The sequence below is a fragment of the Myotis myotis genome, unplaced genomic scaffold (assembly GCF_014108235.1).
Source record: "Myotis myotis isolate mMyoMyo1 unplaced genomic scaffold, mMyoMyo1.p scaffold_m19_p_9, whole genome shotgun sequence".
Lineage (NCBI taxonomy): Eukaryota > Metazoa > Chordata > Mammalia > Chiroptera > Vespertilionidae > Myotis > Myotis myotis.
This window is the reverse complement of record NW_023416401.1, coordinates 84,388,045-84,460,133: the sequence shown is the minus strand read 5'-3', so window position 1 is coordinate 84,460,133 and position 72,089 is coordinate 84,388,045.

Here is a 72,089-nt window from a genome sequence, read left to right as displayed (position 1 = left end):
AACTAGAAACATTGTTCATGACCTTCAGGGATGATTGACTAATAAAGGAGACAGACAAGTGTTCAGGTGCTTACATAGTGTATAGGGTAAATAGTAGTAAGATGTATAATCACAGGGATTGGAGAGATCCAGAAAAAGCCCTAATCTAGACTTGAAGGTCCAAAAGAGCATCCCAGAAGATGTAGTTGGCCACATAATGTTAATGCTGTGCTCGTCGCATTGTGATGCACTTAAGAATCACCTAGGAAACTTGTTAAAATGCAGACTTGAGATCCCCTCCCCATGATCCTAATGCAAGTGGTCTGTAAGTCACACTTTAAGAGACTGTGCTCAGTGAGTAAGCTAGGTTCTCTGGCATTAGACACGTCTGTTTTTGAGTCTCAGCTTGGCTCACACATGCTGGCTGCATGGGATGGTTTCTTTCTCTTACCTCAGCTTCCCCTCCTGTACAGAGATGCTCAGTCAACATTAGCATTATCACCCTCATCATCAATGTTATCACCAACCTAACAAAAGAAAGGGAAATGTTGCCAGCAGAAAAAAATAAAATGTGGAAAAGCCAAAAGGCATGTGAGGAAATTTACCATAACTATGGCTGGGATGACTTACATAAGAGAACAAGAATCCAGCCATTATGTATAGTGTCGAACAGCCTAGGCCAGTGGCCAGCAAATCTGGCTCACTTTCTCTTTATGTAAATAAAGTTTTATTGACACACAGCCTTATCCATTTATTTATACATTGTCTATGGCTGCTTTTGCACTGAAATTATAACGGTAGCTATACAGCATAGGTGAATCGTTGTGACAGAAACTATGTGGCCTGCAAATCCTGAAATATTTACTATTTGGCCCTTTATAGGAAAAGTAGGATAATCCTGGTCTAGAGGTAATAATGCTTGATGGTTAGCGGTGTGGGCTCTGCAGTCAGTTCTCTTGGATTTGCAGTCAGTTTCACTTACTTACTGTGAAACCTTGTGTAAGTGACTTAGCTCTTTGTGTCTTGATTTCTTCTTCTAAAAAACAGGGACAATAAGGATACCTTCCTCATGGAGTTGACTAATGAAGGAGACAGACAAGTGTTCAGGTAATTACATAAGGATTTTAATTAGTTAATACATATAAAGTCCTCACAGCGAACAAGCAATCTACCCCAAATATGACCCAATTGTATTTATATGAAGATACTTTTTATTTTTTACCACATATAAAATTTTATTTCCTTGGCTCAGCTGTGATAGCATTCTCTTAAATAATACCATGTAAACACATTTTCCTATTTTGGTTCCTTTTTCAGTCCCTTTTCTTATGAATTGATGTCCCACCTTTGGTAAGTCTATTGGAAGGTGCTGTAAACAGGCCTGCTATATATATGTTGAATATAAATACTACTTTGAAGTCAGATCTGAATTTGAATTCCTGCTCTGTCCCTTACTGGTAAGTTGACTAACTTCCCAGTTTACCCACATACCAAATGGGATTGTAATAATCCCTACATCATAGGTTTGACATGGAAGCTAAGTCAGATCACATATGTGCAGCACCTGCCACACATAAAAACTTCCCAATAAGTGATAACTATGGTTATTTGGTTATTTTAGTTAGTAAAATTCGATACTTGGAAAATTTTGGTTGGTATTTTTGAGAAACACCCTGATGAAATGCCTCATTCCTAGTATTCAGCAAGTGAATAGATTCTGTCCTCCTTGGAACACCATATTTTTTCCTCAAGAACATTTAGGCACTTTCTGACTGTTATTAAATTAAAATGTTTATCCCTCAGGAGAGAAAACAATCAACTCCCACACCAATTCTATTTATGAAACAAAATGCTTTGTGTTTTTTTTCCTGACTCAAATCCTCCTTTATGTACAATCTCTTTGAAATAACAGAGTGTTTAGAATAATTTTCACACTGTGGGGTGTGTGTGTGTGTGTGTGTGTGTGTGTGTGTGTGTGTGTTTCTTTCAGGGTGAAGTTGATATTTAGGGCTTGACTTGAGAGCCATCCTTCATCTGCTCTTGGATAGGAGCCATGATCTCGGAGGCTCTTGGCTGTAGGTGAGATTCTGAGCCCTGATGGTGTGGATGCTGCAGCGCTATGTGGATAGGAGGCACAACAAGAGGAAGATAGGACTAAAATTTGCACAAACATTTGTTCTCTTTCTTGGGGAAGATCAGACACACCCAGACACCAGTCTTCTAAATTCAAATGAACACACACACAATCCTCTGGGGTTGGTTGTCCACATCTGTGTACATCCTCATTCCTATGTCACTCCTGGGGAGAACCAAGTATCTTTCTGTGTTTCTGTTGATGTAATCCACACTTTATAGTTCACCTCAAGAATGGAAGACCATTTACTTGGAATAAGGAATCATGGGCTTGAGCCTATTTCTCCTTAAAAAAAGACAGAAGTTACCTCTGCTAAGAATGGCTTTATGCCTAACCTCATACACAACCCCCTTCAAGTTTAGGTTACTTACCAACACAATTGCATATTTTTATGGACTTACTGCATTCAAGTCCTTACAGCCTTCTTATTCTCTAACTGTCTTCTTTGGCAGAAGAGACTCTCTGCTGTCTGTGACTCCCAGTGCCCAGCCTGGTTCATATGTGAGAACTGCTCAGGAAGAGCTTGGTGAGTGACTTTGGCCTGAGGATCAGAGCAATGCAAGTCTTTCTAGATGAGGAATCTTGTCCACGCTGTCTGACCACTCCATGCCACACTTTCTTCTCTTTTATCATTGCAATCATCATCGAAGTCACCATCTTCAGCGCTATCAATTAACAATATCTAAGGAAGTAGCTAGCTGTCCATCCATTGTATTTGCCCACTCTTTTCCTTTATGATAATAGCACCTCTTTCAATGGGCATCCCTTCTCCAATCTTAGTCCAAGTGGTTGACTCCACCTTTGATTCCAAGCTTGGACACATAGCCCATGCCTGGCCAGTCAGAACAATCTGTCCCCTTGGCTACCATGATTAGTTTGGATATGATTATGTGACCCAAGCCAGGCCAAAAAGATACAATTGTGAGATGTTTGTTGGAAATATAAAGAAATATGTGCTCTTCTTTCATCAGGACTTTTCCCTTCCAGACTGTGAATCTATTGTTGTAGAGGACAGCCATGTAGAGAAATGATCTGCTTGCTTGTGAAGCCAACCCCCAGGGAAGCCAAGTTGAGAGTTGGAAAGAAACACATCCTGCCAATACCTTTGAGCCACTGGATGGAGTCCTGCCAGATTGGCCTAGGCTGTTTTAGTGATATGAATACACTTTTGTGCTTCCATTCATTTGAGGTGGGACCAGAGTCCTAACAGTAAAATTACATCAACAGGATGTTTCATATCAAATTCTATATATTCCATTTTCTGAACCTGCCTAAATTTCCAGTATTAAACATTTCTCCTTCCCTCCCCCTGACCATACAATTTTGCATGTTATATGCAAGAGTCAAATACAGTCTGTCCAAATAGAGGATGAAAGGGAAGTTTTCTTCCCACAAGTGTCTGCTCCACCCCCCCCCCTCCTTTGCCACTGAGCACTTCCAGTAACTAGACACAATGTTGATGCTCTGCCACTGCACCGAAGTCTAATAACAACCCTAACAGGAGGTACTCTTATTGTCCCCATTTAACAGATGAAAAAAACATAATTTTACCAAGTAAAGTAGCACCGTCACACAGCCAGCAATTCCAGAGCTGTAGATGGAGAGGAATAATAAAATAATAAAAATGTGTTCTTTTATTTATGTAGCTTGTTGTGTATGTCACCCCAACAGCATGCAAACCCCTGTGTCTATCTTGTTCACCTCAGCGCACGAAAACCAGTTCTGACACAGGATAGACACAAACATTTGCTTAATACATAAATAAGGGGAGGGGAGATGGAGAGAGAAGGAGAGAAGTTTATTGGAAGAGTATATAAGCCCACAAAATCTGCAGGAAAGCTATAGAATCAGGTCTCAGAGAGTTCGTGAACTGGGATTGCTCCATAAAATTTCAGAGGAGAAACTGATGGGCAATGCTGGGATAAACCAGTATTTGAGTTCTTCTTTTCAAAATAAAAGTTACAAGGAAATGGAACCACTCAGTTTAGCTTGAGTCACATGACCATTTATTGGCCAAGGGGCAGTGCGAAGTTTGGTTGACCATCCTTCCTATAATCAGAGAGAAAGAAATGGCACCCCAAATGCAGAGCAGTAGTTATGATTCTGACCTGGCAAAAAGGATATAAGGCCACTGCAATCAGGCAGGTTTGACTCTCAAATAAATAGATGCAAACTTCTACTACCAAAGAAGGAAATTGTTTATTTGCTTGTTTTAAATTGTAAATCAGGCCAAGGCACAGAAAATGAGAATATAGTATAAATTGGTTTGTAGCATCTTTGGCAGAGGTAGCACAGTATAACCATTAGGATTGTGGGATCTGCTTTCCAATCTTTGGGGTTTGAGCCCCAACTCCTCTGCTTGCCAGCTGTGTGAGTTTGGGCAACTGATCTCTCCATAAGGGTCCCCACATGCCCATCTAATAAAGTTGTTACTAAAATTAAAGGAGTTAATATATTAAAAATTCTGAGAAAAGTTCCTAATATGTATTGAGATCAATAAATGTTATTTATTCTTACAATGATTGATATTGTTTGTGTGTGTGTGTGTGTGTGTGTGTATGTGTGTGTGTGAGTGTGTGCGCGCGCGTAGTTCAATAGACAAGCTCTTGGTGTTATCAGATTCAAATGTGGTTCTGAAGATTACTGATGTCCAGAAATTTACAAGTATTCTGAGCCAAGAATCAGCACCTTCCCTTTGGTGTGGTTTTCCTGTCCTGCAAAGTGATTAAACCTCTGATTCTTAATAATAGCACCATAGCAGAATAAAATATGCAAGGTGGTTTGGTGCCAGGATGACTTCAGGAAGCATGTAGCTCCTGATGAAAAGCAGAAAGCCAGGGGCATGAGCAAACTCTTCCAGTTTCAAGAAGCACTGTCAATGCTCAATCGCGCATAACTTGGTCTGCTGAAAAAGGGAGATCATATAGTATCTTTAAGAACAGCAAGCCCACCACCAACCAAAACAGGAAATGGAAAAGGGAAAAGCTAAGAAAGGAAAAACCCTCGCTTCCCCTCCAATTTGTTGACTTTTTGCATCTTTGCTGCCAATACTTTGCTAAATTGCAGCTTTTGCAGAATTTCTTCTTAGTCACCTTTCCAAACCCCAAATGAGCCTTGTGCTAATTTGACTTCTTATTCAGAAGCAGAACAACGGTGGCTCAAGATGAAATTGTCAGTATTCTAGGGGTGGAACTATACAATCTTCCACTTGGAATCCTTCGTGGCACCAAATGTGAATTCAACCCAGGACTTCTCCAGGGTCGGCAAGGAAATGAACTAGTTCTGTAAAGTCAGACGTACTTAGGGAATAAAGAATGAGACTCCATATTGTTGCAATCCCTTCTCTCCCTCATCTCTCTTTGTCTGCATTTCCTTTTAACATGCCAGTGGTCAAAGTGAATAATGATATATTTTTGTTGTTGTTTAAGAGAAGCCCTTGAAAGCCACTGTGAGACTGGGGTCCAGAAATCTAATCTTTGTTTGATTCTGTGTTTAGTGGGGATTCAAATCCCAACTTAATTTAATCTTTTGACTTATCCTGCAGGTACTGCCTGATTACATTCCATTGCCACCAGTAATGGGATTTCAGGGACAGAATCTTGCTATTAGCACTTTGAGAAACAAAAGCAGAACAGACTCTGTCGCTGGTATCAGTCAATGAAACCTGCCGTAAATGAATGACTACCTCCCCAGCCTTCCCCCCACTGCCTCATTTGAATAAGCTATCTTAAGATATATATAAAAAGTTCCAGATTCCATTCACCTCCAGAAAATCCTGAATTTCAACGAACATGCAGAACCTCCAACCCTTTGCTAATAGATATGCTCAAACAGCAAACTTTAGTAAGAGGCAGACAATTATTTGTTAGTAATTCTGGTGATTTGCTTATATGGTTGTTCTTAGGGTTTCATGATCGTCCGTAACTTTTAATCCACATAGAAATAATGGGCCCTGGCCGGTTTGGCTCAGCAGATGGAGCGTCGGCCTGCGGACTCAAGGGTCCCAGGTTTGATTCTGGTCAGGGGCATGTGCCTTGGTTGCGGGCACATCCCCGGTGGGGAGTGTGCAGGAGGCAGCTAATCGGTGTTTCTCTCTCATCGATGTTTCTAACTCTCTATCCCTCTCCCTTCCACTCTGTAAAAAATCAATCATATATATATATATATATATATATATATATATATATATATATATGAAATAATGGACAGCATAGTAAAATGTATTTCCACCTCTGTAATTAGGCTCGCTGCATTACAATCTTCTTGCTAGATTGGTACCCTTAGATGAGTTAATGATCTCTCTATCACTCAGTTTTCTCCTCCATGAACTGGGGATAAGGATACTGTCTCTCTTATAGGATTTTTGAAAGAGTAAATGAAATAATGAAGGAAAGCCCTTAGAAAATGTGCTAGCACATATAAACTGTGCAAAAATATTATCAGTTATAACCATTAAGAGAAAAAGCAAATATAGAAAAGAGTCGGAGAAACAGTAACAATGCCTTTCCAAGAGCCCTGAGCCACCATTCTGTGTGTTCTCCCTTTGTTCAGTCCCTAGTCCATATACTATGAGGAAAGTGGAGCATATTCTACGGGGGGAAAGTAGAGTGTAAAATCCAGTTGACAAATAAACATGTAAATAGATTCCAAACACAATAGTGATCATTAAAACATAAGGTATCAGATTTTCACCTAGCCTATGAACAGAGATAAAAACTATTTTAATACTCAGTGCTACTGAGGGAAGGTAAGATGCTGTATAAACATGAGGAGTCTCCCTCGCAAGCAGCAATGATCATTTAGGCGGAGTGTAACAAGAAGGCAATTTCTCACAATGTTACTGGATCACTCACAGCATCTCTGGGTGAGCTGGAGAATTAAGTCCAGGGCTAGCAGCCATGCACATGGCCACAGGCGCCATGCAGAATTGGTCCAGTACTAGGTGCTATTGCATGAGCTTCCAAGAACCCATCACCTTGGCTGCTAACTCCCCTGCCAGTGCCCCAAGGAACTTGATGTGGAGCTCAGAACCCCACAGCTGCCATGGAGATGACCTTGCAGCCTCTTGCTTCTTGGTACCACCAGCTCCCATGCAAATATTGGGCAGGCCTGGGCATCTCATTGGAAGATCTTAGATGGCGTCTTGACTTCAAGGAAGCAGAGATAAGTGAGTATATGGCCATCCCAGCAGCTCTCCCCAAGAGGAAGCCTCTACCTCACACCTAAGGGGATTCCTTAATTACAGAAAAGGGCTGCCAATATAGAGAAGAAGAAAAATAAAAGATCAAAGAATATATGCACCACTGTAAAAACAGCATCTTATATTACCTGTGAGTGTATAAAGCAATTTCTTCTTTATCTAAAAGCAATTTCACAATATGTTTCAAGAAGCTTAAAATCATTCATCGCCTTTGACTTTGTAATAATCCTGCTTCTGATCATTTATTCAAACGAAGTTATCAGAAAAACAAATAATTATATACAAGGCTATTAACCAACGCTTTATCTATTGATCCAAAAAGTTGACAATATTCTATTTTTTTAACAGTGGAAGAATGATTTAACAATGTTAACTCTATTAAGCTAAACATTATTTGAATTATATTGTTAAGGGGAAAAGTGGGATCTATAAAAACTAACATTTACAGTGTAATTAAAAGCCAGATGCTGTTTAAGAACTCCCATGAACTGTCTCACCTAATCGTCACAACAATTCTATGAACTACAGATGTTAAGTGCTATTTTCAAAGGGGAGTTAAGAAAACTGCCTCCAGGGAAGAGAATGAGAAGGAAGAGGGGTAATAGAAGTCCCTGTTTGACAGCCTAGAGTTTTTGAAGGTGGTGGGTGCGTCTCTCTTGTTGTGTTTGAGAATCTTCCCCACGCCTACCTTTGCTTCATCAACAGAGAGGAGGGCGCTGGCACCTGCTGCAGTAAACCCTGACATTTCTCATCTTCCCTTTGGATCTGGGCCCTTTCCTTCCCTTATGCTAAACAGATAATGTTTATTTTAATTTCAAGCTTCTCTCCTCATTCATCACCTTCTAGAAAGATTCACTACAGTTTACTTTAAAAAAAAACTTTTAAAAATTTTGAATAATTTTAGATTTACAAAAAATGGAAAGTCAATACAGAGAGCTCCCATATACCCCATACTCAGTTCAGTATCTTACATTAGTACAGTGCATTGATCACTACTAATGAACCAATACTAATGTGCCATTAGTAGGCAAAGTCCACATTTCATTCAGTTTTTCCCAAATGTCCATTTCCTGTGGTAATCACTCAGACTTTCCTTATTTTTGATGACCTTGACAATTTTGAAAAGTACTGGTCAGGTATTCCGTAGAGTGTTCCCAACTGGGGTTTGTCTGATGTCTTTCTTGTGATTAGACTAGAGTCATGGATTTGGAGGAAGAAGACCAAAGAAGTAACATGCCATTTTCATCACATCATGTCAAGGGTACATACTATCAACACAACTCTCAGTGTTAATATCATTACCTGGCTGGGGTAATGTCGACCAGGCATTTCTACCACAGAGTTACTCTTTCCCCCCTTTTCCATACTGTACTCCTCAGAAGGAAGTCACTATGCACATCCTGCACCTCAGGAGTGGGGAGCTATGCCCCATCTCCTCTAGGGAAGAGTATCTACATAAAGTATTTGGGATTATTCCACATGGGATATCTGTCTATTCTCTCTATTCATTTGTTTATTCAATCGTTTGTATCAGTAGGCATTCATGAATATTTGTCTTATACTTTGGCCCAATCCTACTTTCTGTATTTTTTGACTCATATTGTTTGCTCTTGGACATCAATAACCACAGTGAATAAAACCATGGTCCAACTAGAAACTTGTGACACCTGAAAACTGTGAAGAGTCAATACTCAGAAAGTATTTATTGAGCACCTACTGTGCACCCCCATGAGATGGCTTTTTTTTTTTTTGGCAGATAATGCAATTGACCATCAAGTTTTCTGTTTATTATTCTTTGTTTAAGATCAAATGCCTTTGATAACATCATGGAACCAGTCTACCCCGTGATTGGCTTCCATTACTCTTCTCATGAAGATTTCCTTACAAAGAGGTTTCTAACACATTCATTCACTGATTTGCTTGTGAGATCAAAATCTTTTCCTGGTTTTCGGTCCAGTATTCATTCTCATTCCTCACCATCTCCATTTCTTATCTTTCATCTACTCCTTAAGTGTCTTCTCTTTCAGCACTGACTTGGTTCATTTGAATAATGCATAATTGTAAAGAGGATTCTAATGCATAGACTCATTCATCTTTCTCCTCCTTCATTCCCAAACTTATGTACCTATTTCAACCACCACTGTCTTTCATTATGCCTCCGACAGTCCAAAGCCAGTTTCCTCATCTCCATTCTTTTTTTTTTCTTTTTTAAATATATTTTATTGATTTTTTACAGAGAGGAAGGGAAAGAGATAGTTAGAAATATCGATGGGAGAGAAACATTGATCAGCTGCCTCCTGCACACCTCCTACTGGGGATGTGGCCGCAACCAAGGTACATGCCCTTGGCCAGAATCGAACCTGGGACCTTTCAGTCCACAGGCTGATACTCTATCCACTGAGCCAAACTGGTCAGGGCTCACCTCCAGTCTTGATACTCTTCCTATTGCTCTGGAGACTAATTCTATTAATTATCCAATTTTTTGTCTTGTCTTTTTAAAGTCTCCTGTCATTCTCTACCTGCAAACACCTCCATCTTGATCATTGTTATGAGTGGCTAATATTCTGTGAATAATTAACTCTGTGCCAGATACTGAGATGTACACTTCAGAAGTGTGTCATTTAACCCTAACACCAACCCTATAATGTGGGTGCTACATTTTACACAACAGGATATAGGCTCTATGAGATAAAGGAACTTGACCAAGATCTTGTCTTGTCAGTAAGAAGTAGCACAGCCAGGATGGTTTCTATATAATACAGTGCTGCTGAAAATCTCCCATCTTCCCACTGACTTGCTTTTCTGCCACTTGTTCACTTTGTTCTGAGCAAAACAGGAAACACACTTCACTTAATTTCCCCCCCACCATAGACAAACACACTAACTCCTGCTTCTCCTTCAAAAAGTCAATGTAAAATTAAAACAACCATATTAAATTTTCAATCCCTCCTGAGGGGATGGACAGCAGTGGAGCCAGAGAGAATAAACAAACCTTACAAACACAAATGTGGATTATCCAGAGTCCCTAGGCAGCGAGCTGTAAGCAAAGCTAGCTGGGAGAAAACAGAGCTTAATGCACGCCTAACAGCAAATATCTCAACAAACAGCATTCTCGGGGGTGAGGGGAGGAGTGTGAAAGGTCATGGGAAGGAAGAAATGTATGTTGGGTCCCCAGGACGAATGCAAAATGAAGAAAACAGGGCTTTGATTCTGGCCTCAAATGCTTTTGATTTCTTTCCTTTTTTTTTTTTTTTTTTTTTTTTTTTTTTTTTTTTTTTTTTTTTAAATGGACGAGAGAAGCCTTCTAACTGGCAAGGTAAATAGTTCATGGGTTATTTATTTTATCTCTATTCCTGGTTAAATTGAGTTCAGAATAATTAGATAACCCTGGAAAAGCTGTGACTGGTCCTGCTAATTCCACCTAATGATTTTCTGGCGTAGTTGCCCAGTGAAAGGGGTTATCTGTTAAAACAAGCTTTAAACTGTTAATAGAATGAAATTATAGCTTCAGCAGCTAACCCCAGGTACAGTGGCTCTGGTAGGGTATTATAGCTCCGGGTTGGGGGCCAAATTGCTCACTTCCCCCGAACGACCTTTCTTTCCCACTCACAGTTGACTGTTCCATACCAGACATAGCAGTTAACTGGCTCCCCACACCTTACACTATTTGTGGCCTTAATTGAGGGACCTAAACAAACAAATTAATCACCCTGGCCCATAAAAATGACAGAATTCATATGGTAGCATTCTTCATTCTCTCCAATTTGTTTTCCTGAATTCCCCACAGCGATTTATTTGCTGAATATGCGAGTTTTTCCCCCCTTATGAAAATTACAAATTGTTGTCAAGGTTAACGAGTTAATATTCTCATTCAATATTTATTTTATGGGGAGACGGAGAAAGCATGACTGTTCCTGTACCTCTTTCCACTGCAAAGTCTGGTTTCTTAATCAAAATGACAAGGACACTGTCCTTTGTATGATACTCGGAATCATCGGGACTAAAAAATGAGCTTTATTAATCAACGGGCCCTGATTAATTATTATAAAGTGTGGCGCCCACATTTCTGTACATTTTAATAATTCCTGCAGAAGGCTAACAATGCCCCCTGAGATCTGAAATCTCAGGGGCCTGAATTTTTCTAAGCAGTGTCACAATAAATAGCCAAGAGTAGCGGTGCTCTTTCTCTAATCCACTTCCCTTCAAACCAGCAAGCCAGGGAAAAGCTGCTTTTCCCTATTTCCCATCTATAATTCATCGTTAGCATACAAAGTAAAAGAGCCAAGAATCAGCGGTTTCATCAGTTTTCAAAATACCAAGGGACAACGAGGGTGATTTATCGCAGGCCACATGATCTAGTTCACATAATCAGAATATTTCTGTGGAACACAGCCTGACATAATTTCTTGATAAGAGTGACCACACAGAATATGAAGAGGAGAAAGGTCAGGGGTCTGAGATCCTCCTATGAGCTGTGACTTCCCGATCCCCCATTTCCAGACACACTGAGCCCAAGTCCTGTCAGCAATGGGACATGCCCCATCCTGGAGGCTGCAGGAATGCACACATTTTTAAGGCTTCATAACAACCCCTTTCATATGTCACCTGAAAAGGGCCTGGAGGCGTGGAGATGTTCTCTGTCTTGACTGGGTTTACATCAGTGCACTGGGCAAAGTGCATGAGAACATACCCTTAAGAGCTGTGCATTTCACTCTATATCAATTTCAATTTATACTTTAGAAAAAAGCTTATAGAAGATGGAGAAGCAAAATAGCAAGATATATACATCTATAATCTAATAATAAGATATGGATATTTATATGTAAATATATGTACATAGAAAGGTATATGTACTTGGGTATACACACACACACATATACACACAGACTGGGGCAAAAGTAGGTTTATGGTTGTCAGTACACAAAACAGAAAGTTTATTCTTATATTATTATTTATTAATTGTATTATTTTTCATACAAATAACTGTAAACCTACTTTTGCTCCACCCTGTATACATACACAACATGTATGTATCTATATGTACATGTATATGCATTTATGTATATATTAGAGGCCCAGTGCACAATATTTGTGCACTCAGGGGAGGGAGGTGTCTCTCAGCTCGGCTTGTGCCCTTTAGCAGTCTGGGAGCCTTCAGGGGATGTCCAACTGATGGCTTAGACCTGATCCATGGTCAGTCGGACATCCTTAGTGTTGCCACAGAGGCTTGTGGCTGAGTGGCACTCTCCCTGTTGGAGCTCACTGACCACCAAGGGGCAGCTTCTGCCTTGAGCATCTTCCCCTAGTGGTCAGTGTACGTCATAGCAACCAGTCATTCTGCTGTCTGGTTGATTTTCGTGTTAACCTTTTATTACAAAGGATAAAGCCTATGACCAGCCACGTTCTCTTGTTTCCTATTCTCAAAATGGCTCTAAGTCCACCTGGATGAAAATCTGCTTTAAAAAAAAGGAGAAATAGTACCTTTCAGGTCTGAAGATCTACTGGGGTTTAAATGTCTATCCCTGTGATTTTCTCCAGCTGATTACCAGGCTGGCAGATCCTCCTTCCCTCTGACTTTTGATACACTAGGAGAGGGGTTCTCTATTCTCTGCACTGAATGATGATGAGGCCACTTGGGGGGAGTGGGGGAGGAGGTCAGCAGGAGGACAAGAACATCTCAGTCAAGCAGTATCAACCATGGCGCACATTGGCATGTCACAGACTGTGCTGAAGTGGGTTATAAGCTAATGGCTACCAATAATAAGGTACTGACATTTGTAATGGCCTCAAATATAATAATGAATTAGAGTAGATGCAGGCTTCTGTCTGCCTACATATGATCTGGAACACCACATCTTTGGCAGGCTCAGGACAACACCAACATGGTGGGATCATGAAATTCTCTGTCTCTGATGCCTTTGAGTAGTATCCAGGTAGATGGACCTGCGACAATTTTCCTTTAAACAAGAAAAGTTTGGGAAGAGTGGAATTTCTTGTGTAATGAGTATACTTATGATGCCAAGAGACAGAAAAATAAAAGTTGTCCTATGGTCAGAATAAGGAAGTTGCAGCTGGAATCTGGGTGTTGACAACCTAGAGCCAGAGGATAGCAAGAATAAGTCAGTGCATGCTGCATGAATAAAGACAGAGACTAAATAAATACCATGTCCTACCCCCATCCCACACCCACGTCTGATTCCTATGCAACCTCCTGGAACATAAAATCAACCCTGAGAAAGTGAAGACTTTGAATTAAAGTATTTTATTTCCATCATTTGAGGTAATAGGAACTTGCATCAGTTATGATTAAGCCCAGAAGTATATAATAGAAAACCCCAATAACAGTGACTTAATGAGATAAGGAAGTGTTTCTCTCTAATGTAAATAAAGCCTGTTGGTAGGCATGCTGGGGCTGGCATGATGGCTCCCCCATACCAGGAGCTCAGGGGTGCGGGGTGTTTTTTTTCCTTCTTTTTATTCTTACATCATTAGCATGAGGTTTCCAACTTCAAGCTCTCTCTGGAAGTCCAATATGGCTGCTGAAGCTCCAGACATTGCATCAGCATTCCAGAAAAAAAATGAATAAATAAAGGAAAGGAAGCAAGAGAAATGCTAAGCACGGTTTGATGTCCGTCTTTAACTTCTACATACTGACTTGCACTTTCAGCTCATTGGCCGGAATGTTTTCCATGACTGCTGCTGGCTTCAAGTGTGGCTATTAAATATTGCCCTTTCACTGCACCCACTATTACTCCGAATAAAACTGGATATTTGTCACAAATAAAGGGAAGAATAGATTTAGGAAGCAGTCGGCAATCTCCAACTGGCAGTCTTCAGCACAAGGCTCACAAAAGAAATTAAGTTGACTTAGAGGATATCAGAGATGTTGTTTCTTCCTACAAATTTGAGTTTGTGGCTTGAGATCTTCACCAGCCTCATCTTTGATAATGTCCCTCCTTGAGTAGGAGAGAAAAGTTTGAGTGACAGACAGAGTACACGAATTTGGGACTAGCCCACAGCCTTTCTTCCCCACGGTGAGGCCCTAGCAAATATCCATTTCAATGTGCCATTTGTGGTTATAGCAGTTAAGAGTTACATTCAAGCTTTACTTCACAATGAAATCCTTTTGAGATTTCATCAAAGTCTAAAGCACCCCTGGCAGTCTTATCAGTGACTTCACTGGACAAACTAGATGTCACCATGGAAAAATATTATCAAGAACACCTGGTCTGCACGTTCCACAGAACTATAAGAGGGATAAATGTGATTCTATCCCATGATGTTTCTAGGTCAGTCTCTCTAGTGGAGTCCTTATAAAACATGGGCTAAATTTCTCCATGGGGCCCCAGCATGTGAGGTCAGAATACGTGCAGGTGCCCAGGTCAGAGCTCTGTGGCTCTCCCTGCGCACTGCTGCTATTGAAGTTCAGAACATCTCAGGTCTCTGGAATCCTGGGCCTCCTCACTGTGCTGACTTTTTACCCCATAGAAGTACAAGTTCGAATCACAGATAACAAGTAAATGAGATTATGATGTTAGCTTTCTCCAGAGATAACAGCAGTCCAGGTCATAAAACTACCATATGGCAGATTTGGCAGTCTTTACTGAACGCCGTGGATTAATTATCACACAGACAGACTCTGGTCCCCATTTGCAAGCGCCTCAGGCCCCCTGTGGCAGGGATTGGCAACCCGGTGAAGGCGAGAGCTTGTATTATGTTTGGCAGGGACACGATGTGACCTTACTGTGGCCAGTTCTGTCATATCTTAACATTTCGCTCATGATTAAGTTTATCATTTCAAATAAACACAAAATGTCAGGTCTCTGGGTCTACTTAACATGGAGAGCCAAAACAGACCTCTCTCTGATTTAAAAGGGTCCAGGCCAAGGGAACGATCTGATTAGCTCTTCCATCTGACTTTTATTAGAGCTATCGAATAATATAGTGAGGACAACATTTTTGTTTCAAATGGCTGATTGCCACAGGGTATCTGCCATATATTCCTTGACATCTCCAGGTCATTAACTTGAAGCAGGGATTATAGGGTTGGTCCTGTTGGAGTTTCACCTTCCAGCCTGGCACCTCCTAGCCCTGAATGAATTCTGGTTATATTTATCCCGATTCTCCGTCCATTGAGGATGCCTGTACATCCTGGACTTTCTTTCTGTTCCAACTCGAAAAAGACCAGAGTGCTTCTCAGCCTCTTCCCATGTGGGGCTTCCGTCACTATTCCACTCTCTCAGATGTCTTGCTGCTGTTTGACACTGGACAGAGGGTGTTGGGTCGTTTACTTCTCAAACATTTCTTCCCTCAACTGGAAACCACCAAATGGAAGGGGTGAGGGAGAAATGATCTGTGTCAGCTTAGCTCTAAAGCTACTGCTGTAGATGAGATACAAGCAGTTGAGCTTCATATTTAAGGTGCTGGAGACTTTCCACAGCTCTGCATCTAGCACAATCTCTGGTGTTTATGATTGCACCATACATAATTAGGAGTCAATACAGACTCCAGGCAACCATGCTGTTCAACCTAGAGCAGAAATCAAAACCTCAGCCTGGTCCATGCTCACTCATTCATTTATTTACTTAAGGAACATTCAAGAGTCTGCTCCAGCCCCTATCCACTCATCATGCAGAGCACCCTCTCTCTCTCTTTGTCCTACAGCCACATGGGCCTTCTCTTAGTGCTCTCACAAGGTGAGGTCCCTCCTGTCTCAGAGACTTCGCCATGTTTCCTAATCCAGTGTTCTCCTTCCTCATTCTATTTGATCACTTTCGTACCTAACTTTTACTCATTTATAGCTCTGCACAAGTGGCCCTTTTTCAGAAGATAAACCAGGAAACCCCATGGTATCCCTTTACACCTAGAAGGTGAAACAAATAGTAAAGGACAGTGATCACAGTTGTAATTAATAAATTAACTGAATGATGACTTGTTAAATACTCACCTTCCTTGTTAGCCTATGAGCTCCATAACAGTTACTACATTATTTTGATCAGTGATGGTCTTCAGGGGCTGGCCCAGTGTCTTACACACAATGGTGCTCAATACATGTTTGTTTATTGATAAATTAAGCACTTAGATATATTGCCAAGCGGGTTAAACCTGCGATGAGAAGTGATTCCTGAGGAGAAGGGTAAACAAAGACTGACAAGTCAGTATGACATGTTATAACACATTGCAGGTCTTGCCATGGCTAAAATGTTGACATTAAAATATGTGAGTTTTCAATACCTTTTAGCACATTTCTATAAGCCCACAAACACCTATAAGGAGAAGGTAAATAAAAACTAGGATTTTTTTTTTAAAGCCAATTTGCAATTCATTGAAATTGTAGAACAAAAAATACCAGGAAAGTCAAAGTGCCTTTGATTTTCAAGAGCCAGGCTTTGTTCAGAGGGGAAAAAAAGGTTTTATCAGAATCCCAAATATTGATGTTAGATCTTAGAAGATGGGGTAAACACTATGTTTCATAAATAAACCCTAAAATAGAGGCAGATATATGATATGATAGTCTTATTCCCACTCCATATGGAAATTTATATATTTATTTTGGTAAGGAATTTTTTAAGATTATTATGGGTGGGAGAATTTTGCACAACCTTAAAACTACTGGTGGGTATCCAAGAAGAAGCTCTTGCCTCTCTTCCCTCATGAAGAACAACCTTTAGAGGAAAAAGTCGAATGTGAGACATGTGTTCACGGAGGTGTGGCGAGTCCTAGGTCAAAAGGACTTGTTTCTCAGGTCCCCCGGCATAGCCCAGCCAGACTGTGAGCCTCTTAGGGAAGGTCCTCCCCCTTCAGCACAGCACTGCAGCAATATGGCCCCAGGGAAGCGTAGCCTTCAAGAGTCTGTTGGCAAGGGCAGGGGTTCAGCTCTAGATACAGAGTTCTAAGGAGAGTGTCCCAGGGCTGGACTGTGCCAGTATGGTGTGTGGAAACCAGCCAGGAGTTCCTGAGCTCCCAAGAGCAGAGGGAATATGTTGTGATGTAGAGAATGAACAGAGAATGCAGGAATGTTAGGCATGAGAAGGAGGTTCTGGAACATGACCCCCAAACACCAGATGGAATAACCTGTTAGTAGTGGAAGCCAGTGGGGCCAGAGGATGGTGTCAGCCCTAGAAGTTTCCTTCCTAATGCCAGATGACTTTCTCATCACACTGCAAATTACAGAATCAAGGGAGGGAAAAGGATAGGTAGAGAATCTTGACTATTACTGACATTTAATTTGAAAGTGACAGAGGTGATGAGATTAAGAGTTTTCAGCCATTAGTGGAAATAAGAACCCGTCAGTTAAAATTTTATTTTAGTTGCAGGAAAATAAATCTACATTTCTGCAGCTCAGAGTCTGTGACTGTCAACATTTGAACCTGATACAGCCCAAGCTGCTGTGAGAGCTAAAAAACGGACTAGGTAGGTCCATCTAGCCGTGACTAAGAGACCTGAGTTGGGTCATAAGTAAGAGGGTGCCAGCTGAAGGAGGTGGGAAGTGAATTCCAGGTAGAGGGAACAGCAGGTGTTCAGGAAAAGAGGTGCAGAACAGCATGGCCCCATCTGCAAAAGGAAACGGGATCAAAGTAGCTGGAACATAGGGCTTTCCAAAGAAATGAGGCTAGCAGGGGTGGGCAAACTTTTTGACTCAAGGGCCACAATGGGTTCTTAAACTGGACCGGAGGGCTGGAACAAAGCATGGATGGAGTGTTTGTGTGAACTAATATAAATTCAAAGTAAACATCATTACATTAAAGGGTACAGTCTTTTTTTTTTTTTTTAGTTTTATTCATTTCAAATGGGCCGGATCCAGCCTGCGGACCGTAGTTTGCCCACGGCTGGGCTAGAGTGAGGTTGAAGCTACGCAAAGGAGAAGAGGCTCAATCCTGAAGCCTTAGAAAATGGACATTTTTAAGATAGAGAATGAAGTTTTCAGAATCTTCTGGACAGGGAGGAAAACCCAAACAACTTCTCTAGAGGATAGTTTAGCTATATCTCAAAAAGCTTAAATGCATATGACCTTGACCGAGGAATTCTACTTCTAGGAATTTGAAGCGGAAATGTTTACTTGTCCATGTGCACAAAGCTGTGTGTACCTAAAGATTATAATTGCAATAGAGTTTAAAATAGAAAAAAAATAGTAAATAGTAGTAACGTTCAGTTTAGGGGACTGATATGGTAAATGGTGAAATGTTATACAGACGTTAAAAGGAATAAGATTCATGACTATTCCGTGACATGGAAAGATCTCCAAGGTATAATGAAATTCCAGCTCCATCCCTTTAATAACATGTCCTTGAGCAATGTATTTACCTTCTCTTTGCCTCCGTTTCTTCATGTATAAAACAAGGATAAAAAATAGAGTTGTAATGAGGATTAAATGAGTTAATACACATAAGGGCTTAAAACAATGTCCTAGCATATTAAACACAATATTTATGCATTATTGTTATTATGCATTAAGATAGAAAAATAAGTTATAGCACAATAGGCACAGTGTCACCCTATTTGTTAAAAACCTTACATAAAAGTTATGTGATTTAAATATTTATAATACCTTTCTGAAAGAAGACACAAGAAGCTGTTGGCAGATGACATATCCAGGAGTTGGAATAGAGGCTGAAGATTGGCAGGGAAGGTGCTGTGTTATCATTTTATTCCTTTCTGCACTGTTTTCAATATCAAACAAATAACGTGGTTGGCATTATTTATAAAATGACACCAAAGCAACAAAATTAATGATGATGTTCAAAGCATTTACTCAATCACTTCAGGTTGATCTAGGCAAGATGATTTTAACAAATAAAATATCTAATGGAAAACTGCAGCACGCAATGCCATGTGCAGGTCACCATCGTTCTGTCACAGCCTTGGAATTTCTCAAAGAAAATGACCACAGCCCCATTTTTCATTTAGATAGCCACCTTCAAGGTGGGAAAGCCTCCATTTATTATTATTATTAAATATTATTAAATTATTAACTATTATTATCAATATTATTAACTATCACCATCATCATCATCATTATCTCAGTTCCATAACTTACTGTCATAGTGACCTTGACAGGTTTTACAACCTCTTTGGCTTCTTTTTCTTTATTTGCATATAATAATAATCCTTACTGCTGGGTAGCTGTGAGAATTAAATGAGATAATGCATGGAGAGCACTTCATACAGGGTCTAGCACAGGGGTGGGCAAACTTTTTGACTCGAGGGCCACAATGGGTTCTTAAACTGGACCGGAGGGCCGGAACAAAAGCATGGATGGAGTGTTTGTGTGAACTAATATAAATTCAAAGTAAACATCATTACATAAAAGGGTATGGTCTTTTTTTTTTTAGTTTTATTCATTTCAAACTTGCCGGATCTGGCCCACGGGCCGTAGTTTGCCCACGGCTGGCCTAGCATACAGTAAGGGTTCAAAAGTGGATATAATGACAATAACTTGGTCCCCGTGCTCTTCTTCTATTCCCCACACTCGGGGTCCTTTCCCCCTACTGAGACCCTTCTCCTGGACCCCCAGCAAAGAAAGAACCGATTCACGGAAAAGCTCCTGAGAAATTCAATTTTTTTTATTAAGGACACCATTCTCTTCACCTATAGATGAACCCCTCTGGATAGTGGGCAATTCAGACACCTGATTTATAAAGGAAGAGTCAATAAGCACCCGACCTACTGTGTTCCAGGCAGCTTGAAACTTGGGAACCCTGGCCAATGAATATACCTGAACAGAATTCATTTCCAACTCTCAACAAAAAACAAACCAAACAATAACAAATGCTTTCTCTGATCAAAAGAAAATTCACCTTGTCCTTGTCTTCAGATGAGATGATAGCATCAAGAAACCATCACTCAATCCAAGTTGTGAGAATCGGCAATGCAAAGTAGAAAATGAAGTCCCGGTGGGCCTGTGGGGCAGGGATTTTTAAATGAACATCGATGCGTGCTTGGATTTTTAAAAAACCAACGTTACCAAAACCACACAAAACTACAGTGTGCTGTAGAACACTCTCCTGAGCTGGCAGGGAAGCGAATGGACTGTGCGACACACAGGGTCTCCGTTCCAACCCTGATTGCTATTATTCTCTGCGCTGTGATATCTTAATCAGAAACAATAGCTTGTCTAATTTCCAAAGGTTGTGGGGAGGCTCCCTCTCACAGATATCTGCACAGCGGGCACCGTGAGTGAGTAATGCGATGAAAGTAAGGATATGAGATCTATTAGATTGTGAATAGTCACACAAGTGGAGCGTCTTCACCTGAAGTGGTCAAGTCTAGAAAGGTGACACAGAGAACACCCTCTGTGAAATTACCTTTTATTTGCAAGACCAGATGGTCTACTTTCTTTCTCAAAAATAATATTGAATAATTGCTCACATTTATAACATGGGCTCTCACTCAAGGAGTGTAAAGGATATTTACATATATTACATGCATATCTCTGGTCATCATTACAAAATGGTTTATTGTAATCTCAAATTTAAATTCTCAGATGTGAAAAATAAGACAAGTGATATAGTATAGTGTCTAAAATAAAATAAAATGTAGGAATGATCACCTTTGAGAAATAATGATCCTAGTGCAACATGCATGTCCCCAAATATAAATTAAGAATATTCAACATAAACAATGTCACATAGCTACTTTTATTCAAACCTTTTTCTGGCGTGTATTTTGACAAAAGCAGGAAATCTTTTCTCTGAAAGTCATTTTGTTAGAGAGCATTTGTTATGCAGTTTGAATATACTTCTTCCATAAGTTTGATAGAAAGGATACTGGACTGAGAGCCAAGAAACCTGCCTCTTCCTAGCTGGGCATGTGACTTTTTGGACAGGTTACTACATGTCTCTGGAGTGACATTTCCTTCATGTTTCCACTGCCAAGGATTCCTTCTCCCCCCCCCTGCCCCCCTTCTCTCCCATCCCGAGAGATCCACGCTTATCTGTCATGCTTCATTTACCGCATAATGAACCTACTGCCCCTCACCTTGTATTTTATTATTATTGCTATTTGCTCATTACCTGTCAATGAGAACGTTTGATTAGGAGATAACTATTATGATTACACTCAAGTGAACCAACAATTTACTGACTTATGCTGGGTAAAATGCCCATAAGTATTCTAGAACATTAAAATTGTTCCATCCATCTTCATTCCTCTCTATCAGGGCTTCTATGGGCAACCCCAAGGAAGGAGCCACTAGACTAAATTCCTCAAACTCCAACGGGGAAAGAAGGGTTGAGTAAGGGCAGGGTGGACCTGAGCACCTTGGTCCTCTTTCAAGAGCTCAGAGTCTCCATTTCACCACAATAGCTATGCGGGTGGCCAGGCTCGAGAGGCCTTCCAATGTTTCGATATTGCAATAAATCTCATGATGGTTATATGTTGGTCAGCCCCATTTTCATCAAGTCTGAGATCATTTAATATGCATCTTAATTTCTGAGAAATAAAAAACACAAGACCATTTTTTCTAGAATCAATGAAATTGAATAGGTTTATTTCTTTTTAAAAATATGTTTATTTATAATTTTTTATTAAAATTATAATTTTCAGAATTTTAATTTATAATAAAAGATCATGATACTTGAGTATGACCTGGGGACCACCGGTTTTTTTGTTGTTGGTTTTGTTTTTTATTTCTGCCTGGTCTACAAGTTCTCCAATATCCCTTTTAGCTCAATATTTCATTATTTTATTTGGTCAACAACATCGAAGGGATAGTAAATATTTAAATAAAATATTCTCCAGGAAAACCAGTACTTGAAACAGATGAACTGAGAATATTATAAGTCCTAGATAGACATGTCAAATACATCCCATTTTAAGTAAACTTATATAGAACTCAGAGTTGGTCACAGCTTAAGTCATTGACATATTATATGATTTATATAAAATTGATTATAGATTTATATATTTTTATTTAGTTTCGTTTTATATTTTGAAACTGTGATTTCTATTTTCAGGGCTCAAACATTTTCATAGAGCTTCACACAACTTCTAGCACCCAACCCCTAGGCAGGTTGCTAAATGTCTCTGAAGTGACGTTTCCTTCATGTTTCCTAGGCGTATTTTGCCTCATAGATGAAATGGCTCTATGCAAAGCACTGGTTTGTTTCATTCTTCAAGTAAGAACCTACTATGTGCCAGGGGTCTGTGCCAGATGTATTTCATCCTTGCATAACACTCTGAGGTAGATACCACGCAGCTCTATCTTACTAAGAAAGTAACGGAGCTTCAGAGAAGTTAAAAGACTTGCCCAGAGTCACAACTGATTATGTCCGTCCCTTCTGCATTCCCTGTGTACCATCCCCATGCTGTCTGTGTCCCGGGAGGCTAAGCAGTATGCATTACAACCAAAGATTCTTGTTCCAGAAGCTTCTGGTTGGGTTTCGCCAAGGCAAACACCGCCAGGAAATTAGAGGGAAGGAGGAGAGAGTGATCTCAGTATATTTTCCTGCTGGCTCCCTCCCTGTGTGCTCATAATGAGCTGATCAGGACCCTCTTGTGGTAAAGTGCTCTTCCCCACACAGCCCTGTTTCTCCAGAGTCTGGCCACCTGTCCTTCCTCCTCTCTTCAGATGTAGGAGCAGTAAAAAGGTTCCTCTGTTATCAGCCTCAGATACTCCACTCTTCCTGATGAGTTCCCTCTACCCTGCACATGGCTTTGTAAACAGTACCCTTACTTAACGCTCTTAAAAATATGCACACATGAGTGCAAGCCAGACAGCTTCAGGAACAAATCAGAGATTCAAATCTAGGTCCCAACAACTTAGAATCAAAAATATGTATCACCAAACCATAGAGCTTCCCAAATATCTCCTTAGGAAAAAAATCTGAGCATGTAATATTATAGTGTTTGAAGTGGGGAGGGGCATGCATGGGGGGACACTTAAAAAAATAGAGAGCAGCTTCCTGTGGTCTAACATCTTCATTAATACCAAATGCTGTTACTTTGAGAACCGTCTAATACCTTTGAACTGTTCAGAAGAAAAATGCTATGTAAATCCAAGGTGTTAATAGTATATCATTTTTGCATGGTGATAAAAGCCCCAGTGACACAAGGCTACTACAGGATAAAACCTTTTCAGCAGGAGAAAATCTTTAGGAAACAGATTCTACTACAAAGGAATTTACTTTGTATAAAAAGTATAGGTTTGTTGAACTCCAAAGGTGTTAGAGGATTTCCTCACGCAAGGAGGAACACAAGCTTATGTGTACCTCGAGGACGGGATGTTCCATTTCCTGTGGCATAGTCAACAGTATCATTAATTGCACAGCTGGTCACCTGGAACTGTTTTGGCACACCTCAAGATTTTGTTCCAGTAGGCATTATGAAATAACTATTCTTAATGGCAATAACACCCCCCTCTTATTGTTTTTAGACACATGGTTTCTATTTATAAACTAAGTAGCTCATTAGGAATTCTGGGTTCCAGTTTATTTTTATGTAAAACTAATCTATACTAATAAAAGGGTAATATGCTAATTAGACCAGACATCTTCCGGACGAACATCTGGACGTCCTTCCTGACAAAGCCGGGCCCCAGCAAAGCTGCCTGCTCATGGTCCCTGGTGTCAGTGGCTGCAGCTGCAGCTCGGGAGAGGGAGAAAAGCCACCCACCCGGGCAATGCCAGCTCAGGCGAAGACAGCCTGAATCCCAGGTGCCTGTGGCAGACTAGAGGAGGGAATCCTGGGTCCTGGGTGCGGGTCTGAGGCAGAGGGGTTAGAGGCGATCAGGAAGGCAGGCATACAGGCAAGCGGTTAGGAGCCAGTGGTCTCGGATTGCGAGAGGCATGTCCAACTTCCAGTTTAGGCCTGATCCTACATCGGGCCTAAACCAGCAGTCAGACATCCCCTGAGGGGTCCTGAATTGGAGAGGGTACAGGCTGGGCTGAGGTACGCTGCCTCTTCCTCCTCCCCACCCCGTGCACGAATTTCATGCACTGGGATTCTAGTGATACTATAAAAAGAAGTACAAGAACAAACACTTTTAATGAACACTAACTATATACCAGGACTATCCCAAGCTGCTATGTGCATTTCCTCAATGTACAACTTATTTATCACTTGCAACAGCCTATTATCATGCTGGTCTACCTTTGTTATCCCCAAGTTACAGGTGAGAAAGCAGACCCAGTGTGTTTATTTACCTTGCCCCGGTAAGACAGCCAGGAGATAACAGAACTGAGACTTCAATCCACTGCAAAGCCAACACTCTGAAGTTTTATCCAAAGATACAAAACCCAATGCTAATTGTGACCAGGTTGATGGACCCAGCTGGAAGCCAATAAAGTTGTGTCATAAGAACCACAACCCAATGCCCCACCTAAAGGGCCAGTTTCTGCCCAGCCCCAGCTGGTCAATCATTTCCGTAAAGAATGGGGACTTGATATAAGCATGTCTTTGATTTCTCAAGAGAAATGAAAACCCTGCATTTTCATATATGAATCTCCTGATTTTTAAATGTAGACGATCAGCCAATAGAAATAGTTTAGATCAGTGGTTCTCAACCTTCCTAAAGCCGCGACCCTTTAATACAGTTCCTCATGTTGTGGTGACCCCCAACCATAAAATTATTTTTGTTGCTATTTCATAACTGTAATTTTGCTACTGTTATGAATCGTAATGTAAATATCTGATATGCAGGATGTATTTTCATTGTTACAAATTGAACATAAAGCATAGTGATTAATCACAAAAACAATATGTAATTATATATGTGTTTTCCGATGGTTGTAGGCGACCCCTGTGAAAGGGTTGTTCGACCCCCAAAGGGGTCGCAACCCACAGGTTGAGAACCGCTGGTTTAGATGCTCATGCTGAGCACCGGGACCACAAGTCTGTGGTCTGTGCCCTGCTCTCAGCTCCTGGGTAAACAGAGAAGGCTCCTCTCTACAATCCTTCCAAGCCCTTCTCATCCACTTTCAAGTCCTGGAATGTAGTCACAGGGAGGGTGGCTGAGCCATTGCCTGTGACTATTCTGATTTCCGGATCTGTATCCCATGCCCCAGGAGACCCCAGCCCCAGGCAGAGGTTTGGTCATCTAGGCAGGCAACTGGCTTCTGGCATCTGCAAAATTCGAGAAGGTCAAATACCCTGACCTTCAGAACATGTCCTTGCAGGGGAGTTCAGCTGTCCTTGGAGGTGCTAATTTGCTAAAGCTTTGGTGTCTCCACTTCAGAACTTAAACTGCCTCCAGGGCTGGGCTGTGACATTCCCTGGGACAGCCCTCAAAAGCAAGGGTCCGGGGAAACTCTCAGAGATGAGGAGGGAAGGGGCACTGCAAGTGGAGGGGGTTCCGAGAAAGCTACGGCTTGTTATTTGTTAGAGAATCCTAATTCAAACCCAAACGGGGCTCGCCATTATCGGGGACTCACACAGCTCCAGGTAAACAGCTAATGAGCAGGCTGCCAGTTCCATTTTTATCAAGAGCCCTCCGAGACTCCACGTGCCATTTCATAAAATATGCAGATGGGAGTGCGGGGAGAAGAGCAAAGGCTTTGAAAATGATTCACACAACCTAAAAATGATGTTGAAAAGGGAGGAATTAAATATTCACAAAGTGAGAGAAATTAAGGCATATTAACTGTTGGAATGTGGAAATGGAATGACTAACATGCACAGAGCTGATGAGAACCGCATGATTACAGATCTGTCAAAAGTTTCTAACTCTGACAGTGAGAGGTGGAGGTGCTCGCGGGCTGGCGAGGGAAGAAATTAGGTAGGGGACCAGCTCCCAGTGCGGGCGGGTCAGAGTCCAAGGGAGGTAGGCTCAGCGGTGATTAACATGAGGTTCTGTTCGGTGCTGAGGGTGGATTCCACGCTCACAAAACGAATACTAATTAGGAGCACAAAACAGATCTGAAGTTGGCTAGACGCTTGATGGCAACGTGACTATTAAGTCCATAATGAGGACAGCAGAAAGCAGCCTCAAGGCTCCCGGAGAGGCAAAATTCGGTGAGGTCATCCTACCCTCCACTTCTAGGGGATGGGAAGCCAAATTGTGGCCCATCCAAACTAGAATTAGCAGTAATTATTATATAATATGTAATGATGGGATTTAAATGGCTAACACATTTTCTCTGCTGAGATCATTTAGACATGATTCATACAAAATGATTAAATTAATAGATCTTCCTCTTTTCAGACTGCCAGGCAGCTTAAACTAGATTTTTCAACAGAGACTGATTCTAGTGAAATCATATGAATAGAGAGATTTACGGAAATTGCAGGAGGAATTGGCTCAGTGTAATAAGGACACAATGGGGTTTAGAGAAACTCATGCATTCACCTCGAGGATGAGCACACAGCTCCCGGTCCCTGCTATTTTTTTTTTAATCTACCTATATTTTAAAAGGGGTTTAGAAGTAACAATCCAAAATCAACATCCTCAATACAAAGAGAGACAACACGAAAGCTAAACAAATATTTACAGAAATGGAGTTGCTTTCCTGGCACCTAAAATGCAGCGGCTTTTAAAGGAAACCATTGCTACATGTAAAAACACATTTTTAAATAATAGGGAGATGACCCTGAGAAATTTGAAATTTAATACCAATAGAAAACAATTTGAGAGATATAGTATTTGCATATGAGGGATTCATTATTTCAGTGCAGCATTTAAAAATTTCAAGAGAAAATTTAAAAAAAACAAAACACAAATAAATTGCCAACAAAAAGAACAGCTCAAAGCCAAGTTTGATAAAGGATTTCTCTAGTAACATTCTGTCTAAATCCCATCATGGTTGCTGGGTTGGGGGATGTTAAATTTTTTCCCCCCGCAGACATATAAAAGCAGTTATTAGGGACGTGAGGAGCTGCCGGAGAGACACTGTGTTCTCTGAGTGGAGAGTTTCCTAGCCCCATCAGCTGCACAGCACATGAGCAAATTAACAGGCACTTGGGGAGGGAGCCCACAGTGAGGCTCAGGCATGTAATAATTAACATAGCCTTGCCACCTCCCTGGCATCTGGGGAAGAAAATATTAATCATTCACAGCTGTGATCGCCTCAAAATCTCCTATTTTATGCCTTTGACACATCCATGAATAATGCCATTTACTATAATGTGCAGCATTATCAGAAAGAATATTTTTACAGTATGGCTGCTCCCCCGGAATGCATTGTCAAACCAGTGCTAAAGCCGGGATCCTGCAGCATCTATGGAAAACAGAGCATAATGCAATCCCAATACTATATTTTGCTGAGCACCTACTATGTGCCAGAAATTCCATTCTTTGTTTAAGCCTCACAGGGGCACTACGAAGGCAGTGCTGTTATTGCCTCCATTCTGTAAATGAATAAACGAAACATTGAGAGGTTGAGGTCAAACTGGCCTACATTCTTCCCACAGCATGGAATTCACAGGAAACTAAAAATATTGCGGTGACATTTGTTTCCACAATGCCCTCTCTCCCCTTGGTCTCTGAGGCGATCACCTTGGCAATTAATTCATTTAGAGAATCCATTCAGAATTTTTCTCCTTGGCTTCATCACTTTCATCGCCCTTGGTTTGAGCATTCAGCTCAAGTCCATGCCCTTGCCAATTCACTCTCCATACTGAAGTCAGAGCGAGTTTCCCAATGTAAATCAAGTTGGGAGCCTCCCTGCCTAAAATCTTCACATTGTTATCATTACATTTGGGATAAAGATGGACAATACATTGCCACACATCCCAGGTAATATTGAACATCCTGTGCTTCTGACATCATCTCCTGAATCCCCGCTTCTAAATATCAGACTAACATCCGGCAAAGAGGAGGTGTCTGCATTTCGCCAAGCCTCCCATCCCATCCCATCTCATCTCATCACAAACCCTTCGCAGGCTAAGGTACTCAGGAGGCCTCTGCCTTGTAACATTGCTTTTCCCACACTCCCACCGGCACCCCCCCCACCTTGGCTAGTTTCTCCTCATTCTTTGGATCTGCCCTTAAGTTTCACTTTCTCGGAGTTGACAGGCTTAACTCCCTAGCTTACCTTGGGTTCTCTAGAGCTTTCATGACTCTATTCACGTTCTCCCTGGCAACTGTCATAATTATAAATGAATTGTTCTCTGTGTGATTGTTTGCATCATAACATCTGGCCCCCATAGAGACTTTAAACTCCAAAAGGCGGACTCCGTCCTCAGTGTCAGGCACAGTAGGTGCTTGAGGAATACTGTTGAAAGAAAGAAGGAAGGAAGAAAAGACCGGCTGAAGCATCTTCATTTTCAGCCAGAAGCCTTTCCTCCCGCACGTTCTCCATTGTTTAACTCCATGCGGAAGCCTCTCCTTGCTGACTTCGCACAGCTTGGCAACAACCAGGAGCGATTGCATCATGAGCTTGGTTGTTTAGTCAGGAGGAGGGAGCTGAGTATATGCCCTTGGAGAGTCATCCTGCTGCAGGAGCACCTACTCCCCCAGGCCCCCAAAACTTCTACCACACACCTCTCTTAGGTGGTTGTGACAGTGTGCTGTAATTGCTTGTTTGTGTGCGAGCGAGCTCCCTCATCGGTCTTCCAACTCCCTCAGGAGACCGCGAACTCCCCTGGCAAGGACTTACCTGGAGACGTGTGCATCCCATCAGCATCCAGGACAGAGCTGGAGCCCAGAGGTACCAGGAAGCCTCTGCTAGAAAACAATTTCACTAACCAATGACTCGGGGAACAGTCGAACAAATAACTAGAGAAATTCGTAAATTAGTGACTTAATAATAAAATAAGTGAATGTGAAAACAATTGTTCAGCCAATTATTCCCTAAGGTGCAGTGTCCATCCCATGGGTGGTACCCCTGATAAATGTAAGGATGACATAAACTAACTTTTTAATTTTAGTTGCTAAGGAACAACAGACACTAATGTGAGAAAGAAATTAACTTGCGCCTTAAATCCTTTATATCATCGATATTATTACTTAGGACAATTTGAGATAAGAAAAAATTAAGCAAATATGATACTATTATAAAATGTTCTGGGCTATGGCAAAATTATGAAATTGGCATATAAATGAGTGAGGCTTGGGAACAGATGGTTTGAAATTGAACAGGGAAGAGGGCGAGGGGGGACCCTAAGAGTTCATGAGCTTTTGCTATGTCCCAGGCACTGCTTTGTTTGACCTGCATTAACTTCTGGAATCTTCATAATAGCCCTAAGAGTAGAAACCATGACAGGCAAGAGTGTGGAAACAGATATAGAGAGTTGAAATCTTCGCTAGCATGACTAATGAGTGTTTGAACCAGGGTTCCAGCCCCGCTGGAGCCTGTGGTCTTCCATGCAGCCTTGGTTGGACTCTACAGTAGAGAGTGCAAAGGGAACAAAGAGGGAATGGGTGAGTGAGCAGGTGAAGCGAGATCAGGGACCGTGAGAGGGGAATCAGCGGCAGCCGAGGCCAGTGCCTTTCCTGGGCATGACTCAGGCCCTCACCTTCCTTCGGCTCCTTGCTTTTCTTCAGACAGAGTCCTGCGGGGGCCCACTCTGGACACCCGCATGGAGGAAAGTCCTCCTCGTCACCTACTTACCACCCATGAAAGGAGAAACGCCCATCTTTCTCCACCACCTAGGGGAGCATCTGCCTGAGCTCTGATGTCCCACAAAACAGGTGCCTGACAGTGACCTATTCGCTCCCTGAGGACTGTACCCATGTGAGAGGAGACGGGAGCCCAGGGCTCTGCACCATCATCACCCCGTGGGTAAAGGAAGAGGGTGACCCCATGCTCATTGAGTCTCTTCCAACTTTATGATTTTCTTAGAAAGAACTCGGCCCCTTGTCCACGCATAGGGTTATATTGCACGTGGCCTTCCCACTCCAAATCTACCTTTTCCTTGTGCTCTTCCTCCGCCAGGAATGCTCTCCGTTGTCCAGACCCCAGGTCTGAATTCTGACCAGGCCCTGGCTCACTGGAGGCCACTCGGTCACTGGCCTGTCCACGTTCCCTCAGTGCCAGGTGGGCCACGAAGGGTCACCTAGGCCCCAGCTGAGGAGTGAAGGGCCACCTGTGGGAGGTATGGAAGCAGCCCCTGGCACAAAGTAGCCCTCCATATGCAGTGAATCTTATCCCATAAGGTGACCTGTCAGGGACATGTGGTCAACTGAGGGTGGGAAACTATTACATAGAAAGTTCCAGAAATGGAAAATTCGTAAGCTTTAAGTGGCTTGCTGTTTTGAAATCTCCCGCCGTCTGAAATCCCTCACTGTCTGAAATCTTGTGCCATCCCGCTCCAGTTCGAGATGTCAATCATCCTCTTCTCCAGGTGTCCCCCTTAGACACTACCTGCCTGTGAGTCAGACATCAGATCTGTCCTGGTGTCGCAATGTGTATGTTCAAATGACCCTTCTTTTATTTCATAACTAGAGCCCAGTGCACAAAATTCATGCACTCGGCAGGGGGGGGGGTCCCTCAGCCTGGCCTGTGCCCTCTCTCAGTCTAGGAGCCCTTGGGGGATGTCCAACTGATGGCAGAGAATGCAAAGGGAACAAAGGGAGAGAGGGCCTAAGCTGGCAGTTGAACATCCTTAGCACTGCAGTGGAGGTGGGAGAGGCTCCTGCCACCGCTGCTGTACTCCGCCAGCCATGAGCCCAGCTTGTGGCTGAGCTCTGTGGGAACACACTGACCACCAGGGGGCAACTCCTGCATTGAGTATCTACCCCTGATGGTCAGTGCATGTCATAGCTACTGGTCATTCCACTGTTCGGTTGATATGCATAGTAGCCTTTTATTATGTAGGATGACCCCTAAGCACAAGAGTAGTGTAGATGGCAATGTGGGTAAACTGAAGAGAAGCCATAACAGCTTCCCTTAAATGAAAAGGTGAAATTCTTAACTTTTCTTATTTCATATCACCAAGAAAGGTGAGTACAGTAAAATAAGGTATTTTGAGGTTGTGTTGATTCTAAAATGTATTCAACTTGGGTTCTTCCTTTTTATTTATTTTTTACTTTTTTAATATATTTTATTGATTTTTTTACAGAGAGGAAGGGATAGGGATAGAGAGTTAGAAACATCAATGAGAGAGAAACATCGATCAGCTGCTTCTTGTACATTCCCCACTGGGGATGTGCCTGCAACCAAGGTATATGCCCTTGACTGGAATCGAACCTGGGACCCTTCAGTCCGCAGGCCAATGCTCTATCCACTGAGCCAAACCAGTCAGGGAGGGTTCTTCCTTTTTAAAAAGAAATTCAAATTAGTATTACCAAGGAGATAAGAAATTGAATATTTGGAATAAAATATAAACCAAAACAAATCATAAATTTAAAAAAACTACAAACATCACATAATCTAGAAAAATAACAATGTTTTATTAACTGACTGACAGCTCTAGAATATTTTTATTACATTTTTGCTTCATGCTCTTTGTCTCATCATGACCAAGATTTTATAAAGTACTTTTCTATAGAGAAAATAGAAAAATAACTTAAATATTTCCCTCAGTGTGGTTGAGCAACACCTTTTCTATTATTTACAAATATTCATGAGAGCTTTATAACTCATTATTGATGGCATCCTAGAAATTTTTAGGATAGTCCTAAAAGTTGAGAAACTGTCTTCCCTAATATGAGCTTTAGAATTTCAGGGAAATTCAAGTGTTTTTTGTGTAGTGACTAATCTCAAACGCTCTTTAAATTAAGAGCCCCCCAATTACCATCTTGTCACTAATGGTTTATTTCATGGTGTATTCTGAATTTTATGCTAGTGTTCTGTGTGAAATCAGCAAGACATTTAAACAGCAGGAATATGATAATTTTTAAAATTCCCATCAACAACAAAGTAATGTATGGCACATGTATAATTGTATAGCCTGCATTAGTGAGTACACCTTGAGAGGACAGAACTTCCAGTTTGATCCAGTGTTAATGAGAATAAAATCCTCCACTCACTAGTGTACAGATCTGATGCTCAGAAGAATAGTCCACAGGCTAGCTTCCCACTCCTTACATTCCAAAGCACATTTCTCTCCTACTGCCCATTGGTGGTGCAGATGCCTTAGGATATGTCCACACTGCAGGGCTGCCATTGACCTTGCACCTTCCCATCACAGCACTGGGTTCATGGACACAGCAGGTATGGGAATATTCCGAGAAGCCAGTGCTACTCCAGGATACTAGCAGTACTTGAACTGTAAATGAAAGTGATAAAGAAGTACACAATATATCATATTAACCTCCAAATAAATTCATCCCCCATTCATAGTTTATATAGCCAGTTTCTTAAAATGCCAATGGCCATCCGAATGCCACCTAACTCAGAGGGAAGTAGGATAGAGGGAATGTTGGAATGGGAAAAAGACAGTGCCATAACCAATTGTGCTTAAAGCATTTTATTTTCACAGATGTTATGGATACACATCACCATGGCAACCCATTGGCAGGACTCCTCCCAGGGCCTGAAATGTGAGAGTCTCTGAAGCTTAAGCATTCGTGGTCTCCAGGTATACAGCACAGCCAGAAACCTGGGCCTGGAGCTCCTAAACTCTACAGTGGGGGCTCTTTTCATGATGCCTGAGGACCTCCCCATTCCAAGAAGCGTTTGCATAGTCTGGGGACATCTGCTTGCTTTATATTAGCCACAATTAATAATCAGAAGCAGAGACACAGCCACTTAACATATATCAACCACTCTTCTGGGAGCGAGCTGTCATCCTCCAGTTCGCTTTTCCCGAGATAGGGAAATTGATAGGTCACTAGTGTCTGTGAATAGCACTCAAAAGGTATCATATTTATTTTAGCTGCAGCTTCAAATCAGTGGCTATCTGCATTATGAAGAACATCATTCTATAAAACACATTTGGTCTTCATTTTTCAAATGCTCCTGAAGGGAACATATGGTAATCCGTTTAACTCTGTATTCCACAGAGATACCTAAACCCCATGCACCAAACGCTCATGCTATTTTTATTATAAAATTCATGTCCTTTTTATGCCCTAAATATTCCCCCTTTCTGCTTAGATGGTTAAAAAATACCTGAGGCTACAAGACTATCCTGTTTACCATCAAATTCATGAGTCATGCCCTATAGTCATTAAATATAACAGAAATATTACTCACAAGGGGATTAGCAAGCACATACTGGCAGAGCCCATATTCTTCTCGGTTGCAGACATAAACTATTTTGAAGTTACTTGTTTTGTATCAGAACCCATGCTCTCAATCTGACCTCCGGAATTATTTGTCTCCTGCTAGGAGCTAACCCCTGCAAACTTTTCTCAGATGTCCAATTTTGAGGTTATATTCCATAGTCTGATTATTTTACCAGGTCTGAATATTGTTTCTCCTTGCTTATGTTCCCCCATCAAACATGTCATTTAAAACGCTGATTTCACTTCTTAAATATCCCTAAGCCCTCTGCCCTTCCTGACTCCCAAATCGAGAGCTCAGCGTGGAATGTGACAATGGGAACTCCAGGCCTCCGCTCTAATGATAGTTATTATGGATGTGGAATCCATAACACAGAGCTGGCGTTTTATTGAAAGTTACTTGCCAATGCAAGGAAGGGAAAATTGTTTCTAAAATCTGGTTTGTGGGAGAGGCAAGAGTTTTGCTAAAAAAAATCAATACAGCTCTTTCTCCCAAAGCAGGTATAAACATGAAATATTAACCTGCCTTTCCTTACACATATCAGCATTTACCAACGATGGTTTGTGACCAGGCAATTCTCTGTGGTCCAACATATTTAGAAAACACTTCCTTTTAAATCCTCCTCTCTGGTTTTTATAATGCACATTAGCATATTCAAGGCTCAAGAAGTTCTGCACTGAAACAAAAATCTAGCTTTAAAAAAAAAAGAAATTCCCAATTGCTCTTGATCATGTGACTCTTTTTCCTCTAACATCCAACAAAACTAGTGCTCCACAGAGCACACTTTGGGTAATGCTGCCATGATTAATTTTTTTTTTTATATTTTTCAGTGGAGCATTATGCTATTAATGAATAGATTTTATGCAATGGAGTAACATCTCAATAGGTTTCAGATGATTTGATTAAACTCAGTATTTGTTTAAGATTGAGAAAAACAATAGAATATATGCTTGCATAAAATTATGTAGAAATTTTATGTAAGCCTCAGAATTAAGTATAGGAATTCAGAGTCTGCACTCTGAAGATACTTAGTTGCCTTACAGCAACATCTCCAAATCATAATTCGTGGGATTAGGCTACTGACTAACCAAATGTTTATTAATTCATTCGTTGTTCTTCTTTTAAAGTTCTTTCATTTACTGAGCAACTTCTATGTACTCAAACTGTTGTAGCACTGAGATGGCATGGATAACTTGCGTATAGGTACAGGGAGTTGCAGCTTACTGGAAAATAAATATTTTTAAATAATAACACAAAGACTATTTAATAATAATTGATGTAAGGTCTATAGAGGAGAAAAACTAGAGCAGTAATAACAGGGAACGGCAGCTTTGGGGAGGAGGAAGATGTCAGGGAGGGCTTCCTACAAGAGGTAACTGTAGGCTGTCATTGAAAGAATGATTTGGGACAGATCAGTTTGAGGAAGGGAGAAAGAGTATTCCAGTCCCCAGTGCAGAGAGAAATGATTCTGGCTCAGAGAAAATGGAAGAAAGCCATGTGTCTGGAACCTGGAAAGAAAAGGGGCGAGAGATGGATAACCCTGGAGAGGTGAGTAGGTGATCTCCTAAGGCCTGGAATGCCAGTAAATAAATGAATATTTTAATTCCAAGATCAGGGCAAAGCATGGTGGATCAAATCTTCCAGCTTCAAGGTACAATTGAAAAAGAGTTCTTGGTTTAAAAAGTGAAATGGAGCTTAACTGGTTTAGCTCAATGGATAGAGCCTCGGCCTGCGGACAGAAAGGTCCCAGGTTCAATTCCGGTCAAGGGCATGTACCTTGGTTGTGTGCACATCCCCAGTGGGGGGGTGTGCAGGAGGCAGCTGATCGGTGTTTCTCTATCATCGATGTTTCTAACTCTCTATCTCTCTCCCTTCCTCTTTGTAAAAAATCAATAAAAATTAAAAAAAAAAGTGAAATGGATTCTATCCTGATTCCCTTAAGCTGCTGCCTAACCGAAGGCTGTGACCCACATAAACCCGTCGCCTAATCATTGTGGCCCGAAAAGTAGCTGTGGCCCCCAAATCCACTTGACCTTTTACCCCTCTCTCATACATCAGAAATATATTGGTTCTAATTACACTGAGTGAATGAGGAACCACGGTGGGATTTCTATCCCCTTAGTACAATAATCTTCTCAGAACCTCTTTGTAAATAATTCCCTATTTTCCTAGTCATAGTGTCTGGATATCTGGGACTTATTTAGTAAAATGGTTGGCTTTAAATATTTCCAAAAGAAGGCTTTTCAAATTCAGAGCATATGTCATGGTTTGTGATCAAATAAGATGCCCTCTGACTTGTATACTGTTCATGACCTGTGAGTAGAAGAGGAATGCCCCCCACCCTGGAAGTTAGTAGCTAGTTCTGGGGAGGAAAATGCCTGCTTGAAAATACTCAAGATGAACAATAATACTAATAAAATTTTCTTAATTCTGCAAACTTGTCTCCTTTATCTCAGCAAAATGGCATTTCTAAGATGCTAAGTACCCACCAGTGAAACTTCCCCTTTCCTAGGTGTCCTTGGTCATGGCCAGGCAGTCTTTAAGTCTCGCTGGATCTATCCAACAAGATGTATCTGCTCCCTTCTCAAGAGCAACAAAGCCAGGTTGGCTTCGTTACCTCTTTTCAGAGGTTATTATTTGAGACTAGAGGCCTGGTGTATGGATTCTTGCACCAGTGGGGTCCCTTGGCCTGCCCTGCAGGGATCAGCCGAAGCCAGCTCTCCTCCATCCCCCTAGAGGGCGCAGGCCAGGCCAAGGGACCCCCACTGGTGCATGATCAGAGCTAGAGAGGGAACGAGGGAGGGTTCCAGGGCATGTCGGTCCCATCTCACCCAGTCCTGATCTGCCGGACCCCAGCAGCAAGCTAACCTACTGGTCGAAGCATCTACCCCCTGGTGGTCAGTGCGCATCATAGCAACCAGTCGAACAGTCAGACACTTAACATATTAAGATTTTATTACATAGGATATCCCATAGGGAGACACTGGTAAAGTGGATTTGGTACCACAGATAATATTCCAGGGTCATGAAAAGAACATGGGCCTTTCCATCGGGAAGACCTGGACTTAAATCCAGGTTCAAATCTAGAGAAGTCACTTCCCTTCTCTAAGCCTTGTTTTCTCCATCTATAAAATGGGCTTGAAGCCAGGCTTGGGGCTACGCTTGAGCAGTTGTTAAAAACACGGAACCTGGAGCCCACTTGCCAGACTTCCAAGCGCGGTGTTTCTGTGTGATTCTGGAAATACCATGAAGCCCCCATGAACCTCAGTTTCCTCATCTAGAAAATGGGGTAACAGTGGGTTTGTTTGGAGAACACACGGAGATGATGCAGGTAAAGTTTTTAGGATGGTGCCTCGTGCCAAGTGAGTGCCCTGATTGTTAGATTGAGTCTTAAAACTAGCTGTGGTCATCCTGAGCCTCCTCCAGACAACACTTCAGGGGTGGCATTCAGGGACGCCTTCTCCAAAAGCCACTTGCCTCTCCTAAGTCATAAGCTCACCCGTCGCTGCCACAGACGCCCCAGTCTCTGTTCCCGGCATCGCCTCCCCTCTCTTGCATTCTCCTTGCTGCACCTCGAGGCAGCCTGTTTTCACCCCTTTCCTGGCTTGATGGCTCTTTAGGTCAGGGTCGAGGTCTTGTTTCATGTGCATGTAATTGGCAATAAATATTTCTTGGCAATAAATATTTGATGCATTTGTTGCTCAGCCCCGTAAAGCCGCATTCTCACTCCATTCATTCTTCACTGGAGGGATGGGGCTGCTGCGCTGCAGTGGGTGGAGCTGCGGTCTTGCTACAAAAACCAGGCCCCACCCCGCAGCCTGAAGGCCCCAGACCCATTTCACCCCAGGCATGGAGATTCAGGGTCCTGATTCCCCCAAATCAATCCAAGAAGGGACATTCACATTTTAAAATGTTACTGAAAGGGCGAGGACTACGCCCTCCACCTTGCCCCAGGGTAAGGGCTATGCCCTCCATCTTACCTTGGCCATGTGCTCAGCAAGGCTTCTTCCTGGAAGCCAAGCCGCTGCTGGCCACGCCCAGGATTTCTCTGGACTGGCCAATGATAGTCAAGGGAAGTGCACGCCATCACTATGACCACATCCTGTGTAATGAGACACCGACTCACGCCTGGCCAATCGGCAGGGCCCACAGTCCTTTCTCCTCCCCTTACCCCAACCCCCTATAAAACCTCTCTCCCCACAGAGTTTTCTCTCTCTCGGACACTGGAGCTTATCGTTGCATCGGTGAGTGTGGCAGGGGAGCCAAACCTAGGTTTGAAATGAATGACTCTTTGCTTTTGCATCGGACTCGCTGGCTCCCTGTGGGTTCTTGGGAATCATGAAATCTGGGCACAACAGTTACTAGGTTCTTCTCTCTGCCATACTAGAATTATGTGAACAAATAAATACACCTTTTTAGTAAAGTCAGGTTTTTGCTTTTGGTTTCTTGTTTTTTGTTTTTTGTTGTTGTTGTTGTTGTATTTTTGTATGTGGGTGGGGGATGTAGTGAAAGTAACATATCATAGTGTTTAAAAGCAAGAACTAGTCTTCCCGGATTTCAATCCCAGATGTACTAGTAACCTCAGGCAAGTTATTAATCTCTTGTTGTTTCCATACCTATAAAATGGATAGTAATGTTAATTCTCACTTCACAAAATTGTTAATACATATAAATGCTTAGAATATTACCTGTTATATGATCCTCATCAATTAGTGTTAGCTACTGGCATTAGTAGTTACTTCAATGATAGTCTATATGATATATAACTAGATTCCCCCACACCCTCCCAAACTATTTTAAGTCTTACTATTAAGTCTGTTCTTATAAGTTCCCTTTATAGGCTGCATGCGTGTGTGTATGTGTGTGTGTGTGTGTGTGTGTGTGTGTGTGTGTGGCACCTGTGTTGAGTGTTTCCTTCCCACTTCCGGCATGGATCAGGGTTCAGGAACTGGAAGCGGAGCAGCACACAAATGACAGAGAAAATGCACAAGATAATTTGGGAATATTGGGGGATCAGGCGAGTAAGTCCAACTCAGGAGGAAGGACTTCCTCTGGTGCTTAGGCCTCACCAAGCTTTTATTGATCTGGGACACACCCAGGTTGTTGCAGGTGACCCCTGGCAACAGGCAGACTAGCCCATCAGCAAGGATTTACATAATAATAAATGGGGAAGTTGCTTCAGCTACCACTGTCTGGACAAACAGAGGTGGCGCCTAGCTCCGACCTTTGCTAGGGCTTCAAAGGCACCCAGCCTTAAGGGGATACTCTGTCTACACTTATCAGCTAGTGAAGACAATAAACTGTTTCCCACACACCTGCTACATGCCAGGCACTGTTCCAGGAGGTGGGGGTATAGGTGTAAAAACAGACCAGGTCTCTGCTTTTCTGCAAGAAAAGAAAAGATTGAACAAATATATATACAAGATAATTTGGCTCATATGCATCATGAGCCTTATAAGGCAGGGTGGTGTGACAGAGCACCAATAGAGAGACAATTTTTGATAAGTGGTTAAGGAGTGGTTTTCTGAGGTGACATTTTAACTGAGATCTAACTACAACAAAGGAATTATCATGCAAAAATCCAGGGGGATAGAATACCAGACAGATGGGGGAAATATGAGTGATCAAGTATTCATCTGAATCATGTCTGTCTCATAATGTAGACCAGAGGAAAGAAAGGAGAGCTTGTGGGACAAAGCTAGCCAGTGGCCAGTTTGGGTAAGTACAGATTTGTTGGACACGCCATTTGCTGATGGGTTGTGTAGTCTATGGCTGATTAAAGCTACAATGGTAGAGTTGCAGAGTTGTGACAGGGACCGTGTGGTCCATAAGTCTAAGTTATTTCCTATCCTGCCATTTACAGAAAGTTTGCTGACTCCTAGTCTAGGCCATGTGACTCATGACCGCATTTGTCTGTGCCCTGCTGCTTCCTGCAATCCAGTTGAGTCTGACCTAGTAGATACCAGGAAATATATACTTGGAGAAGGAATAAATGCAGGATATTTTCTGCCTGCTCCAATTCTTTAAATATTTTTTTAAATAAAACCTTTTGAAATGATAGTTTCAGAACAGTTTTCCTTCAGGAGGATATGGCTGGGTCCCTCCTGCACAGAGAAGTAGTAACGGAAGTGGTGGCCCAGATGTTTGGATCTCACCACAGGAATTCCCTGCAAGGCACTGAGACCAAGGTTGGTTCCAGGCTGAAACATGGCTGTGGTTCTGTAGGTTCCCTGACCCAGCCAGGATGTGAGCACCACAAGTAACTCCCCTGTGCATGACGGTAATTCAGAGCAGGCCCTCAGGGCGGCACCGGCCAGGATTCGTCAACCTCACTCTACTAATACTTGGGGCCAGAAAAGTGCCTGTTTTGGGGGCTGCCCTGAGCATTGTAGGATGTTTAGCAGAATCCCTGGTCTCTACCCACGGGATGACAGTAACAATCCTCCTCCAGATATGACAATCAAAGAATGTCTCCAGACACTGCCAAACGGCTCCAAGGGGTGTGGGGAGTCACTGAAAATCACCCTCAGTCGAGAAGTCCTGGCGTACACAGAAAGCATCCTCCTCTTTCTATGGGGGAGCTTTCAGACATTGGAAGCAAATGTTCTAAAATATAGATGTTGAAAGAGTATAATATTAAATAGGCAATCTTTCCATTCAAATCACCCAGCATGGACTTTCACGCCCACCTAAGTGGGCTGTGGGTGCCAGTTAAAAATGCCAATATTGATCATTCCTAATAACATTTTGGAGATTCTTCTTTCCTACTAGGGTGTACCTTTTTAAAAATTGTTTAATTTAACCTGAGGTTAAGAGTTGTGTGCCATCTTTGGAGTCGGGGTGTTGTTGTGGTGGCTGTTTTAAAAACTCTTGTGCACAAATGCAATCCGAGTGCTGAGATCCATACCCAACTCATGAAACCTGATTGAAACCTGCCTGCCTGCCCAAAGCTAGCGCCCCATAAGCTGCAGCATCCAGGGCCAATGCACACAGGGATGACATTCTCTGCAGAGAGGACCGAGCAGGTGAGTCCAGAACAACAAAACAGGGAAGCAGAGAGTGTAGCAGGCAAGTTGGTGGATTCTGTCCTTTCAACAACAATACAAAAGATGGAAACAGCAGCAATATGACTTAGAGGAGGGAAATTTGGAACAGTGCCTTATTGGCCTAATTGGATATTGAAAGTAAGCACTGATGGTTGCTTAAAATGCTATATGTCCCCAACATTAGTATAATTTTTGATAGAGTAGACTTTATGATTATAAATCAAATAATTTAGCAATAATTTTCTTAACAAATAGATCATAGTTCATAAACTAGTAACCATGAATGTAAATTGTATAATATGCACATATACATATATATATATTCATATCTTTGGCTCACATTTGCTTTTAGCTGTGCATTGTCAATTTTTAAAAACAGAAATGTTTTATGAAAAATGTGGACCTCTGGCTTTCTACAAAATCCGAACCATCTGGCACTACACCCCCCTTCTTGAAGGATGACAATCAAGAGGAGATGAGCCACAAGGCGTGTGCTTCCCAGTGGGCCATACTCCCCACTTCTCCCCAATACTCCATCCTTGCCTGTCTCACGCATCCAGGTTAGCTGCCTGGATGCTGGCTCGCACCTGCATGTGTAAATTAATTTTATCTTCATCTTTGGCCTCTTTCTGCAGCCAAACCAAGTCCCCTTTCACTTGCCAATAAGCTTGCCCCAAATGCATTGCTTCCATAAAAGTTTGCCTGACTAATCTTACCCAAATTTCTTACTCCTACTTCTTTCTCCACTCAAATATATCATACTTCATTGATGGCAGCATTACCCAAAATGCTCTGTGGAGCAAATACATATTATATGGAGAAAATGTAAGGATACTATGATTGAATGAATTAAGAAAACTCAACAGTACACAAAGTTAAGAGTGCCTTTGCTGAAGCACTTTTCAGAGGCAATAAAATGCAAATGTGCTCTGTGAGTTTCCAAGGGGAGGGCATGCGTCTGAGCATTACCTAGCTTTCCACGGAATGCTTAAACTCTATTATCATACTTGCTTGCTTTTAAAAATTGTGTATTCATAGTTTCCAATATTTTTGCTAATTGTTTTTAATCACAGAAAACTTCCAGAAAAAAGGAGATGCAGACCATCGTGGGCATTGGGGTGGGGGCAACTTTTTATTTTACAAAGTAAGGCCATTAAAGAATAAAACATAACTACCATGAACATAAACACCTTTGCATAGAAAAGAAGTCATTTTAAACACCTCCAAAGTAGGAAAAAGAGTATTTCTATAAAGGACTACCCTTTAAACTGAATCTATTAAGCTTGTCAGATGTGGATTTTTCTTATTTTCTTTATTTTACTGAAAATCTGTAAAAACTTTGTCACAGACTGTCACCAATGTGCAAACCTGAATCTGGTCAACATTACTGAAATCTGGCAACAACATGAGCTCAAAAACCACTGTAAAAAGAGTTCACACCTGAGAGAAGAGATGGCAAGTTTCCACGCAAGGTTTTCTCTGATGTGGAAACAAATGGAAGCAACAGGAGAGAACGATGAGATGAAGGTGGGCACTCCCATGAGTGGCTTCCCTGAGCAGATCTTTGATGGGAATCACACTGGGTGGGGAGATTGTGGAGTGTTGCGTGAGTGACAGGGGCTGCACTTGCTGGCCTGGCATGGATGCGGACATTGATGATCAGGATGGACAGTGAATGATCATAACAGTCTGGGTGAGAAAAAAAGAGAAACAGATGGTTTAAATTTTTTAAAAAATGCAAAATGAAAAATAATAAAATATGCCATCTTCATGCATTCCCCATTTTCACATTTATTTATTATTCACAATGGGATCTAGTGAGGATCCCAAAATGTGTAGTTGAAGTTCCTGCCCTCAAGGATTTTCTAATCTCTTGAGGAGAAACCAATATAAACAATAAAAAGAAAAAAAAATGCTCCTTAAAATAAAAATGGATTATTTGAAAGCTCTATATTTTATCATCCTAATCAACTGGTAAGGGTCAAATGATAAAAAAAAAACAAACAAGAAACAACTTTATAAAATACACTTGGGACCTTGCTTGAAGTTCCTAGCCAGTATAACTCAAGGAAGGGCCTGCTCTTTTTAAAGGGTGATTCCTAAGAGTTGAATGAAATTGACATTCCTCTTCCAGGGAACGCTCTCTAATGCTACCATCTGGGTTAGATGTCCTACTATGTGCCATCAGAGTCCCTTGCACATGATCTCTCATGGAATCAATCACATAAGTTGCTTGAAGGCAGTGGTGGTGGTGGTGATGGTGGAGGTGATTGTATTACTTTATGTGATATCCTTAATACCTAGCACAATGCTTGACATATTGTTAGAATATAACATTTGAAGGAATAAGTGAATCTTCTATTGACTGCCCATTTGGAAAAGAAAAAAAAAATAACAGGTAGCCTTTAAAAGACAATAACCACCCTGATTCCACAGGCCCAAAGTGAGGCGTCCAGGCAAGCCAGGTCGCCTAGTTTTCCCACATAGATGAATATTGAGTCACTGTCTTTGGTACTGAAACATTGGAAACCATATATTCCATCATCATGGGAACTGACAAATAAAATTCAGGCTATTCAGCAGCTTAAAAGGAATGAGCAAGATCAATATGTATTGACATGGGGAGCTCTGAAAGATGGCGGGAAAAATGGTATGAACATTACGATATTTTTATAAAAGTCACAGGAACTCCAAGCAATTCAGTGTATTTTGTGTAGCAAGAAAATACACACAATTATATGTATTATCTCAGGGAATATAACATAGATGCAATTTATTTTAAAAAAAAAAAATGGTAGGAAGGCCGTATTTCAAACTCCTAACAGTGGCTTCTTTAGGGGAAGGAGGAAAATGGAAATGGGGATGAGGCCAAGGGGACTTAGCACTAGTCTACTGTTCACTTATATTTAGAAGGAGAGCACTTTAATTCCAGGGATTAACTGCATATGTACACATTTCTTCTGCTCTGCACTAAACACTGGGACGTTCTTGGACTAGAAATGTTTGCCGATTGTGACCCCAGTTCTGCAGAATATCTTGGTAGGATTCGTGGAATTTTACCCCTCTTTTTCCTTCTCCATTAAAAGCTGAGAAAAACATTTGTGAAGTCTATTTCTGAGGCCAACCCTCCCCATTTTGGAACAATCTCATTGTTTGTCAACTGCCAGCTCTGACATTCTCTCTCACTTCCCACGGTCTGGCAGCCGGGAAGGAGCCTGGAGCCAGTGCGATTCCCCCCTGAAGAAACAGTTTAGCAGTCTGCATGGCGTTTGGAGTGAACGAGGAAAATGTGCAATTTTTCCCTTCTATTCCAAATGCCCAAGAGTGTGTGTTAAGATTGGGAGAATCTGCCTCATGGCAGAAATGTGCTACCAGCATCCTCTGTAAGAAGAATTAATTTTTGATATGTCTTGGTATGTGATGGAAGCCTTGATAGTACAATAAAAAAAAAAAAAACAACTTCCAGACTCCCCACTTTTAATTCCAAAGTTTGAAATAAAAAAGACTATATGAACACAATGTTTCATAATAATGACAAATATTGATTGATATTCATCTCAATAACTCTATGAACTAAGGACTACTATTCTCGTACCCATTTTACAGATGAGTAAACTGAGGGTAGAGGAATTGCAGAGGGCTGTATCCCTAATATGGAACAGTTATCATTTAAACCCTAGCCCTCTGGTTCCAGAGAGACCCAGTACCTTTTAACCTGCTTTCCATCGTGCCTCTTGTTATTCTCTCTCCTTAGTACTTAGCAAATAGAGATCTTCAATAAACACTTCTTAAATGAATTAATGAGAATTTTACACCTGACACACACTTGACTAAAGGACATTGGGCAAAGCCAAGGGCATGGTTAATCACTCTAGGTATATTGACAATGAATGGTATAACCTTAACTGGAAAATAATCGTGAGATTTAGAGTCATACAGACAATACAATCCTTGACTACTTACTTACTTTACTTACAAACTTGGATAAGTTTCTTAGTCTTTCTAACCCTCAATTTCCACATTTATAAGAGAAGTGTGGCAGGCAGGATTCTAAGATGGTGTCCAATATTCTCACAGCCTGGTACTCCATGATCTCTATAACTACCTCCTTTGGCATGGTTAGAACCCATGATTATGATGAAATCACTCACTGGGTTACTGACCAGTTGACTTGTAGTTGATCAAATGGAGATTCCTCTAGGTGGGTCTCACATAGTCCGAGGGGCCTTTAAAAGAGGATGAAGATTCAGGGAGATGAGACCTCCTGGAAAGACAGGAAACCAACATGTGAAGAACTGCCTCCGGGGCCACATGGCAATGAACTGCAGGTGACCTTTAGGAGGCAAGGGCAGTTTCTGGCTGATGGCCAGCAAGAAAAGGGGGATGGCAACCATACAGCCATAAGGAAGTGAACCATTCCAACACTCAGTGAGCCTGGAAGAGAACCCAGAGACTTGGATGAAAATCACAGCCTGCACAGACACCTGATCTCAGCCTGGGGAGACCCTGAGCAGGGGACACATTGGAGCTGTGAGAGGATAAATGTGCATTGTTCTTAAACTAAAAACCTTATGTTAACTTTTCATAGCAATAGAAAACTAATATAGACAGTGGTACATCCTATAGTGACATAAAAATTAACTAAAATAATATAAGCAAATTGGCACCAGCGGTTCTCAACCTGTGGGTTGCAACCCTTTCACAGGTGTGGTCTAAGACCATCGGAAAACACATATATAATTACATATTGTTTTTGTGATTAATCACTATGCTTTAATTATGTTCAATTTGTTACAATGAAATTGGGGGTCACCACAACATGTGGAACTGTATTAAAGAGTCGCAGCATAAGGAAGGTTGAGAACCACTGGCTAGCACATCTGTGCTCCTGGAAATTTTGACGCCTTCCTTCTTGGGCGATGCAATGCTGCCCACTCATGGCTCTGAAAGTGAGCGTGATGGCTGGAGTTCCAACAGCCAACTTGGCCTCTGAGGACAAGAACCACAAGAGATGAATCAAACCGAAAACCCTGGATTTGAAAACATGGAGGGAGCCTGGAGCCCTTGACCATCACTGAAAAACCACATCAACCTGGACTTGTGTATGCAAACAATACTTCGCAGCACCCAGTCACTCCCAGCCCAACCCAGTTCTGTTAATAGATTCTAATTAGTGAGATACATCACTCAATGTATTGACTCACAATCAGGCTCTCACCAGCAAAACTATTGGCAGTGCTGACTTTATTTGCAGGAGCAGGATACCATGGAATTTCTAGAACAGAGAAACACCCAAGTGATATTCAAAATAGGGCTATTCCACTTATTAGCCAAGGATCCTTGAGAAGAGAGTTGAGATTTCATCTTTGATTGAAGGGGCTGTGAGTACACAATGAGAGAGATAGAGATAGAGACAGAGACAGCGAGAGAAGAAAGGCACGGGACATTCCTTGGTGCAGCTGGGTTCCTCAAAACCACTGTATTTAAGAACCATCAGCCTCATCGTCTGAGGAGAAGGGTCACCAGCCAAGGAGAATCAGATTCTCTCCTGGAGCTCATTTCAATGTTAAAACTGCAGGCCTCTCTCTTTCTGGAGAGATTTCCTATTTTATCATTAAAACTGCTGATCGTAACCCCGCTAATGTATGAATATTGCTCACACACACAGAAAAGGAGCTAATGCGATCAAACGCAACACTAATATTAAATTACCGTAACCCATTTACCTCGCCTGCGCGTCACTGTTTGCCCCCTCCCCTTGGCGAGAGCTTGTACACGCGCACACACTCTATAAACTCTTCGCAGGAATACAAAAGCATCCTCTGTGATGTTGATAAGAAACAGGACAGTCACTCTCTCCTGACATATTTGTTCTTTAAAAACAAATCAATGGCACGGGGATTTGGCACCTGAATACAGAACAACGGCTTGATGAGGCAAAGATTGTCTTCATTAAGGACATTAATATTCATAGGGAGTAGAAAATCTGACACAAGAGAGGACTCACTAACCTTTTCTCATATTAGATTTTTACTTCTTAACACAATTACAGTCCGGCAATGACTTAATTAATGCTGCTTTTCGTCAGCCGCCTTTAAAGAGCTGTCAATTTGGTCCTGCAGAGGCTGTCAACGAAACAGAAAGACAGTCATCTCGGCGAAAAAGACACAGGAAGAAATTCAAACACTTAATAATATTCAAAGTGCTAGGCAGAGTCACATATCAGCGGGGATTAAGGGGAAATTTTGTCTTTCCCTTCCGTCTCGTTGAAGCGAGTCTTGGCGATGGTGCCCTGGGACCTGGTGGGTTTGGGAGGCAGAGAGAATGGTGCCATGGGAGGTGGAAGGAAAGAACCTCCCGAACCTAAAAATGGAGCAGAGCAACGACCTGTAACCTGGGCGAAGGTAGCCCGGGACTTGAGAAAGGACTTGAGAAAGCATGTCCACACACCTCTCTGTATAGATGAGAAAATTAGTCCCATGGATCATTGACCCAAATGTTGAAAACTGAGCTCTGCAGGCCAACATATCACCTGCAGGTATTTTTTTTTTCTTAGCATGCGCAGGGTTAAAAAGGATTAAAATAAAGCATTTGCCCAGATACATTTCAGGGTGCAGCGTTTCGTTAAAGCTTAGACTATCTGGCAACCCTATCATGGTCATGATCTGCAGACCTTGAGAGCTGGTGGCCCCGGCCAGCTTCACCTCACCTCCATCTTACACCTGGTCTGCCTTGATCCTCTCCTTTACCGACTGACCCTTTTAGGCATGTGTGATTGACTCACTTTACCCAACTGGACTTCAACCTCTCTCCAAACACAACCCCACACCTCCCCCCATGTCAACACTGTGCTCAAACCCAGGGTTTTCCATTTGAATATACTATGCTGTTCTGAGGATAGTTTCCATTTATTATTTCTTGCCTAAAAGGGGTGTATTCCTGTCACATGGCTGGACTACACCTCCCAGCTCTCGGCCTGCATCTCATTCACAGCATGTCTGACATTTGGGGTCAAATAAATCTCTCTGTGGGGTCTTTCCTGTATATTGGAAGATGTACCAGTATAGCAGCATCCCTGGGCCCCACCCATGAGATACCAGTAGCAAGTTTCCCATCCCCTCAGCATGACAAACAAAAATTTTTGACATTGCCAATGATCCCTCGGGGAGAAAGTTGCCATCGGCTGAGAACCATTGGCCTAACTGGTACCTTCTCCAATGTTATCTTCAGTGCCCCGTGTCAGAGGGCCTACCCTGACCACCCTAGTCTGCTCTAGTCTCTGCCAAGGTACCCCACCCTGTTCATTTCACACACTGCCTGTTGCGGGGTGCTTTTTCTATTGTCTTTTTTTGTTCAGTGTCTAGATTAAAAGCAGCATGAAAATGAAGGCCACTATAAATATTATTAGAGTAACTGACTCAGCATTTCACCATCACCGCAAGGTTCATTATGCCGCATGAGCAACTCTTCCTCTTGGTGGCTCTGGGGCAGAAAGCACAACCTCACTATTCCTCCCTGGTTGGGCCCCGGTGGCTCAGGTCACACACACTGGACAAGCAAGCACCCTTCCGTGACTGTGCAGCACCACTTTCCTGCTCAGGGGATGAGGCAACGGCCCAGTTGTTCCCGTCTGGACCTTGACTTCTGTTTCAGGAAGAATGAACAGTCCTTTAGGGATAACCATTCAGCTATGCCTTTATTTCTTCCGACCTGAGAAGCTATTGGCTGCAACTCCACCTATGAAGGAGACACAGAGAAACTTGCAGCTTTCTTTGCTGGAGAAAGAGTTAGAGGGCCACCACTTAGCCATGCAAGGAAAGTCCAGCCAACACTCATTTGCCTAGAGGGGAGGACACTATAGGAACTTGCGGGGCTGCCCCTCCCAGCATCCTTTGCCATCAGATCAGGTTGTTGCAGAAGAGGTGAGACGTTTACATAGGGAGGGACAAGGTGTCTGGGGCAAAGAAAAGTTTACGGACCCCTTTCCCTCAGTGGCTCAAACGTTTAGACCCTCTATGATGGACTGAGTTATTCTTGTTTAAGATCTCTGGACAGGTCCCAAAGGGGGCTCGCTGGGAGGAGGGGCATCCTGGCTGGTGGCCCGGAATCAACATCAATCCCTCGAAGTCTTTTGGAAAAACCTGCCCAGGGCCCACCATGTGACATGTGCTGGAGAGACCTCAGACCTGCCATTCCAACACAGCGGCATCCTTCACAGAAACCGTGGAGCGCACCAGGGCATCCCAAGAAGGCTAACCATGGGCTTTTAGGGTTAGGACTCCACTCCAGTCAAAGCTAAGATCTAAGCAGCTAAACCCACTCCTTGCAGCAGTGGACAAGGAAAGCCACAGAGGCTGCACGGGACCAGCTCTCCACAGTGACACCTGTGGACGCACCAGAAACAGCAGCCGTTTCCTCGCCGGTTTGGAGACCCTCCAGCCCACCATTTCTCTCTCCCACTGGCTTTTGAAGCAAAGGTGACTTTGAGATGAGTATAGCTCAGCCATGGGCAAACTACGGCCCGTTTGAAATGAATAAAACTAAAAAAAAAAAAAAAAAGACCGTACCCTTTTATGTAATGATGTTTACTTTGAATTTATATTAGTTCACACAAACACTCCATCCATGCTTTTGTTCCGGCCCTCCGGTCCAGTTTAAGAACCCATTGTGGCCCTCGAGTCAAAAAGTTTTCCCACCCCTGGTATAGCTCCTGGGACTCAGGACCAATTCATGTAGGAATGGGAGGCAGGGTAGGGGGCCAGGGAAGGTTGCATGAGGGACATACTAAAATTCCCATCTCTGAGTGTTTTTTGGCCTTCGAGTCATGAAGTGAAAAGAATAAAAGAGGTGTGGCTGTTTTTATCCCTCCAGTTGTAGAATCGTGTTATAGCAGTTATGCCTTTCGGGGTCTGCAAATAATCCTGCTCTGATGTCAAAGATAAGAAAAAAGTCTGTGGTGAGAACCACCAGTAAGGATAACTTGGATATTAAAGTTTCAGAACCAGACTTGTAAGAATGTACTGCCCCTATTGTTGGCCTTTTCTTTATGCACTACCCCAGGGGAATGGAGTATTTTCACATTCGGACTGGCCAGTCCTAAGTTACAGAAGCAAAGAACGAATCACACCTCCATTCTCTCCCATCTGCCCAGGAGGCGGTGGGCCAGCAGTCCCCAGACACAGTCTAGGCGAAGGCGACCCAGAGCTCCCCCAACGCTACCCAGAGCCCGGATCCCAGATTATGAAGGCATTTCAGGGCAAGGTTCAAGTGGAAACCCCTATCTGGAGGCCTAGACTAGGTCCTGCTTCTGCCGCAGAAGCTGGGGAAAGGGTAGTGTGGGTTGCTCTTGGTTTCCCCTTCCCACCCCCATGTTAAATGTTTGCAAACACAAATCTAAAAAGTTCTAACAAAGAATCAAATTTCCTTAATAAAGAATTGAATGTAAAAAAAAAAAAAAGTCCAAGTGACGAAGGGCTACAGGGACAGGCTATGGCACGGCACAGGTCTGAGTTCAAGTCGAGCTTTGCCACTTGTCAGGTGTGTAATCTTGAACAAGTTGCCCAAACCGCCAACTATTTCACCCCAGTTAGCCTACCTTGAGAAATTCTTATAAGTGAATACATGTGCTTTTTAAGCACCATTTCATGTCATCTCATAATATCCACAAAGTGAGCAGACAGTGAGGCTTAGCGATGGTGACAAATTGCTCAGAATGATGCCGTTGGGAAGTTGTGGCATCAGGACATGAACTTGGGCTGTGGTCCCACCACGACTCTGCACTGCTTCTGTCATGGTGTTTTGTGATCATCAAACGACATCAGGCATATAAGTCCTTAGCCGAATATGTAGCACATAGTCATTGATCAACAGATGCTGTTTCTTGCTCATACACACATTAATATCCAACTCCTAAATATCACCTCCTTCCTACCCCTTTCTCTCAACTAACCTCAAAGTGAAATCTCTTTGTTTACTTATTTAACAATGACCTACTTCTGCATGCTTCTGTCTTAGGTCAAAGCCTTCCTTCTAAGACCTTCTATTTGTTCAAGAAATCATTTTGTCATTGCTTGAGCTCATGTTCTCTTGCCCATTCACATGTAGACAACAAGTACAATTTTTTCATACAATCCTAACATAATTGTTGGAGTCCCTGTCTACATTGGATGTCTGGGACCCATCATAGCATCTCTGCCCCCAAAAGACCACCTCATGTTGAAACTGAGCCTTTTTGTATAACTGTATACATTGAACTGAGTTTGAAAGCCTATAGTTGACTACCAATAGATGTTGATTTGGCCTGAAAGTCTCTCCAGGGGTTCAAGTCATATTTTATCATTATTAGATTCTATAGACAAAACCACTTGCCTTTAAAACTACCATGCAAAGAAATGTATCCTGATTTTCCCACTGTGGCACACCTAACCCTTAGCAGGCCTGGCGTGCCAACATGGCAGGGCAGGCCCAAGGGCCTGATCCTCTCGTCCTGCCTCACTCGCACTCAGGGAAAGCTTACCCACAGGTGGTCCAGCAGAGACTCCGAGGGCGACCCGCATTCATCATCCAATGAACTCACTTATCTCTGAGGACTCTGTGTCTTTTGGGAGTCACGCCTGTCATGGGGAAGACTGAGAACCCTTTCAACGAAAACCTAATTTACTTAAAGAAAAGTGTGTGTGCCCCTTCAACAATCTTTTTGTGTACTATTCCATGGACAGGATGATGGAACAGACCGTTTCAAGCCAAGGCACTTTTCTAAGACACCTGTCTGCAGATAACTGATCATGAAATACAAGTGTCTGGAATGCCCGGAAGAGGGATTGTGATGCACCCACCGCGATAGGCTGGGGCAGAGATGGATGCTTGCTCACCGTGTTAGGCAAATTCTCCCTCCTCGAGGGAAAAAAGAGAGGTTGTCAGGTCTAAGAAAGAGGACTCTCCTTGCCTTCCCCCAGCATGACATCTGATTCATGTGTCAGGGCAACGAGAAAGATCATTCTCATTCCATAAAATGGGTTCGAGGAAATGTGAGGAGAGAAATCAATGGAAACAGTAATGAGCAATCTGCTTGTTTTAGAATTAGAATGCAGATATAATGGAATAAACTTAAAAAGCAGATCTTCCTGCTATTTTCATAGTCATTGATAATTGCATCGGTGCATATCTATATAAAGTCAACTGTAATAACAGAGATTATGGATTGACTGCCTTCTATGTGCCAGGTAACATTCTAAGTTATTTGCATATCCTATCTTAGTTAATTTTGACAATAATACAATGTGGCAGGAATCACTTCGCACTTTATAGATAGAGAAACTGCAGTCAGTTCTCTGTGATTTTAAGGCTTATACTCCTAATTTTGCTACAAATCTTATGCACATGTATGTCTGTATTAACACAGACTCTCATGTATGTTTGCAGATTGCACCCTGGGAGTGCTCAGATAATGCGTGGATGCAGAAAGAATGGGACTGAATAATTTTGCATGGTGGCTGTCATCGAGCCTTAATGTACAAATAAACAACGTGAAACAAAACGATAATGGCCGAGTGCTGCTTCTCCCCGTTGTCTCCTCCACCAACACCGTGGGATCCTGAAACCGTCATGGGTTGGTGCCTGGGTGTGTGCGGTCCTCATCCGTCCGAATGCCTAACACAGCATCCCTATCAAAAGCCCTTTGTGACAGGATCCTTTTCTGAAGCAGTGAGCGAGGTAGATAAAAATGAACGTTTCCGTCCCAGCTTGTGCTAACTCTCACATTCACTTTTAATGAACAGGTCGGACGTGGTTCTACGCTTGTCTGCATTTTCTTTAGACCTCATTTCTCCCCTTCGGCTGTAATGAGAGGGGAAGAGAGGAGCGGAGAGCTGCTCCAAGTCCTGCAATAGTTCATAAATATCTCTTTAAATATGAAACTGTCTAAACCCTCGGTGGCCATTACTTATTTATGGAGCTCCTTATCCAAACTTCTCTCCGTATCTTGACCACTCTCTGGACTCACACATGGTCTCTCAATATGTCAAAAACAGAGCCGGCCTCCATCAGGTCTCATCATCCTCTCTCCCCTCTGCCATCACCTTTGTGCTGGTGCAAGTTCTGTGTCGGACTATAATTCAGTGCAGTGTTCAATCTGCTGTTGATTCCGCTGTACCATCGGCCCTGGAATCATGGATGAACATACGAACTCATCCTTAGAACATGCTTACTTTCGTAAACCAAAATCCTTTTATCCAGGAAGATAGACTTGCAAGTGAGCTCCCTGACATCTACATAACAATACACTTCACTAACAAGTAAGTCAAGTATATAAAAATTTGCTTAAAACAAATTTTTTTGAACCATGGCCAGTGTGGCTCAGTTGTTTGAGCATCATCCTGTGCACCTAAAGGCCACCAGTCCAATTCCCTGTCAGGCACATGCCCAGGTTGAGGATTTGATCCCCGATCAGGGGTGGGTGCAGGAGGTAACCAATCGATGTTTCTCTTTCACATCAACATTTCTCTCTCCCTCTCTCTTCCCCTTTTTAAAATCAATTTAAAAATGTATTTTAAACAATTTTTTTGAAACACAGACAACTATGAAGAAGAAACATTTTTTTAATTTTATTGTGTAAAGTTTTACATATGTCTCCTATTTCCCCAATTGACCCCTCCCCTCTCCCAGCCAGAAGAAAATTTTAAAAATCATGATGAATATGCTGATCCCAAAATAATACTTTTAAATACTTTAGTATGTTTCTTCGTCTGTGCATTTTGTGTGTGTTTGTTTTGTACAGCTTAAATTATACAAAATGTAACACTGTGAATTCTTCTCTTAACCGTGAAATTTAAGATTTTCACATAGGAATAAAAATATTTTCTAATCATCATAAAAGAAGGAACACAGAGCGAATGTACTTAATGAAATACAAACAAAATAACATAAAAAGCGAGGCTCAGACTCTCCTCCCAAAAGTTAGTCTTGTGTACGCCAGCTTGATCCCAGGTCAAATAGCATTCTCTGAATATCTAATATATGCTTGATTGTCTGAATAGCTGGAGAATGTCCTGTGTATTCCCATTTATTCTATTTGATTAATAATCTTTATCAATATTTTGCTTGACTATAAGTTCTGCGAAGAAAGGTACCATACTTGTTTCATTTCCTCTGAATATTCAGTACCTAGCAGGATGCCAGGCCCCTGGTAGAAGCTTAGGAAGTGTGTGCTGAATGAAGAAATGACTTGTCTCCTTTCCCTGTGTAACCTCCGGTGAGAATTAGGTGCCAATCAAGTGGCGCTGGTATTAGACCGGGAGAGGAGGAAATAGGATGCTGCATTTTGTAGTCAACATCAGAGGGAAAGGGACTCCTATCCAGCTCAGCATTGTTGTTTTTAATTATTCTGCCTGTTTGGAGAAATAAATAATTACAAATCCTTTTGTGAATTTCAATACGTTTAATCTCTGAAAGATTGGCCCCAGTCAGGGAGCCCTTATAAACACGGTGAGCATTCCCAATGGCCTTTGGGGTAATTCTAAGACTTCTTCACATTGGGCTGATGGTAATTAATACCATCCCAACAGTGCACCTGAACACTTTATTATGCCACAAAGGAGAAGCCAGGAAGAAGCCCTATACAAACAGAAAGCACATTAAGTGACATCATTAAATGTTGGATGCTCCACTGAACTCTGTGAGATGTTTTACAAACCTCGAAGCAAGACAAAAGTTCTACACACAGGACTCCAGATGTGGAAAGAATTGTGGCTCCTCCTCAGACATATTTACCAATTGTGCTTTATTTTTCCATTTAAAAATGGGGAAACAAATACTAGCTACCCCATACAGTTATTGTGGTGGTGAATTAATATTTTAAAGCATGAAGAACGTTGCCTGGCCCAAAGCAAGTACCCCAAAATGTTATTAATCCTGCCCCTGGCAGTTTCCTTATCCTATATAATAAAAGCCCAGCGACTGAAAAGGCGAAATGACCAGAACAATCAGAGACCAGAACGACCGCTGCCCCTCACCTCAGCCGGCCCCTCTCCCCAGCGGGGAAACCCACCCTGATTGGGGGCATGGCCTGCAAACCACCCACGTCCCCTCGCCCCGGCCAGCTTTGCCCCCCAGCGGGGACCCCCACCCTGATCTAGGGACCCCATTAGGGCAGGCCAGCCAGCCCCACTCATGCATTTTTTGGGCATCTATCCTATGTAATAAAAGGGTAATATGCACATTGAACCTTACAGTGGAATGACCAGAATGACCACTCAACTAGTCACTATGAGGCACACTGACCACCTCTTGGACCCTTTCCCCAGCCAGCAGGCTCCGATTGCCCAATGGCGAATGGGAACTGGGGGTGGGTGGCAGGGGATGCAGGCAGTGCCAGGCCAAGGCCCCCAACCCGCCAGTTACCTCACATACAGAGGGCGGCCCGTGGTGGGGGCGGGGCCGGCAAGCAGGCAGGAGCAGCCAACCTCTTGGTCCCTTCCCCCGGTTGTCAGGCTCTGATCACCAGATGGCAAATGGGAAACCAGGTGTGGGTGGTGGCAAGGGGTGAGGCCGGCTGTGGGCAACTGGGCAAGATGGCCCTGATTGCAGGCCAGGCCTAGGGACCATACCTGTGCACGATTTCATGCACCAGGCCTCTAGTTTATATATATATTGTATTGTCTCTCATAAGAGTTAAAATATTCTTACTGTATAAATTTGGGGGGAAAAACAAAAAAGAGTAAAAAATAAATCTCTTTTAACCCTTCACCCAAAAGATCCTTTACTGCTATTATAAACAAATTACATTTTATTTCAGTAAAAACAATTGCTCTAAAATGTTTACAAATCCTTGAACTCTTCTTGCTTCAAAAGGTGGGAGCTAATTTTCCACAGCTCGAATGGGGCCAGACTTAGTGACTCACTTCCAACAAGTCAGAAGTGGAGGAAGTGGTGGCATATCCAAGGGAGGCCAAGTCACGAAAGGCGTTGCTACCGCTGCCTCCCCTCTGTGGATGGTCGCTCTGAGGGAAGCAGGTGCCATATTGTGAGGACACTCAAGCAGCTTGTGGAGCGGCCCAATGCGGAGGAACTGAGGACTTCCACACACAACCAGAGCTTGCCAGTCATGTGAGTGAGCCATCGTCAAGGGGGAGCCTTCCCATCCACATCTTGACTGTAACCTCATGAGAGGCCCTGAGCTGGAGTCTCTCAGCTAAGACACTTGCTGGCCTATAAATGGTTCCTGACCTATCAAAATATGAGATAATAAATATGCTTTTTTTTCAAACCACCAAGTTTGGGGGTAATGTATAACACAGCAGTGGATAACTAATACACTGGCTATGTACAGTCATGTGTAATTTCCAGGGTTTTTATTCTTTTCAACAAGGCTCATTATTTTTTTCATAAATGTTATCAGAAATTCTATAGGTGGCTTCATCATTTTGACATATGATTTTATTTTATTATTATTATTTTTTATTTTTTAAAACTTCTTTTATTTTTTTAAATATATTTTTATTGATTTCAGAGAGAAAGAGAGAAGGAGAGATCGAAACATTCATGATGAGAGAGAATCATTGATTGGCTGCCTGCAGCCTGCAACCTGGCATGTGCCCTTGACTCAAATTGAACCTGGAACCCTTCAGTCCTATCCTCTATCCACTGAGCCAAACCAGCTAGGGCTTCACGTGTGATTTTAAATCTCTTTTAGAGGGTTCTGTTATCTTACAGTTTTCAGGGGACAAATTCTGTCCCTTCTGTGTGTTGACTTCTCATGGTGGTTCATTTCTTTCTGCTGGTTTATCATTTCTGACTCTGAACTCATTGGAAGTGATCACTGGAGGTTCCTGAGGTCATGAATCTGTCCCTGTGCACAGATTCACATGTGCTTCTGGGGTCCAGTGGCTTTCATCAGTTTGGATGAGTTCATGTAAATTTCTGGCTTCTGGTCTCATAGCCAATAGACAGTGAGACCATGGACTCCATATCCATGCATGACACCTTTCCTTAAAGTGACCTTGGACTCCATGCACGACACAACCTTGGGACGCACATTTCTTATGATCGACTCTATACACCCATGACTGGGGAAAATAATGTTTCCTTCCAGTGACATTAGAAGGTAGGGGGTGGTTTCTTGAGTTATCTTTGCACTGATTGGTGACTTCTGACTTTATCCAGGAAGTTTATTTCCAGCTCCTGGCACCAAATAAATGTATGAACGTGAGGCCTCATCTTCCATCCCCACCCAGACATGAATCCCCACATTAGAGTCTTTCCTAGACCCAGTGAGGCATTCCTCTTAGGTTCCTGCTCATCTCCAGCATTGAATAAACACTTTGCTTTAGATGCCTAAGGATTTCCCTTCTTGCTTTCGAGCTTAGCCATGTATTTAAATCATATAATTTTGCAGTACTTCTATGTTAATGTGGGACAAGGAGATTTCACACATTGGATTTCACAAGTCTGCCCTATTAGGCAGAAAGAAGCCCTCCCGAATCTTCTCTGTGTGTCACATTTTTGTGTAATTATACCCATGCTGGCTGCACAAGGTTTTTTATTTTGTTCCTTTCATTTAATGTCACAATAAAAATTATTAAAATTTCCCACGATTATTAAAACTCTGTGTAAATGGAATTTTAATGGCTGTAAACTATCCCCTCAGATGGATGCACCCTAATCTACTTAAAATTCCCCCTTTGTCAGACATTGCGTTTTTCACTACACCATTACTGAATGGGAAGTCCTATTGTCTTTTGTGTTCTGGGGAGAGAAGAGAGATGTTTCAGTATTTCAGTTTTAGAACAGATGTTTAGAACTGAGGGTGCAAGGAGGTGAAATGACGTGTCCATGATCATACAGTCAGTCAGACTCCTACTACGCTAGAGCTCTTAAGAGCCACACTGACACGTACCATCCTCTCTTTAGTAATAAGGGGCCTGGAGACCGTGTAATTGCAGCCACATTCTCTACAACCCAGGTCTGTGCATGAGAATCACCAGGTGGCTTCTCTGACACCAGGTTTTCCTGGAGAGCTGGCTGGCAGGCAGGACTGGCCGGCCTGTGTGCATCCCCAAAAACATAAGACAAAATGACAAGCCGACACTGCATCTGAGAGCTCCCTAGTTTGAGCTTCAGAATATTCCTTAAGACCCAAGCCCCTCCCGACACACAAACAAATACCATCTTACTCTGTGTTGTCTGAGCAAACTCTTCCCAGTCTACCTTAGCTCCCTTCCCTCTCTCTGATGATTATCAGAGTGTTACAACTATGGATGTCCACCCCTCTGAAAGTCCGGCATCTCAAAAACATCACACTCACCGAGATAACCTCATCTAATTCTATTGTCTCAATACATTTTCTTTAATCCAAACACGAAATAACCCCAAACATGTATGCTTGCTTGCAGAACCTCTTCAAGGTCTATTTTCCTATGAAGACTTTCACTCTCTTACCTGACACATCACGACCAACACTACTCCTGATACAGTACGTTTTGCTCGCACATTAATACCCAAATTTGTGTCAGATACTCTTGACCACCAATGTGCATGCCCTGCGGGGAAAGAGATAGTGCCTTATGTCATGAAGAGTGGTTTACTATCCTATGTCACTTCCAATAGCCTACCTGTGGGCCCAGGTATTTGTGCAAAACCCAGCTGCCTTTCCTTCCTCTTTTGCTAAAACAAATGCTTCAGCCTAGTCCTGGGCATCTCACCACATGCCAGCCTCCTCCCTGAAGCCCAGCTCAGCGGCCGCCACACAGCATGCCGTGGGTCCCAGAAGGACACAGTGAGCACGGCTGGGCCATTTCCACCACGAACAGCTGCTTGTTTGCTGTGGAGAAAAGAGGCCTCAGGGTTAGAAGGGACCGAACTGCTCAGCCTTTAATGTTTCTGCAAAATTATCTTGTTGACAAGTGCGGCATTATAAATTTGAATCCATTAGCTAAAAGGATCCATAAATATTTGAATAATGGCCTTTTTAGAGTTTTACCAGTCTATCAAACTTGTCACATGTCCACTTTTTACAGTTTTCTGACTGCTGGAAAGAAAAGGGCTGAGCTAAATCTTATGGATGGTTTCTAGATATGGGTATTTTATCCTGGCTTTCAGAATGAGAAATGCGTTGTCAAGTGGAAGTTGATTAACAAAACCCGTTAGTATCTGCGGGTAGTGGAGGAGGAGGCTCTGTCCACCAAAACATGCTCCTTGTCCTGGGCAGTGGCATCTGGCCAGCAGGGGCTTCCGGTCCTGGCCTTGCAACCAGGACTGGCCAGATGGTAAGTTCTGGCCAATCAAATGTACACAGATGTGATCTGAGTCCCATCCAGTCCAGAGAGGAGTTTTATGGAGCCTGTATATCTTCTCTGTTTTGTATCTTTATCTCTATCTCTATCTCTACCTCTATCTCTCTATCTCTATCTCCATCTTTATCTCTCTCTATCTCTCTCTCTTTCTCTCTCTAGCTACAAAATTTAGAAAGTAAGGACTCTGAGGCAAAGAATCATAGAGCCCTAAGCTAGAAACTGACATTCTGAGCCACTTCCGGGATAAAATATTCCACGTGTGAACCGGGCTACCAACATCCATCTGTTGCATGAGGAAAAATGCACTGCTATTGAGTTCAACCGCGGACATTTTGAAATTGGGTTCAGCAGCTAGCAATACCCCGACTAGTAAAGTGACCTGTCCTACGTTCAAATAACAAAGCGATTGATTTTCCCCCTGGAATTTGGAATTCCAGATTTCTTTATAGCTGTTGTTGTTTTCAAAAGCCATCTCCTAAATACTGAAGTAGTGACCCCTAAGTGTGTTGCCAAAAGGTGGGCACAGCCTTGCTCTGTGGTGTTTCTGTCAGATGATGAGTTTACCAAGACTGCCTGTGGGGATACCTTGGCACCTGGCAAAGACACCAGGTAGGCATTTAATATCTCGTTATGCTTGTCTGGTTTCTAGAGAATCGACATTCTGACCCCGTCAGAGAGTTCCTCCTTGCACTGTTGCCTTGGTGGCATTGATGGTAGGTCATTATAAGCATTCCATCCACATTTCTAAGCTTTCTTAAGTCTATCAACAGTTTCAGCAGTCCCCAAAAGAGCTTCATCCCACAACCCCTCCCGAACCATCACCATCTTCAGAAAAACACTTTGGTGTCCCCCTCTGAGTTTGTGGGACTTTTTAAATAGTTTACACCCTATGGAACTTTTACTATGTACCAAGGACTATGCTTGATGCTCCATCAACATTATTCCTGCTAATTCTTATAACAAGCCTGTAGGATGTATCCCACTATCTCCAGGACACTGAGAATTAGAGGGGTTAACCAACTTGCCAAAGGTTACACAGCTGGTAAGTGGTAAATACATGGGTTTCAACCCAAATCTGCCTTGTTCCAAAGCCATGTGCTGTGGGGACCTCACAGGGAACATGGTGAACATCCACATGAAAAGTTGATTTTGTAATTCAGGGTTGATTTTATAATTCTCAACCTTGGCTTATTGAACTTTGGGGCCAAATGATTCTTTACTGTGGGGCCATCTTTGCACAGTGGGGTGCTTGGCAGCATCCCTGGCCTCCACATCCTGGATGCCAATAGCACCCTCCCCCTGTTGTGACAACCAGAAGTGTCTCCAGATATTGCCAAGGGTCCCCAGGGGACAGTATCACCCCCAGTTGAGAACCAGCATCATAGCCTAATGTTAAAAATATATTTTTTATCTCCTGCAGAGTTGATGCAGAGACTTCTTTCTGAAAGAAAATTATATAAGTGACCATGTCTCCATTTTTGCTGTAGCTGCCAAGAAGCTCAAAGAAAAAAATCAGTTTAGACTCTAGCGAATAGATGACCCCAAAGTGCTGAGTAATTTCCATTTTTCATCTCTAATTCTTGATGTAGTCTCTTTCCCGCTGCTTTCTTCATTTCCCTACCTGTATGTCCCATCCTAGTATGTCATCTTCTATCCAAAGCTATTTGAAATACTTTCCAGAAGATCCAAGGTATAAATATAAATACATTTTTCCACTGATTTTGAAATGAACTTGCTTGATTATTTGATGAAGGCTGGATTTTTCTAGGAATCATAAATATTCCTGTGTTGTTGGTTTTTTAATATTTTCAAGAATTCTTTCTGATATTAAAAAACTCAAAGTCGGATTAAGAAATTGAACTTTATTGACATTTTCTGGCTCCCAGAATCATATTTTGAAATGGGTTCAGGAATACTAGAATAATAGAAATAATTTTTTAAAAAACTTAAAAAAGGTTTGCAAATCATTTTTCCCCACGTTTTCCCACTGTAAATGCTGAGAATTATTATTTCATTAAAACATTTTTATTACTCAGTTAATAAGGTGAATTTGTTATGGTAAAGTGGGTACCTCTCTGAGATGCTTTCCTAAGATTTTTCTGTGACTCCTGCTCGAAACTGATGCTCAGCAACAGCTTCTACCAGTAGAGAGGCTCCTCCTTAGAATTCTACCACATGTTTTCACAAATGAATTTTCCAGTCTGTCAATTACTGGGGAGATAAAAATTGGGGCCAGAACAAAGGATGACTCAGAGGCTCATTTGGAAATTTGGGATTTCTGGGTCTGCTTTGACAGATTCAGAAGAAGAGGCAAAACATTTCCTGTAAATACCATCACAGGGATGGATTCTCACTCTCTCATTCCCCCATCAAACAGAAATCTATACTGTGCCTTGAGTTGAGCCCCAGAGAAATTATCAATATTCACACATCTGGCACAAATCTGTTGGAAGGGAAAAAAACAACATTATGCCATCTGTATTTCTTCCATCGTTTTATAGCACAGCTCCGGTCCCTCACCGTCATTTTGTCACACAGTCTTGTAAATATAAAGTTATATTACTCCTTGGCTTGTTTGAGGACACTGTTCATCATAAAGGGAGGATGAGGAGATGATGTCACTGCCAGGAAAAAAAAAAAAAAAAGACACAGCTCTCCTTTCCCAATCCCCCACCTTCCCTGGAGTATGGAGGAGCCAAATTTCAACAAGTTTGGCACAGTTGTAGGAATTAACATGACTGAAATGTATGCCAGATTTCAAAACAATTTCTAACAGTTTCTGTGAGACCGTGTAAGCAACTGAAAATTGACATGTTGTGTTGTGCCCGAGTCAGCCAACTGCTGTCACTGCATAATTAGATTTTCCTGCATGAGAGGAGAGTTTCCTTCAAAAAATTATGAAATAAGGCAGAAGCTAATATAGAGCATGAGAGGGTCTGTTATTTGCAAAGAGGTAGCCTTCCGCCACAGGCTGATTTTGGACACACACTCACATGCACCCAGGAGAGGCCCTCGGCCGTGGCTTTCTGTGCTTCACTTGCATGCAGTGCTCTTTGCAAAGGGAAGAGGGCTCGCAGCACAGGCCAGATGGAAGTGGGCCCACTTGGCTGCTCAAGGAATGGCTGAGACCCAGAACTGAGAACAGCTTTGGAGCTAGTGAATGTGCGGTTACTTCCTTCTGACACGGGATAATAGATGTGGCCGAGTCTGCTGGGTGCCCCCAATATTTATTCTCCCCTTTATCAATTGTGACAGTAGTTTTTGTTCAACATAAGGCCACCCAGCTAAAGACTACATTCCCCAGGCCATTTTGCATGTCAGTGTAACCATATAATTGGGTTCTGGCCAATGAGACAGGAACAGAATGAACGTTTCCAAATTCCATGTCATGTCCTTCACAGGAAAGGTGGGTTCCCTCCATTGTCTCTCCTCCCGTCTTCCTGAGGGCAGGAGTAGAGGCGTGGCCATAAGCCATCTTGGACCACGTGGATGAGGGCTGCACCCTAGATATGGCAGAACATGAGGTAAAAGAAGCCACGTCCCTGACACGTTGGAGTTGCAGGCTGATCTTCAACGGCCTCTGGAGTATTGCATAAGAGAGAGGCCAGTTACTGTTCTGACTCAAGCCATTGTAATTTTGGATCTGTTCTAATAGCAGCCTTTTCTGTATCCTAACCAATACTAGACACTTGGAAATGACCTTCAGAGTTTATCAGAGCCAGGTGTTTCCAGGCAAGAGAGTGTTTATACTCCAGGACTCATGTATCTTTGCTTCCCAATCATCGTCTTCAAAATAGAGACCTTTCCCCAAAGATTTTATCTTTATGGAAAGGCAACATGTGACTCAAATAATTTATTTATTCCTTTAGAATCAGGTTATTACAATTAGTAGCCTTTTAAAAATGAAGAAAATGTAGCTTAGAGAGGTGAAGTAACTGGACTCAAATTACTTAGCAAATAATTTCTGTGTTTTTGTGTTTGTTTTTTACATAATATACTCAAGTGGAATAAGTTCTTAGCATACAAAAAGACATATAACAATTGTTTGTTAAATGACTACATCATTGAAATAAAGCAGTAGAGTCAAGACTGAAACTCAGATCTGCTGATTTCAAAGCCAGTGATTTTAAATTCTGCACAATCTTTGCTCCCTGATTATGTTTTAAATTAGGCGTTTTTGAGTTGGATTTCTGAGTTAAAATTTCAGCATATTTATAAAAATAATAATAATTTAAAATTTTAAAAATAAATTTGACATCAAGATTTTTGTGTGTGGCCAATAACAGAAACCCTTAACTCAAATGGGCTTCATCATTCGTGGGGCCTTCTTGACTTATGTTACTGAAAAGTCCGCTGGAAAAACTAGTTTTGTTCTGGCTTGATGCTGGGGCTGGACAATGCCCCCAACATGCTGTTCACCATCGCCCAGCACAGTCTCCTCCGGGCTGGCTGTACTCCCAGGCTCCATCTGATATCAAAATGGCAGCCAGCCTATATCTCACCTCATTTAATTCCAACAGAAAGGAGCCCTAGTTTATGATTATCTTATAGGCCTGTCTGTCAACTAATAACTATAGCCTATAGGGTTCAGAGCTCTGATTGGCCAGGTATGAATCACCCCTTACATCCCAACCTGACCACAGACTCTAAGAGTAGAGGCCAACCAGAGTATGTCCTTAAAGAATAAGAAATGGATATGAGCTAGGCAGCAATAATAAGTGCTTGCTGCAGGGCTCCTTATATACTCAAAGCTGCCCCATCATAGAGATCTAAATTTACATTTTATTACTTGCCTTCCAACTTTGGCCTAAACTATTATTATTTCTCCAGTCCTTTGCACATACTCAGAAATACATATACACAAACAGTACACACACATACAAACACACACACACACACACACACACACACACATCCCTCTGCCTACTGCTATGCTAATTTTCCTAAATACCACTTATCTCCTGGAGCAGCTAGCACCCTTCAGGGACAACACTGCACCACAGTGCTGGACTCAGACCACCTTGATTTGTAGCCCAGCTCTGCCCAAAATTGTAAGACCTTGAGGAAGTAACTTAACCTTTGAAAACGTTGATATCCTCATCTGAAAATGTAATCACATCTCAGTTAATTCATAGAGTTGCTGTGAGGATCCATGAAAGGATGCATACAACACACTAGGTTCTGGGTCTAAACTCACAGTGTGTGCTAGCTAGTACAGGTGGTGGGTCATGCAGGCCACCCACTTAGTCCTCCTTTCTCTAGAGCGGTGATGGCGAACCTTTTGAGCTCGGCGTGTCAGCATTTTGAAAAACCCCAACTTAACTCTGGTGCCGTGTCACATATAGAAATTTTTTGATATTGCAACCATAGTAAAACAAAGACTTATATTTTTGATATTTATTTTATATATTTAAATGCCATTTAAAAAAGAAAAATCAACCAAAACAATGAGTTCGCGTGTCACCTCTGACACGTGTGTCATAGGTTCACCATCACTGCTCTAGAGAGCCTAATTTCTCTGAACAAACTGACCTAAATTGCCCTTATTTGAGCTTCCACAGGACTTACAAGCTGATGCAGTGTTTATTGGCCCCGAGATATAGTCAGATCCCTATGAGGTTGTCCCCATTCCCATGCTGAGATTCTAACCCCTCCTGAAATGTCTTTCACAGTGGACACGGAGTCACACAGACCAGGGTCTACGTCCCAGCTTTGCCACTTACTATCTGTGACCTTGGACAAATTATTTAACTTATATGAACTTCAGTTTTCTCCTTTGCAAAATACAGTTGATGCCAAACATAAACAAGGCAGTAAAAATACAATACTATAGTATGGTTCTAGACACAGAGTAGGTACTTAAGAATGGCAGCCATTATTTTATGTTACATGTATTTTTAACCTGTTTCAATTTTTCATCTTAGTTGTCCTAAGAGGTGATCATAGGATGAGTTTAAATGATTTAAAGTCCCATCTTTCCTATGCTTTATAGGATCAATCCCCAGACATATTTTGCAAATACCATTAGTCTAGAGATAGTCATATCAAAGTAGAAGGCACACCCAGATTTTGACTAAGAAAATTTCAGCAGTCAAATTCAAAGCAAGGATAATAACAGGGAATTAAGAAAGACTGGTTCCTACTGTGAACTGAAAATGCACTGGACATTAATTTGGTTTAATATCTCATCTGGTCTCCCAACAACCACCCCCAATACATAGTGGTTTAAAACAATAGCCGTGTAATATTGTCACAATTTGGTGGTGTGACTAAAGTTTCTCTGGTGGTTTTATTTAGGCTCATTCATGCAATTGCATTCAACTAGATGGGCAGGTATGCTGAATATTCAACATGCCTCACATGTCCTGCAGACACTGCTGGCTGTCAGCTAGAGTCCTTTGGTTCTCTTCCATGTGTTCACTCCTGTGAGCCAAACTGGCTTTCTTTTAACATGGTGGTCTCAGGGCAGAGGGCCAATGGGACAGTCTGCAATGGGCTAGTGCCTATCGAGCCAGCCTCAGCTTACGCAGCTCATCCCAGTGGACAGTGATGTTTCATTGGCCAAAGCAAGTCACCAAGGCCAGCATTCACCTGGACAAGGACTTAGACTCTGTCTCTTTTTTTAAAAAAAAATATATTTTACTGAATTTTACAGAGTGGAAGGGAGAGGGATAGAGAGTTAGAAACATCGATGAGAGAGAAACATCGATCAGCTGCCTCCTGCACACTCCCTACTGGGGATGTGCCCACAACCAATATACATGCCCTTGACTGGAATCGAACCTGGGACCTTTCAGTCCGCAGGCTGATGCTCTATCCACTGAGCCAAACTAGTTAGGGCTAGACTGTGTCTCTTAATAAAAGGTGAAGCAAAGAATTTGTGGCTGTTTGTAACCTATCACTGAGACTTTTAATAGGGCAATATGTGGAAACCAAGAGGCAGAGTTAAGAATGAAATTCAGGCCGAAACCGGTTTGGCTCAGTGGATAGAGCGTCGGCCTGCGGATTGAAAGGTCCCGGGTTCGATTCCGGTCAAGGGCATGTACCTGGGTTGTGGGCACTTCCCCAGTGGGGGATGTGCCGGAGGCGGCTGATCGATGTTTCTCTCTCATAGATGTTTCTAGCTCTCTAGCTCTCTCCCTTCCTCTCTGTAAAAAATCAATAAAATATATTTTAAAAAAAAAAAAAGAATGAAATTCAGGTCTGAATGCCCCTATACTCCCAGTTGACCACAATGTCTCAGAATAGCCCAAGAATGATGAATTTCCATAATCACTTAGATGTATGCTTTTCATCTTGTAACACACACTGACAGTGTTTCTCAACCTTCCTAATGCCGCGACCCTTTAATACAGTTCCTCATGTTGTGGTGACCGCCAACCATAAAATTATTTTTGTTGCTACTTCATAACTGTAATTTTGCTACTGTTATGAATCATAATGTAAATATCTGATATGCAGGATGTATTTTCTGGGGTCGCGACCCACAGGTTGAGAACCGCTGCATTAGAGTCTCTACCACATAACTGGCATGGCTTCTAGCTCTGGTGTAGAGCATTGTACAAGACAACCAAGGACTCTGCCTTCGGAAAGCTAAGAATGCGTAATAATGTCAGATGAATGGGACGAGGGTAATGGAAGGAGGGGGGAATGTTTAGATTGATTGGTCGGGAAAGGTCTCTATTGGGAAGCCTGAAACAAGAATGGGGAGATGAAGGCACAAAGGGTCCAAGAAATGTAAAATCCCCAGGAACTAAAAAGCTTGGTGTCGGGAGGACAGAAATAAACCAGTGTGGCTAGAGCAGAGAGAGCAAGAGATAGGCTGTAGGGGGAGCACTATGAGTGGTGGGAAGAAACAAGCTTATGGGAACTCAGAGGCCATAGAAAGGTGCTTAGATTTTATTTGAATTGAAACAGGAAGCAATTGGAGCACCCTGAGCAGGGGATTTGACGTGATCTAATTTATGTCTGACCTTGGAAAAACTTGATAAGACACTGCAGTTCTAGCTGCTATGAAGTATGTAGATTACAGAGCAGCAAGCCAGGAAGCGAGCTCAGTTGGAGGGCTATATGCCTGGAGTGACAGTGGCCTTGGAGGGAAGAGGAGGTTCTGCCTTAGGCTTTGGTATATGGGCTTATAAGACTTTTTGGTGGATTTCTCATGGGATGGAGGTTAGTAAAGATAGACTACTACAAACAAGAGTTGAGAATACCAGCAAATGCCACTCACTGGGGCCGGAAAGGGTGAGTCTACTTCCTTATGAAATTGAATGTCTTTGTTATGCCTTGTTTTCAAAGAGCATGAATAGGAGTCTTTTTTTATTATTTTCAAACTCACACAGGTGTGGTAGGTGACAAGGACAAATGCTTTAATGATGGGCAAAAGGGGGAGCAGGAAGTTGGAAATGCATACTTACTGGTTGCTGAGAATGCTTTGTATCCATTATTCCCAATCATGTTCTCTGATTAGAATGTAGGCATTCGCCTGTAAACTAATAGGTAATCAAATCTAATAATGAGAAAAGAAGAGCTGTTTATATGGATACTTAGTGGATGATACATCCAAATATAGTACAATAATCATGGAAACAGTATGATTACTCAATAAAATTGAGACATAGTAGCTTCTCCCAATCTTTATAATTCTTTATCTCCCCAGACCTCTACTCAGTCATTTTCTGATGCACATTGTCCCATGAGTGGAGTGAACATCTAGCCTTTTAAGTACACTTCTTATTCTCAAAATATCTAAATCAACCCGCATCATTCAGGAGGCAATCGCATCTTGTCAAGACAGCAGACCTAGATCCCCATCCTGCCTAATAAATTACACCCTGAGTCTTAATTCCCTGTTGTCTGCATATTTTTCTTGCATAAAGCTCCCCCAAACAATAAATCATCTTTCCGTCTTGCCCATCATGTATGGGCTCATTACTTCACACATCATAATTATAATCAACGAACAAAACTCAGGAAAAAAATATGAACAATGAAATGGTACTTTTTTTTTCTTAACATCAGTGCAACTCTGTATGATTAAAGCTTGTAATAATATAGATGGGTGCTTTGGATAATTTCCATGTAGCTCTTCTAAATTTTGCAGATATTCTTAACAGGTCCAACTACATAAGGAGGAAAGAGAAATAGCTCTTTTTGCCTTTAAGACTTTGAAGTCTGATTTTTTAAGTGCACAGATAACTTTAATACCTAAATTGAAAAATGAGATGAATATCCGTAGGGAAAAAGGAGCTTATTGCTGCCTCCCTGAAGTTCATCAAATGTTGTCACATATTTCTCTAACATTTTTGACTTGGTTAAGTGCAAATTTAGGTGAACACGCTCTTTTTCCCAGGGTTCATGGCAACAGAAATATAATATGTATTTTATGATTAATGAGTGTAGCTCTCTAACCTCCGCAATCTTAAGCAAATGGTGCTTTTGGGGGCAGAGGACCTCCCACTTCCATTATTTCATGATCTGGTTGCCACTAACTTTCTAAATGCTCACTTCACACTCCTGCTTGGGTATATCTGTGGCGCAGAATAAGTTGAAATCTCCATTCTAAGAATTTAAATCCTCAACAATAGTGCACGTCCCCCTCCATAACTATGGAGAACATGTAAACCAAGCATTAAGCAAATGGGTGAATGTTAAAGCTCAGCTTTAGTCACATCAATTAAGTTATTATATCAGTTGGAAAAATCAATGTGACAGTTCACATGATAACTGAAACACAGCTATGAATTTAAGTCCAAATTCTTGTTCAGTGTGTGGTTTTTGACAGCACCATCTAATTCATTGATAGTAGACCAGATCCCTTTGCCAATCTCACTTTTTATTTCATGGTTATCATGGACGCCATGTCATGTGACTTGTGGCTCTCAGGAAAATGCTGGCAGTAGCTCTTACGCCATGATGAAACCTGTGTAGACTATGGAGCTTCTGAAAAGTTGACCCTAAATACCAGACTGCCTCTAAGAGGGCTGACTATGAAAAATGTGAACATCAACCAATAAAAAGAAAACTATGAACATCTTACTCTATATTATAAAATACTTCCCTGAGTCTTTGTCTCCTATTTGCTACGTGAGTATGGAAGTTTAATTACTTTATGCCTCGGTTAACTTATTTGCTAAATTATGGGGTTGTAGTAAGGATTCAATGAGTTAACACTTGCAACATGCTTAGGGCGGTATTTGGTAAGTGTTAAGTATTAGCGCTGTTAGAGCTGCTGTAATTATTATTATTTCTTCATTTAGTGAGCTTTTATTCATCCTTTCTGGCTCAGCTATTTAAGCTCTCCTCTTGAATTCTGTTTTAAAGGAATTCTAAAAACAAGCTGAAAACTGACTGGATATTTGATCATATTAAGCAATTACCATTATTAATTACCCAAGGTGTGATAATGCTTATTTTTAAGAGTCCTTTCCTTTTGAAGATATATACTAAAATAGTCACAGATGATATGTCTGGGATTTTTTTCAAAATAATCTTGGGTGGGTGGAAATTTAGATAAAACAAGATAGAGTAAGAGTTGAAGATTGTTGGGGTTGCATGTAGGTTTGTGCTGAAGTTGTACTTTAAGTGTGTTTACTATTTCTTAATTATGCAAATAAGCTAAAGGTGAATAATTCAAATGTGGCAAAAGATGAAATTATATTTCTTCTGTTTCCCCTAAGATTGACAACTGTGAACTTTTTTTTTTGTTATCTGTGAGAGCAGATATATTTCTTTGGACAATGTAAGTGTTTACTCATTATTTATTGGATTATATCCCTTATGTAGGATATACATAGATTGTAACACATACTTTCAACGGTTAATTAATCAGCCAAAAAACAGTTATTGTATGTATTTTGTAGTAACTGTAACACTAATAATCATATTAATAATAGCTAATACTTAATGGATGCTTATTTCCTTGCCACTATGAATGTTAATTTATGTGGTGTTATTTCACTTATTTTTTTGCAAAGCGTTATGGGGGAAGCACATGTTCTAAAACATCACAGTGATGCAATTATCAACACGGAAGCTTAGTGGGGTGAAGTACTTTACTCATGATCACATGGTCAACAGCAAAGCCAAGGCTAACCCCAGATCTTCCAGACTTCAAAACCCAAGTCCTTAAGCGCCATCTGGCACTTTTCCTTATGGGTCAGATAATATACAGTGGGTGACTCAAAATAAGAATAAAGTATGACCCCTTTCCACAAGAAGCATTATAAAGACCTGAAATTAAGTCAAATGGCTACAGAGAGATGGATGGGAGCAGGAAAGATTTCCTGGACAATGAGATAATCACTGGCTAGATGACTGAGTTCAGACAAGTGTGAGAACAGTCAAGACAGGAAAACAAGACAACCAAAAGCCTAGAGCAAAGATTCCTACCCAGTGGTCCAGCCAAACCTTTTGTTTGATCTGCATATGGTTCAAAATATTTTGAAGAACTTGCCAACATTCCAAACTCATAAAACTCCACATATAAATCTATATTTCTGGTGTTTAAAATAAATCAGAAGGTTTGCCAACTCTGGGGTCATGTTTCTACATAGTCATTAGAAGTTCTGAGTCAGGGGACAGGTTTGCTGAATCCAATGTTTTGGGGAGTATCACCGAGCCTGCATTTAAGATAGAAGATGCTAGAATCAGAAATGCTTTTTACGTCTGGGTCAAAATAATGAGGTCCTGGTCATCTTAGAGGCAAAGGGAATAGAATGAATGGGGGGAAGGAGGACTCATTAATAGAAGTGGCAACATAACTTAGTGACAGGATGACTTATGGAGAAAAGGTATGTGACTTATACCAAGCCATAATAGGTCAGGTTATTTAACCTCCATGACGAAGACTGAGAGGTTGTGGGAGAGACCTTTGCTGCATCAGGATCATTAGAAACCTGGGGAAATATTGATTTTATATTGGAATATATTGGGAGATGGTGACACTAGTGATCAGCACAGAAAATTGTTTAAAATTAACAACCATGTGGAATTCATATTGATGTCTTGTAGATATCTAGAGATAAGGAAACAGCACTTGTGTAAGAGGCAGGACATGTAGATAGTCAAAAACTGTTCAGTTCTAGACTGACTGCTTCCAAAGACACAAGACCCAGAGATGGTCGTCCTCCGTCCAGGGAAGAATTGTACAGTGAGATCAGAGGAAAGCGACATATAATGAGCTATAGATGCTCACAACCAGTGTCCACCTGATGAAGCCAGAGCAAAGGAATGATTATGTGTCCAAAGGAAATTTCCTGAAAGTATCATGTCTTGAACCATATCATGAAGGAAGAGTGGTTACAGCACAAGAATGCAGGAGCAAGAGAACAAAGGTTGCACTGATTCAACCAATATTTGATGAGTGCCTGCTAAGTGGAAAACACACACAGTGTGTCTCTCCATCGCCTTATTCTTCCTCATAACACTTGGCAATGCCAGATACAACGTGGTGCATTACTAGTATATGTGTGCTTACTTGCTTGATTTCTGTCTCCCTCTGGACCACGCAAGCTCCCTGAGGGCAGGGACTTCATCTCTTGTTTACCAGGATATCCCCAAAGCTTAGAACCTTCTGGAAGGACAGTAAGTTCTCAGTAAATGTTGTTGGAAAGTGTGCGTCCTTACCAAGCTCACAGCCCAAGGTGGGCAGAGAACTGAACAGTGTGAGTGTACGCGGGCAGGAGGGCAAGGAGATAAGGCCCTGGCACATCCACAGACATAAGAGCTGTTGCAACGCCCCTGCCTCACAGAAGGAGAAACACAGGAGTTTATTCTCTTTGCATGATTGCTAACCAGATTGCTCTGAAAGGCATGCAACCCAAAGCGAAAAGAAGGAGGAAATTGCTTCATTTTTCCTTTTCTCTCCAGCTAACACACATCTTCTACAAAGAAACGTGCCGCACACAATTTAGTGGTCCCTGGTGCCACCTAAACGGGGGTGGGTGGGGAGCAACAAGCTAGAAGTGAGAGTGACCACATCAGTCCCGGGCTGCACAGGGTCATCTCAACCTTGGTGACTTAAGACACTGGATGAGATTTTAAAGTGTACGTATGTGTGCATGTGTGTGTGTGCACGTATGTGTGAGTGTGTGTGTGTGTGTGTGTGTGTGTTCACTGAGAGTGAATTCCCACCCTCATGAAGAGCATCAGCGGACAGCTTCTATGCACCGCACCTCTGCCCGCCACACTGGGCAGCAAGGCAAATGCCAGAACCCACCTCATCCAAAGGCTTCCATGGCAAAGCAGCAAGAACCTGTCGGCGATGCTGACTTCTCCACGGGGGAAAGGACCTAAATTAGACTTCTATAAAAAGAATATCACATATTTATTTCCACAATAACACCCGGGAAAAACGTTAGTCAAGAAGCAAGCAATTGGGTGAATAAATAAGCTTGTCTT